Source organism: Felis catus, chromosome D4 (assembly GCF_018350175.1).
Source record: "Felis catus isolate Fca126 chromosome D4, F.catus_Fca126_mat1.0, whole genome shotgun sequence".
Taxonomy (NCBI): domain Eukaryota; kingdom Metazoa; phylum Chordata; class Mammalia; order Carnivora; family Felidae; genus Felis; species Felis catus.
In genome coordinates, this window is record NC_058380.1 from 22,016,207 (window position 1) to 22,088,295 (window position 72,089).

The window sequence follows — 72,089 nt, forward strand, 5'->3', positions numbered from 1 at the left end:
ATCCAACAATACATTAAAAAATCATTCGCTATGATCAAGTGGGATTTATTCCTTGGTGGCAAGGGTGAGTCAATATTGGCAAATCGATCAACATGATATATCACATCAATGAGAGAAAGGAGAAGAACCATATGATTATTTCAATAGATGCAGAAAAAGCATTTGATAAAGTATAACATCAATTCATGATAAAAACTCTCAAAAAATTAGGGTAAGAGGGAATAATTCTCAACATAATAAAGGCTATATACAAAGACCCCACAGCTAATACCATCCTTAATGGGAGAAAGAGATTTTCCTCCTAAGACCAGGAAGAAGACAAAGATGTCCATGCTCACCACTTTTATCTAACATAGTACCAGAAGTCCTAGTCACAGAAATCAGACAACAGAAAAGAAATAAAGGGAATCCAAATTGGTAAGGAACAAGTAAAACTTTCACTCTTTGCAGGTGACATGATACTAGACACACACAAAAAAAAACCCTGCTAGAACTGACTGATAAACAAACTGAGCAAAGTCAGTACACAAAACCAATGTGCAGAACTCTGTTGCATTTCTATATACCAATAACAAAGCAGCAGAAAGAGAAATTAAGAAAAAATCCTATTTACATTTGCACCAAATATAAGATATCTAGGAAATAAACCTAACCAAAGAGGTAAAAGATCTATATTCTGAAAAGTATAAAACACTGATGAAAGAAGTTGAAGATGACACAAAGAAATGGAAAGACATTCCATGCTCATGGATTGTAAGAACAAATATTGTTAAAATATCTATACTACCCAAGAATTTAATGCAATTCCTATCAAAATGCCAACAACATTTTTCACAGAACTTGAACAAACAATCCCAAAGTTTGTATGGAACCACAAAAGACCCTGATAAACCAAATTATTCTTGAAAAGGAAAAGCAAAGCTAGAGGCACCACAATTCTGGACTTTACATTATATCACAAAGATGTAATAATTGCAGTGCCTGGGTGGCTCAGTCAGTTAAGCATCCACCTTCTGCTCAGGTCATGATCTCACGGTTTGTGAGTTTGAGCCCCCCATTGGGCTCTGGGTTGACAGTTCAGAGCCTGGAGCCTGCTTGAGATTCTGTGTCTCCCTCTCTTTATGCCCCTCCCCCCACTCACATTCTGTCTCTCTGTGTCTCTCAAAAATAAATAAACGTTAAAAAAATTTTTTTTAAGATGTAATCAAAACAGTATAGTACTGGCACAAAAATAAACACACAGATTAATGGAACAGAATAGAAAAAATTAGAAAAAAACCCCACCATTATATGGTCATTTAATCTTTGACAAAGCAGGAAATAATATGCAATGAGAAAAGGATGGTCTCTTCAACAAGTGGGGTTGGGAAAAATGGACAGTGACATGAAAAAGAATTAAACTTATACCATACATAAAAATAAATTCAAAATGAATTAAAGATCTAAATATGAGATCTTAATCCATAAAAATCCTAGAACAGAACAAGGGCACTAACTTCTTTGACATTGCCTGTAGGATCTTCTTTCCAAATAAATCTCCTGAGGCAAGGGAAATAAAAGCAAAAACAAACTATTGGGACTACATCAAAATAAAAAGTTTCTGTGCAGTGGAAGAAATAATCAACAAAACTAAAAGACAACCTACAGAATGGGAGGAGATATTTGCAAAATGATCTATCCAATGAAGGGTTAGTGTCCAAAATATATAAAGAACTTCTAAAACTCAACACTGAAAAAACAAATAATTCAATTTAAAACGGGCAAACACATGAACAGACATTTCTCCAAAGAAGATATACAGTTGACCAACAGACACATGAAAAGATGCTCATCATCACTTATCATCAGGGAAATGCAAATCAAAAGTACAATGAGATATCATCTCACACCTGTCAGAATGGCCAAAATCAACAACACAAGAAACAACAGGTGTTGGCAAGGATGTGGAGAAAGGGCAACCCTCTTGCCCTGTTAATGGGAATGCACACTGGTGCAGCCACTGTGGAAAACAGTATGGAGTTTCCTCAAAAAGTTAAATATAGACTACCTTATGATCCAGCAATTGCACTACTGGGTATTGACACAAAAAAATACAAAAACACTAATTCAAAGGGATACATGAACCCTTATGTTTATAGCTGCATTATTTATAATAGTAAAGATATGGAAGCAGCTCAAGTGTCCACTGATAAATGGATAAAGAAGATGTGATATACAGATAGATATAGATATAGATACACACACACACACACACACACACACATGCAAAGGAATATTATTGAGCCATGGAAAAGAATGAAATCTTGCCATTTGGAATGACATGCATGGAGCTAGAGAATATACTAAGTGAAATAAGCCAGTCAGAGAAAGACAAATACGATATGATTTCACTTATATGTGGAATTTAAGAAACAAAACAAACACACAGTGCAAAGAGAGAGAGAGAGAGACAAATCAAGAAACAGACTTTTAGTTATAGTGAACAAACTGATGGTTACCAAAAGGAGGAGGGTGGTAAAATGGATTAAATCGGTGATGGGGATTAAGGAGTGCACTTGTCATGATAAGCACCAGGTGTTACATAGAAATGTACTATTTTGTACACCTGAAACTAATATAACACTGTATGTTAGCTAACTGGAATTAAAATAAAAAGTTAAAAAAAAACATATAGCTGGGAAAAAAAGAGGAGAACCCTGCTTTTTGGAAGGGCAAGATTATAAGTGGAACCCATAAATAAAGATAATGTATAGGGAGTAGAACCAAGAAGTCCACACCCTAAGACTAAGGTTTACTCAAAACAACAACAAAGACCAGGGGTGCCCGGTGGCTCAGTCGTTGGAACGTCCGACTTCAGCTCAGATCACGATTTCACTGTCCATGAGTTCAAGCCCTGCATCAGGCTCTGTGCTGACAGCTTGGAGCCTGGAGCCTGTTTCAGATTCTGTGTCTCCCTCTCCCTCTGCCCCTCCCTCACCTATGCTCTGTCTCTCTCTGTAAAAAATAAATAAACATTAAAAAAAATTTTTTAAAGAGACTGTACTCCTCCTCTATAATTTTCATCACCAACTAAACACATCTGAATAACAAGTTTAAAAGCAGAATATTGCGGGAAGAGGGTAAGGAAACAACCAACTCCATGTTAAGAGAACTTCTCTGAAGCAGAGTGAAAAGACCTAAAAACCATAAGAAAACTACTTATGGTGGTGGTAAAACAAGCCCATCATAAACACAAGATACCTCTTTAGGAATCTGAGGCCCATATTGCACTGAGGGTTAAAACCACAGCTACAACTATTCTCAAATCCCACCCAATTCCTAACTATATTAATATAATCGCCTTGGAGAAAGACCTAGCAGAAAGAAAGATGTGCTCAGGCACAGAATATATTTATTGCAGGTCAGTTATCTTATGTCAGAGGTCTGGCTTTCAACAAGAAAATATGAAAAGACATATAAATAGGCAAGAAAAAAAACAATTAGAAGAGATTGTGATCAACAGGACTAGGACTTAGATATGGTGTAGATACTGAAGCTACGTGACTGGAAACATAACTTACTATGACTAATATGTTAAAAACTCCTGTTGAAAACATAGATAAAATGCAAATTGGTGGGTAATTTCAGGACATAGATGAAAACTATAAGAATCGTATGAAAATGAAATAAACATAGCAACAGGGATGAAGAATGTGTTAAATAGCCTTAAAAGAAGACTCAACACAGGTGAAGAAAGACTTGGTGAATATGAAAATAGTTCAATAGATATCATTCAAACTGCATGTCTCTATAAGCAAACTTACACATTCTAGCACATGCATGATTGGTATCCCAGAAGAAAAAGAGACAGACATATAGAAGTATTTGAAGAATACTGACCAAGAATTTTCCAAATTAAAAGACAGAACATAGAGTCAGGAAGTTTAAAGAGCACCAAGGAAGTTACGTACAAAAACAACAACACAAATCTAAGCATATTTTATACAAACAAACTGATGAATATGAAGGAGAAAAAATTTTGATGGTATCCAGAGAACAAAGAAATGTTGTTACACATAAAAGGTTAATTCAGCCAGTTTGGGTGTTAAAACCCTGAATAAGAAAAGCCTGAAAAGAAACTGTCCCTTGACCAGATCCTGGGAGATAAAATCTAAATTCTTGGGCTATCCTGCCTGATAAAGTTTTGGGTCGTTCCAGATATTTTATGCCAACAATGTGATTTATTGCAGGAGCCTTGGACCATAGTGTATCAGTTTGACTATAAGCAGGTAAAAATGAGGAATCTAAATATAAAGCAAAAAAAAACAAAAAAGGAAAGGAAAGGAAAGGAAAGGAAAGGAAAGGAAAGGAAAGGAAAGAAAAAGAAAGAAAGAAAGAAAGAAAGAAAGAAAGAAAGAAAGAAAGAAAGAAAGAAAGAAAGAAAAGAAAGAAAGAAAGAAAAGAAAGAAAGAAAGAAAAGACTAAAGATAAGCATAAAATTCAATGAAGTTAAAAACAGGAAATCAGTGAAACAAGAGCTGATTCTTCATAAGAACAAAAAACAAAGCCAAAAACCATTAAGTGGATTATCTGATGAAACCAACCATGAAGAACAAAACAAAAACAGATGACACTAATGTTACCAATGTTACCTTTACATTACCAATGTTAGAAATGAAAAAGTCTAGAAGTGCAGACTCTAACATTAAAAAGATTTTTAAAAATGCAATGAATAATTTTATGCCCATAAATTTAACAAGCAGGTGAAATGAAATGATTTCTTGAAATACAAACTGTTAAAACCCACTCAAGATAAAATTTATAACCTGAAAAGCCCTTGTCTACTACAGGAATTGAGTTTGTAGTTTTTATTTGAAAACATCACAAAAAAATAAAACTCCCAGGCCCAATAATTTTACTTGTGAATTGTACCAAATATTTAAGGAAGAAGTAATATTACATAATCTCATTAAGAAAATAGGAGAGAAGAGAGTGCTCCCAAATTTACTTTATGAAACTAACATTGCTGTAATACCAAAACAAGATAAAGATATTACAAGAATGAAAACTATAATCTATCTCCTGAATATAGACAGAAAAGTTCTTAAAAAATATCAAATCTATTTCCAGGATAAAGATTATTTGATAAATAAAGATATTATCCTATAAAATAACTCATCATGATCAAATGAGGTTCATTCAAAGAATGCAAGCGAGATTCAACATTTAAAACTCGATGTAATTCGCCATATTAACTAAGGAAAGAAAACCATACAATCATCTAAGTAGATGCAGGAGAAAGCATTTGTCAAAATTCCACATCCACTCATAATGAAAACTTTCAGAAAACTAGGAATAGAACATCTTTAACCTGATAAAGGCATTTATAAATGTATATGTAGATAACATCATACTTAATGGAAACACGTTTTCCTCTAATATTGAGATGATGGCATATATCCTCTCTTACTACTCCTGTTTAATATCATACTGGAAGTTCTAACCTATGTAATAAGGCAAGAAAAAAAGTATATCGACTGGAAAATAAGAAAACAGTTTATTTAGGGGCACCTGGGGGGCTCAGTTGGTTGAGCGACCAACTTCAGCTCAGGTCATGATCTCACGGTCCAGAGTTTGAGCCCCACATCAGGCTCTGTGCTGACAGCTTGGAGCCTAGAGCTTGCTTCAGATTCTGTCTCTCCTTCTCTCTCTGCCCCTCATTCTCTGCTCTCATTCTGTCTCCATATCTCTCAAAAATAAATAAACATTAAAAAAATTGTTTTAAAGAAAACAGTTTATTCATAGAGGACTTAATTGTCTATATAAAGAATCCCTGAATATCAACAAAATTATTCCTAGAACTATCAAATTATTTGGGTAGGGTTACAGAATGCAAAACCAACATACAAAGATCAGTTATATTTCTATAGACTAGTTATAAATAATTGGAATACAAAATTCTAACTATATATATTCATATATCATACACATTGTATGCAATATATACACTGTTATAACATATTACACAGTGACATATGTATCCTATATATGTCATATAATATATAACAATATCAAGCAAAATTAAATATTTAGGTATAATTATAACAAAATATATTCAGGATATGTGTGCTGAAAACTATAAAATACTGATAAAAGTAATAAAAGATGACCTAAATAAATGGAGATATATATTATATACATAGATTAGAAGACTCAATAGTCATCAAGATGTCAATTCTCCCCAATTTGATCTGCAGATTCAACATAATCTCAATCAAAATTTTAGACAATCTTTTTATGGGTATTAACCAGCTGATTCTAAGATGCATATATGGATAGGGGCACCTGGGTGGCTCAGTCGGTTAAGGGTCCAACTTTGGCTCAGTTCGTGATCTCACAATTGGTGTGTTTGAGTCCCGCATTGGGCTGTCTGCTGCAGTGCAAAGCCTGCTTCTGATCCTCTGTTTTCTCTCGCTCTGCCCCTCCCTCACTTTCAAAAATAAATAAGCATTTTTTAAAAAAAATAAAAATAAAATGTATATGGGAAGGTACAAGAATTAAAAAAGACAGAATATTTTGAAAAACAGTGAGGACCGCACTGCCTAATTTCAAGAACTACTATAAAACTATGGCAATCAAGACAATATGGTGTTGGTGAAAAGAGAGATAAATCAATCAATAGAGCAGAATAGCAAAGCCCAGAAGAATATTCAACAGATTTTGACAAACATTCAAAGGCAACTTAATATGGAGAACACAATCTTTCAACAAACGATGCTGTAACAGTTGTACATTAATATGCAAAAAAAGAGAGAGAGAGAGAAAAGATTATTGCCCTATACCTCACACATTATACAAAATTAGTTCAAAATGACCCAAATGTAAAAATAAATCATAAACTTTTTATAAGAAAACAGGAGAAAATCTACACTTTACCCTTGAATTAGATAATACAACACCCAAAGAAATTTCATTTCCAAAGTAAATGATGTGTCAGTCATCCTTCCATCGGCTAAAAAGTTGCAGTGCAACAGGATGAGGCTGGAGATTGTCACCGTCTATTACACACACGTGATTCTTAGCACTGTTCTGGATTTTTTTTTTCATGGTACTTGTACCTTAAGTGCTTTCTACCTCCTATGCACTCTATTAACAGATATGAGATCTGTCTTCAGGCATTCATTAAGTATGCCCTTTTAAAACAACTAAATCCATGACCTTTTCACCGTGATCGGACATTCTACTTTCTACTATTTGTCTAATTACTATATTTTTATTCATTATCTTCTGTCACACACCTCATATTTCCAAATCTTCTTCCAATACAGGCTCACAATATTCTGGGTCTTTAATTTCACCCACAATTGGCAAAAATATCCATACCCTTTTCTCCTTTCCTTTGTTTACCTCAGTGCCGAGGTAGAAAAAGTGATGATATTTTTTCTTGCTCTGACACCCAGAGAAAAAACTAGAACTTACTTTTCTCACGTATTTCCTATCTACAAAAACTTAGGTTCTTTTGAGATGTCTTTACTTACGTTAGATCTTAGAAAGTTTCACAATATATCTTTATCCTTAATATATAAATGGACATAGTGAAATCATTGTATTTTATATTATATTAATTATATTATGTTATATTATTAGAAATCATGCTTATTTAATTTTTTTAATGCTTATTGTTGAGAGAGAGAGAGAAACAGGGTGTGAACGGGGGAGGGGCAGAGAGAGGGAGATACAGAATCTGAAGCAGGCTTCAGGCTCTGAGCCATCAGCACAGAGGCTGACGCAGGGCTCAAACTCATGAACCATGAGATCATGACCTGAGCCGAAGTCAGACACTTAACTGACTGAGCCACCCAGACGCCCCTGAAATCATGCTTATTTATACTTGAGTATTTTAGTTCAACAAATTTGCAAACTTCCTTCTGTCAAAGTGTTACATAACACATTGAAGTTCTTTATTTAGTCTTGCTATTAAGGTATACATTGTCTACTGGGTACTAGGGGATATCCAATGTTTCTGGGGTATATAGACCCAAAGGCTGCTCAATGGGCCGGTCAATAAATTCTCTAAAATTATGTAAACACTTGTCAATTTTTGTATTCAGTGTGTATCTCTGTTGGGCTAGGCAAGGTATTATGGAGGGGAAAAAAAGTGCCTTTATTCAATTTCTCAAAGGGATATGTGACCCATCAAATTTTGGAATACTAGTCTAGAGGGAGTTCGGGCCCACTAAACTACCAGAATGCTTTCTTTAAAAAAATTTACAAGCTACTTTATTCATAGAAGGGAGTATAAAAAGTACAAAAACCAATCACCAATTCTTTTCACCACCCATATTTAACAAATGCTACCATTTTGCTATATTCTTCCCAAATTTTCTTAAGAATGAAGACATTAGAGTTAGCCGTAGAAAAGCTGGACCATAACACGTTCTCATCCAATTTCATTTCAATGAGCGAAAATATAACCATTTTTCTTTCATCCCTCCGTGTAACCATCTCATCCGTGTGCCAGATCTCTTTTCCTTGCTTAATAAACCAGTCTTTTTTTCTTCATTCTCTAAAGGTGGCAATGCCTTTCTAAAACTGGTCTGAAAACTTAACATTTATTTTAAAAAGTAATTTACTATGTATGTGTGATGGTTTTTCTCTTACTGCCCCCACCTTCACTCCATGCCATGTTCCTCCATTCCTGCCTGGCCTGTGCCCCAGGATGCTGTCTTATACAGATTGTATCCCCCAAGCTCCCTTGCCAACCGGCTTTTACTTGGTTTTAGACAATGTGATGTCCTGGCTGGAAATCAAACAGGTAGAAAAAGACAGAAGTTAGGATACTTCCTCCCTACTGTCTCCCTGCTTTTGACATATATCTCCAGATGACCATATCACTTTTGTCCATAACAACAATATCTGCTACATGGCCTCTTCTCCAGAGTTACAACTCTTACTAAACTAGTGATACTCTATTTCCTTCTTTGGTCTCCTCGGCTATTAGGTTGCAGTGCCATTCTACTGTTGCTAATCAATTGGGTGCTTTACCATACTTGTTTGTTCACTTAACACACATCTGTAAGTAGATTCTATTTAAATATACTCATTTGAAGCATCGGGGGTGAATTCTGTTTCTTGCTAGAACCCTAACTGACATATATGTATGTAATGATAAATCATAAACATCATTGTTTCTAAAACTTTCTATGCAGCATTCTTTTCATGATTTGTGGTTTTGACTCTGAGCTCATCTTCAATGGGTATTTTCAGAGGACATCACATATGTACAGTATTATGGAGCTATTCTTTATAATGGAGATATACTGTTGTGACTTCCCCTTGTTAACTTCTTCAGCTGATTTTTCCATACTGTTCTTTAACTATGCTGTATTTCAGTTTCCAGAACACAGTATGATCTGTCTTTACTCAGGGCATATGCACCTATCATTCTTTCTATCTTTCTCTCTCTCTTTCTTCACTTAATTAATTTCAACTAAGACTTCAGGTCTAAACTTTAACATCAGTTCCTTCAGAAAAGCCTTCTGTGTCCCCTTCCCAGATCCAGGGACTCCCTAATATGGGCAATCAGTACCCCCCTTTTATAATATTTATCACATTGTGCTATAATTTTTCTTTTCTGCTATGTATTCCGTATTAAAACCTGGTATCTGTGAGAATTGTGCCTTCTTTCCTCTGCCAGCATAATAGCTGGTGCATAATAAATGTTTAATAAAGAATTATTAAATAAATAATTAAGGAATGCTCCTTTGCATTACCTTAATGATAGGCAGGACTGGTAAAAGAAAAATCAGCTCCAACTTCAATGTAAAAGTGTCTAGGAAGAAATTGCTATGTTTGGGATTCAACATTTCTGTATGTGTAATGTAAATAAGCCTGTGGTTCAGTTTTGATAGGTGCTAAGGAACAGAAGAGCCCACAGGAGGGGATAGTGAGGGCTCTTAAAACTTAGCAATATACCAAGAATCAAGTTCTATGTGTGTTACTAATTTAGAGGTGGTTGTTTTACATTGGTATTTTGCTAAAGGTCCTTTAGTGGCATTCTATCTGAGGTTTGAATTATTGATTGATTATTTGCTGAACATATATTGGCTATGAAATATGCACAGTAGACTAACTGATCAAGCAGAAGTCATCAAATTCTAGGTTTTTTGAAAGTCAATTTTGTTTGTCCTTATGATAGTCAAATCCTCTTTGCCATCATACCTATTATCATTATGAAGTTAATTATATCTTCATTGTAATCTATGTTATCAGCATCATTACCGTAACTAAAATAGTTTGTGCTAAGTGCTAAACATTTTGGTAAGTATTTTTTCTTGAATGTTCTCATACAGTTAGATTCCTACAACAGTACTGTGGTGTAGGCACTATTGTCAGTAATTTAAAAATAGTGATATGGAGCCTCTGCTAGTTTATGTAGTTAATGTCAGGGATCCAATGAATGACAGAACTGAAAATCAGATCACAAAGAATCTAACTGTAGATCTTATGTACTATGCTACAACTGAATTGTAGAAAATTCTGAAAATGCAGATCATCAAAATAAACTTTAATTCCTACCATGTTGATGTGTCTGCTATGAATATTTTGGCACACTTTAGGCTACTTTGTGTGTGTGTGTGCTTGTACAGATGGATAAATTGTACATCTTTTATCCCACTTTCCAATTAAATTTCCATTGTTACCATTTTTTTGTTTTCTTCATATGAAAAAAAAATTGCATCATCTCTAATGAACACATCCTAACCCAGGAAATGAAATTATAATTGTTTTTAGAAACAAAATATGTTTACATCCTTATTACAAAAGTAATTAATGTCACTCTAAACATTTATAAATATACAGGTAAATAAAAATTCTAAAAAGTCACAGTTTTGAAAGGGATGGAAAGGACAAATCCTTTTGATTTTTTCAAAAGTTTATTTACTTATTTTTAGACAGAAAGACAGAAAGCATGAGGTGGGGAGGGGCAGAGAAAGAGAGAGAATTTCAAGCAGGTTCTGCACTGTCAGGGTGGAGCCTGATGTGGAGCTCAAACCCATGAACTGTGAGATCATGACCTGAGCTGAAATCAAGAGTTGGATACTTAACTGATTTAACTAATGCCACCCAGGTGTCCCAGATACTTTTAATTTTTTTAAACTAGAAACAATGTATTGAGCATCATAATGACCCCATACTCATAACTGTATTGCTTTTTTAAAATTTGTATCCTCTTTGGAACTGTCATTTAGACAAAGCCTTGGTCTATTTTTCTAGTAGTTGGTGTTTTTTCAGGGTCTGAGACCATTTTTATTTATTGTGAGAAAATGTGTGTATGATATTTTCTATGTGTTAAAGTTATATTCTGTACTCATATTTTGTGAATGCCATACAGATTTTGCACTTAGACTCATAGGTAAATAGTAAAGATTTATACATAAAATATTTGAGAAATAGATAGATTAGATAGATAGATGATCGATAGATGATAGAGTGTTCTTTCTTTAGATAGATTTTGCTTCACATTTCACTTGGCATTTTTTGTTATTCATATGATCTTATCAATATCCTGTGCTTTAGATCTTGAACTATTAGAATGAAGTGCCTACCTCTGTCTAAATAACTTTATGTAGCACTTAACTCCATGATATGCACAGAGGCATATAAGTATTTTAAGGTAATGGTAATATTATTATAAATTATTGTAAAATATATGTTGATTCTATTAGCTTTTTCCCCCTGCTAAGTTCTGTCCAAGACAAATCAGTAAAGATTTGCCTGTGTCTGAAGCCAGTACAATTAATTGGGAAGCATCTGTTCTGTGTTAATTATATGTAGTTTAATGAAAGTCCAAATTGATCTGGTCCTTCTCCATCTCTCAAATTTTTTTCCACTTACCTCTTCAATGTGCAGAATTTGGAGACATTTGAAACCTGATTTGTAATTGAACAATTGACATTAGGTAACGATGGAGTCTTAAGGGGGCTTTCAAGAGGATTTAAGTCATAATTGACCATCTGAGGGGTTGGGGTGAGACACTTCGTCCCAGTGGAGCTGACAACATTAGGAATGCTTATGTGGCATTAGCTGTAATTCCAATTCCAAATCCATCTGGAGTTTCTTAAGGAAAATCTCATAGAAAATGTGCTCATTTTCAATAAATGTTATATCTAATTTCTTGTCTTAGGATGAAGATTTGTTTCTGAGGCAAGGTTAGCTAATGCATCTATTTCTCATGCTTGGCTCTATTCATAGATTCCTACCACAGGTATTTATCAGGAATTTATAGGCATATGTTAATCTTTAAGGATTTCTTTTTTTTCCTCAGCCTCTGGAAATGGTGGTTTGAATTTGGAGCTCTGCATGCACAGTGCCCTGTCTCCTCCCCTTCACCAGTGCAGTTCCTGGGGCCAAAGTTGCTCAGTTGGTCCAGTAAGGTCCAGTAGGTTCAGTGAACTGAATAGAGCTGTGCACTTGGGCCAGGTAGATAGACATGAAGAGGAGAGAAGTGCTTACTTATAAGCATGATGAAGACTTAATTATGTAGGGGGGTGGGTATTTGGAAGGAGTGGGTGGGTAAAATCATTCTAGGAAGAGAGAAGTGCCCATGTAAAGATTTGGGGATGAGTAGCATAGTGTAATTATGGAAGTAAAAGACTTGTCACAGGAATGCAAAGCAGGGGGAAGGTGGAGGTGGGGGCCAGGTTTGTCCCCCAGTTAAGAGTTATCTTAGAGTCACTGAATGGCTTAAGTAGAAGAGTCCTGTTTTAGCAAGATCACTCTGATTAGTATATAGAGAATGGTTGGGAGGAAAGAGAAACTAGGGGCCAGCCCAACACTTGGGAGGCTACTGCACTAATCCTATTAGAAGATAACATGTGAGACAGACAGAGAAATGCAAATATATCAGACAGAGAAATACGAATGCTGTATGATCTCTCTTATATGTACGATTACATATATATATACACACATGTATATAGTATTATACATATATACAATATACATATATATAGCATATATATACATATATATAGCATATATATACATATATATAGCATATATATACATATATATACACACACACATATGTAACATATATATATGTTATGGTATTAAAGCTCATAGATATAGAGAACAGATTGGTGGTTGGAGCAAGGTAGGGTAAGATGGGTGAAATGTTTTTCAGGTTTTTTTTTTAGTTTAAATATATTGAATAAAATAAAATATGACTTCTTTCGAGGAAATTCAAATTAAAATAAAGACATAGATAAATCTGTATAGGAACTCTAGTTTTCTGATAATCTTTACAACTTTGAAATTTGCATCAAGGCATTTCTAGTCTGAGAGCAACATACTTCATCAACAGTAAAAAACTCAATGGAACATTCTTCTTTTTCCAATGTTTTCCATTTATAGATATTGCCTTGGAATTGGTCTCTCTTTAGCTGAAAATATCTTTGAACTAATAGAAAAACAATGGCTTTGAGGAGAAGATGAATTTTTTTTTCTCTTAACGGGAATGGTTTTTTGTCATCCAGAAGTCTCAGTGTGACAGCTCTTTTTGTGCTAACCCCCAAGTCCAGGGATATTGACATGAGTAAGTGGTAAATCTTATTAATTTGGAGGGATATGTGAAGGCTTAATGATATTTTCTTGAAACCCTTTTCCTGGAAGAATGAGGGGAGAACTTATCAAAAAGAACTTTAAGGAGTGAATGGAAATAGACCACCTGAGCCAGGCTGATCATTCAGTGGGGTCAGAGCTTATCAGTTGTTGCTCCTATGTAAATTTTCTGATAGTTTGAAGCAGATCATCACCTAAGAAATTGAAATGGAATGAGGAGCTCACCAGGAATCAGAGATGTTAAAATAGGATCAGAGACTTCAAAACAGAAAAAGAAAAGGTCTTACAAAGAAGTTTTGCCATCATGAAAGCCCTTTGGCCTCATAGCCAATAATAAGAACAAGTTTTACAAAAGAAAAGGGAAAACAGGAAAATTAGGAGAGAAGAAAATAGAACAAAGGAAAGAAATACAGTTAGGTGTCCCCCACACTGTCTGTCAATCTACACTCGTGTCAAACTTAGATTAAAATAGAATCAGAGACTTCCCTTATTGAACTACTTTATTTCTCTACATTTGCAAGTGTTTTATACCTCACTTTGAATTTAAATTTCTTCTCTTTGGCTGAACTAAGTGAAGAGTTTTCCATGCTTTGGCAAGATTGATGGGGCCTCAGGTCACAGCTAGCAAGTAGGAGATGGCCTTGAGGCTGAAATTCCGCATCTGGAGAACGTCCAAGTTAGACCAATTGAAGAGAGACAGAAAAAAAGGTGGTAAACAAGCAAAGGAGAAAAGATGTATTCAACTTTAGACATCAGAACTTCTTTCAACTATGGACACCAGAGCTCCTTTTTTCTGGACTACCATTCAAGTATAAAAACACTTCTAGATGAAAAGAGATTTGGTTCCATAGAATTATTGATAAAAGGAAAATTAATATTACCTGTAAGAAGTGTGTGTCACTGAGTTTTTAAATGTTAACATAGTTACATTTCTTTAGGTCTGGATTTAATGTTGTATATGAGTTTCAAATTTACAGAAATTATTTTAGGACTGCACCATCCTAGATACAATTATTTTCTTTCATATTTTTGTTCATACTTTTATTCATATTTTATTGAATGGAAGGGAGTGAGAGTAACGTGTGATGAGATTAGCCATTTGCCCGTGATACTTGCAAATCCTATGGATTCTCATTTATAATTGGGACTAAAATTTAACTAAAATCTTAATCTCACTAGCCCTACAAAGGCCATCTACTCTGAATCTAGGCTTTCCAGTTATACTTTTCTTAAGCTATCCTTGGCATATGAAGAGGATGTATGTTTGGTTTTATGATCTTTATGAAGATCTCAGAATTTGCTGTTGATAGCTGTTTCAGTGCCAAACAAACCTATTAGTTGTAACAAAATGCATTTAGCATTCAATTGAATCTAATAGCTTTCAAAATGACTCAGTGCAGTCATATAGCAATTATCCCTACTAATGGAGCAGGACAGTAGCATCAATAATTCCAAAATACAGGTAATATAAAGATCTATTCCATTTGGCCTACAATTACATTGTGCTAACATCTATCCTTCAGCATTAATCTTCAATACAACATTTCAGATGATGGAATACTCATCTAGGAACCAGGAAAAGTAAATGTGAATTCTACTAACTAACATCTTTGTCCCTTGATTTCCTCATTTCTATCAAATAGTGGAATTACTAATTATTTAAAACTACGTCCCAATGTTACCTCATAAGGTAGGAGCCATCATATGGGGAAGTGAGGGGTCTCCCACTTTCTAAGGTGGACCTTAGAGTACTCTCTTTAAGGAGAGCAGTGTCTCATGACTATGTTTTACATATAGTAAAATATATAAAAATGTGTTTTTCAAAGGTTTTTTTTCTTGAAAAAAGAAAATCATCATGGGTGGACGGTCCCTAAGACCCTCTTTAACTTGAAATTTTTGTTTCTATGTATTTATTGAATATCGAATATTTTTGAACACAGTGTGCTTCTCTCAGCAGTTGGTACTAAGAGGAGCCTTGATTCCAGTTGCATGACAGTAGGCAAACATCTTTTATTACTCCTCTGCTCTTCTAAAATATAGATACAACACCAATCAAGAGCAACAGTACAATATTTTATGTTGTTTAATACTGATATGACACCCATTGGTTCATAAAGCAAATCAAGTAATTTTATTTCTCCTAAAGATGTGTTATCTTTGTTAGGTAAAAGGTTTGTCTATTTTAAAGGCTGTCAATGGGATATAACAAATTATAACCTCTTCTGCTGCAGAAGGATAATCTAATTTTCTTGTTGACTACAAATAAAGCTACTGCTGAAATTCATCATTTTTCAGGCTTTCCGCAGTGATTAATTTACATGGGTTTTGTTGTTGTTTCTCAGTCAAATTGTCCTTAACCCATGGGCTGGCAGGAACATTCATGATAATTATAAACAAAATATTTTGCATTTCTTATATGAGTCAAAACTTTATTTTGGGGGGCACCTGGGTGGCTCAGTCAGTTGAGCATCTGACTTTGGCTCGGGTCATGATCCCCTGGCTCATGGGTTCGAACCCCACTTCAGGCTCTGTGCTGACATCTCAGAGCCTGGAGCCTGTTGGGATTCTATGTTTCCCTTGCTCTCTGCCCCTCCCCCACCCGTGCTCTGTTCCTATGTGTCTCTCAAAAATAAATAAACATTAAAAATTTTGTAAAAACTGTTTTTTATCTCCTCTCCAACAGCACTGAAAAGAGTGGCCCACACTTCAATAGCTTTTTAAAATAACTTCAGTACATAAATGAATTTAAACTTTTGAAAGCTGAACAGTGTAGATTTGAGAGCTGTTACTTAACTGGTACTGTGATGGTTGATATTCCCCCTAAGAAGGTTGCTGAGCTGTCCCAAATTTCTTGGTTTACAAAAATTGGAATTTTTAGTATACGTTATTAAGGCCACATCTGTACGTTTTATGGGAATGAATAATAATCAAAGGCTTCATCTGACTTATGCATTCTTTGTAGCAAGGCCTTTACTTATCCTGCCAAAAGTGAACCAAAATTCAGATGGATGAGGTTAGACTAATTAAGAGAAAAAATGTAATTGTAAAACTTGGCAAAAAACCTAGAGCCCATGTGCATTTCAAGGTCCTTAACTGAACCACTTAGTATGTTCTAAAATTGATTTAATAACATAAACACACACAGATAAAGGTCACAAATGTCTCTACCACAAGCACGTATGTAGTTTTTAAATGTTATAAGGGAAAATATCTGGGGATTTAGTGACTACAAGTTGAGTAGTTGAGTATGAAACAATCACATAATACAACTTGGCAAAAATTGCCATATGGAACCAAATTTTATTATAGAAGCATAGCAGCGTAGCATGGTGTTTAAGAAGAGCATGACTCTAGAGCCAGATTGCCTAGATTCAAACACCAGAAGGACCACTCACTAGCTATGTCACATTAGGCAAGTGCTTGTTCTCTCTGAGATTCAATTTCCTCATTTGTAAAAGGGGATATTACTACTACTTATATCTGAAACTGAAATTGAGATTAATTAGATTATTTTATGTCAGGCATCTGCTTGATGAAAGCTGCCACATCATAAGTTCTCAACAAATATTATGCCTTTTATAGTATATGTTATTTGGTATTATGCGTATTATGCATTATTTAAATATATCATGTAATTATAATACCTTGTTTTTATCATAGTGTTTAAATCAAGAGCGATAATACATTTATCAAGATATATCTGTATCATTACTGCACAACACATTTCAAAAGGACATTTAAGGAAGGGGACTGCATAAGAAAGGGGACTAGATAATTAAAAATGGGTAAATAATATTATAAAAGGAACTTCTAAAGTGTCTAGAATATTAAGAAGGCAGATTGAAAGGTAACATGCCTTCAAATATTAATGAGGGTAATCCTTCTGAAATGCTCATTTTTTAAAAATGCAGTATCTGCTGTGATGCCACTATGACAAAAGCCACAGAGTAGAAGGGGAAAAAGCATGATTCATTGATGACTTTATTTAAATCAAGATAGCTGAATGGCCTCCTATTTTATTTTTGTCTGACATAATTAAGCATTCTACTTTTTGAAAGTCATTATAGTAAGGTTTTCTGTTACTGTCAGATAAACTCAATCCTAAACCACATATTATGGTGACAAGGAGAATACAGAGCAGATGAGATTACCCAAATTACGAGCCTGCCGCCCAGAACTATATACACATGTTATTCCTTTCCAGGATATATCCAGGCTGTTCCAAAGTGTGTTTTGATATATAAATAGATTCTTAGGCCTATTACCACACTAAGCAACTGGCTAGTGCTTACTTGGCCATATTGCAGTGTACTTTAATATAATGAAATAGCCATCAGCAAGCAACAAAATCACCTTCCAGTGAAGAATGTGGTTAAGAAATGTGCTGTATGATATTATAAATCAGAAAATCTATGTAATCCACCGATAACTTAGTATATCCCATTGATGCAACATTGATGGTCTTGGCAATCAGGCAGGAAATCTGGATTCCGCGAAATTCTGGGAAAAGTTATAGATTGCAAATGCTTTAGTGAGAATCCAGAACAGAGGAGGGTCTAAAAGTAAAAATGGAATTCACAGTAGCACTTCTCAGGGCATTAGTGAAACACTATCAATTTTCACTATATCCATATACTGTCCCAGTTATTCAAGTTCCCTTAGTTTTCCACCCTAGAAACTGAGTTTTGGAGTAGTAAGGAGTGTTATGGACCATCTATTTTAGGATGTTGAATGACTTTGCCTTTTCTTATCAGTGACAGATCAGAGACATGTCTTCAAATCAACCAGTGAAGATTTTTTTTTTAAATCTCCCTAAATTTTAAATTTCGGAGATATGTACATGTAAAAAATATTTTAGTAGAAACTTTCAGTAACACTATTCTAGAAATGAAATTTATTTATACCAATCCTTTAAAATAATTCTCTGTGATAAAGATTATTATATAATCAGATATAAATACTAATTTATATATAAATATATATTATTTATCTTTATATAAATTATCTTTATATATAAATATAAAGATTATTATATAATCAGATATAAATATTAATACTTAAGTAAATAGAAATTGGAGATGGACTCACTCATATATAAGAATTTGATATATGATAAAAAATGTTGAAGAAAGAAATGAGAAAAGAATTAGAAGACAGTATATTGTCTCACCAAGTAGAAAAATATGAAACATTTTTTCATTTAGCAACATCTAGAAACATAAGCTTCAGAAGGATTAAGGGCCAAGTATAAAAGGTAAATTATAGGGGCTCCTGAGTGGCTCAGTCAGTTAAGCGTCCATCGGTGGCTCAGGTCATGATCTCTTGGTCTGTGATATCAAGCCCTGTGATGGGCTCTGTACTGACAGCTCAGAGCCTAGAGCCTGCTTCAGAATCTGTGTCTTCTCTCTCTGCAACCCCCACTTGCTCTCTCTCTCTCAATAGTAAATAAACATTAAAAAAAATTGTAATGTAAACTATAAATAATAGTTTATATATTAGAATATCTTTGTGATCTACAGTTGAGAAAGGATTTCATAAACCAACCCTCCACAGCACAAAACAAAAGGGAAAAGGTCTGTCTTGTTTTATCAATATTAAATATTCTTATTCAATAAAGCATGTTACTGACAAAGTTAACAGACAGCATGTTGGAAGAAAATATTTACAATGTCTAAAAATAAGGAATTAATATCTGAAACTCTTGAAAATCAACAAGTAAATGAATAGAGAAATTGACAAAGATTACAAAGCGCTAATTCTCAACAGGAGAAATCTATATTATTAATAACTTTAACTCATTAGTACAAAACAAAAAGAAAAGAAAAAAAGAGAGAAAGAATTTTAAATCCATAGAATTACAAAAACCTAAAACTGACTAATGCCAAGAGCTGGAAGGAATATAGAGATACAGGAACGCTGGCCACTGCTGGTTGAGGAGTTTGCTGTCAGATTGAGTTAATGCATAACCTGTGACCCAGCAGTCTCACTCTGGAGCATATGGTCCAGAAAAGTTTGCTTATCCCTCACTTCCACCTCAGATCTCTGCAGTTTGAGAATGTTCACTGCAGCATTACTTCCAGAAGTGGGAAATTGATGGCAACCTGTTTTTCCCACAGGAAAATGCACACTATGGAATATTTTTCAGATGTTAGAGGTGATGGTCAAGAGATTCAGTAGATCTTAAAAACACAGTGCTGGGTGAAAAAGAGTAAAACAGAATTAGATGAATATTATAAGTATGTATTTTTAAAATACACAAAACCCCCACATGTAGAAGACATATACGAATTTTGAAAAGATCTCAAACAATTGGAATAGTAGCCTATGGGGAGGGAGGGGTGGAATGAGAAGAGGGAATAGAGAAAAAGTAAAGGCATTTTTAAAAGATGCCAAACAGTTTAGGAACTTTGCAGAGTGGAATGATGTTTTCATGCCATGAAAAAAGCAGTATGGTTAACTCAGCTTTCTGGATCTGGGGTTCCCCAACAAAGCAAATAAGCACAACAAACAAATACAGTGATAGGTCACAGTAACCTGAATCACAGTATTTATCATAGAAAACCACGAATAAAAAATCACATGCTAAGACTAAAGCCGAAAAGCAAATTGCAACATAAACTACACACATAGCCAAAGTAAAATGTGTAGGATTACACCTAATGATGTAATTATTCATCGTTAGTTCAATTAATCATTCATTAGTTCAAGGCCATATGAACCTTGGAAAAGGAGACAAAGTCCAAGGAGGCCTAATGCTATGTGTTGTATGAGAAGTAATGAAGGAAAATGGTAAGACCACAAACTTTGAATTCAGATGCACCTGTTTCCTAATTCAGATTCTTGGTTCTTTCTATTTGCATCATTTAACGAAGATAATCTTAATTAATTCCAACCCTCAGTTTCTTCCTCTTCTAAGTGGGAACAATACTTCTTAGATTGCAAATGTGTTAGGAGTATTTAAGGCAATGTAGGTCAAATATATATATATATGAGAGAAGCACCAACGAAATGCAATTAGGGGAAAAAAAGATAATGTCTCATTTGGCCCTTGGGTGGGACCAGATTAGAGCAAAAAACAAGAGCAAACACAAGTCAGCTAGTATTGGATCATTAAATCCTTAAATAAGGGTCAAAATCCACACTTCCATGGCCAAAATTTAAAGGTCTCAGAGGAGATAGTCTTACTCATCCCTTAATGGCACTTAAAAAAGAGGTGATATAAAGGAGAGCTAATGATACTTCTGAGACTTTGTACCACACTGCATTCCTGCAGGGTCCCATTTTAGTTCATCTGCTTTCCCCTCTTCATCACATTTCAGAATCAGATGTATATCCAGCGATGGAACTCAAGACTGATTTTCCTCTTAAATTACTGCTTGAATAGTTGGGTTCATGGCTTTCTTTGTATCTTTCCTTTCATACCTAGAGAAAATATGGTCAGCACTACTCACTTAGAAATTAGCTCTTACTGTAAATCCAGTCAATGAAATTGCTTTGGAACAAACCTGCAAAGCAAAACCTTGCCATTGATGTGATCCTGAACATCCATGGTTAAAACCTATCACCGGTTCATTCTAGATACTTTGCCCAATAGCTGTCTGTAAAATATCAAAGTACAAGAGATGCAATTATATATATATATATATATATATATATGTATATATATATATATATATACATATATATATATATATATATATATATATACTTATACAAGTCAGATTAATGCTTCTTAACAAATATTCTAGCCTATCTATCAATTCTGGAATTATATATGTAGGCAGAATTCTGTGAACGACCACAATGACCTTCATCCTTGTGTAATTCTCTCCCATTTGGGTGTGGACAGAACTAGTGAATATGATAAAATACCACATTTGTCATTGTATTGTTATATGGCACAGTTGACCATAGGGATAAGAGGATTATAGGGTAAAGAGCCCAGGTGGGCCTAATCTGATCTATGAGCCCTTTAAAGGCAGAAATTTTGTTATGCTGGTAGCAGAAGTGCAGTGCAGAAAATCTAAACACGAGGAAGATTTCATGTACTGTTAATGGCTTTGAATGTGGAGGGGGTCACCTGAGAAGAAATGCGGGAAGCCTTTGTTAACAGAGAGCAGACACCTGACAGCTATCAAGAGAGTTGGGACTTCAAACCGACAATCATAAGGAACTGGATTCTGCCAACCACTTGAATAAACTTGGAAGGAAACTTTTCCCCCAAGCCTTCTGATAACTGCCAAGCCTAGTCGGTACCTTGATTTCAACCTTACGAAACCCTGAACAGGGAACCCAGACTTCTGACTTAGAACACTGGGAGATAAGAAGTGGGTGTTGTTTTAAATCACTGAATTTGTAACTCCTTACTGCAGGAATAGAAAACTAATACAAATAAGGAATTCTACAAGCAGTGATTTCTAAACCTACCATGAAACGTTCACATGCAGGTATAGAAGGGAGCGTATGTTTTAATTTCTCTCGAATAAATACCTAGGAATAGAAGTGACGAATCGTATGGTTAAGTGTAACTTTATAAAACAATGTGCTAAACTATTTTAGCAAAATGGCTGTACCATCCACAATGGATGTGTGTTGTTCTTCTACATTCTTTTTTTTTTTTTTTTAATGTTTATTTTTTTTTCTTTTTTGAGAGAGAGAGAGAAAAATCCAGGGAGGGGAAGAGAGATTGAGAGAGAGAGAAAGAGAGAAAGAGAGAGAAAAATCCCAAGCAGGCTCTGCACTGTCAGAGTAGAGCCCCATGCGGGGCTCAAACTCATGAGCCGTGAGATCATGACCTGAGCTGAAACCAAGCAGAAACCTGATGCTCAACCTACTGAGCCACCCAGATGCCCCTGTTCTTCCACATTCTTGCCAGCATTTTGTATTATAATATGAGTTTGGAAATGCTATTTTTTTTATGTTTTATGAGAGGATTTGTTCAGAATCCCTGCTAAGATTCTTTCTTTTTAAGACTATTTTGTTGAATGTTACTATAACTCTTCCATCTTTCTGGTTTCATTGCATATTTTCTTCCATCCTTTTATTTTTGTGTGTGTTTTCCTTTAACGTGGTTTTCTAGTAGACAACAAATAGCTGGGATTTGCCTTTTTGCCCAATGTCACAATTTTTGCCTTTTATATTTTCTGTTTAGAGCTTTTATATTTAATATAATTATCAATGTTACAGGATTTAAATCCACCATCTTGCTATTTTTATTTTTTATTTTTATATTTTTGTTTTTGTAGTCTTCCCATCTGTTCTCTGTTCTTTTCTGCCTCTTCTGAACTTTTTAAAATTATCTGAGTATTTCTATTATTGCATTTTACCCATACTGTTACTTAACTAGTTGTATTGGTTTCCTGATTCCCATTGCAATAAACTACCACAAACCTTAGCGGCTTAACATATCATGAATTTATTTTCCTACATACCTGGAATTCCAAAGTCTAATGTCATGGTTTTGGGAGGGCTGTATTCCTTCAGAAGCCATCCATTCCTTATATTTTTCAGTTTTAGAGACCACCTGCATTTCTTGTCTTGTGGCTACATACCCACTACTGACTCTGATCTGCCTTTTCTTTTAAGGACCCTTATGTTTATATTAGGCTTTCCTGGATAATCCAGAATAACCTCCCCATCTCCAGATCTTTAACATCTTCAAAATCCCTTTTGCTATATAAAGTAACAGCCACAGGTTTATGTGTCTGTGTATGTGCAAATTGTTCTAAATTTTTAATATAAATTATTATTTTTGTATTAAAAATTTTAATGTTTATTTATTTTTGAGAGAGAGAGAGAGAGACCATTAGCAGGAAAGGGGGAGAGAGAGAGGGAGACACAGAATCTGAAGCAGCCTCCAGGCTCCCAGCTGTCAGCACAGAGCCTGCCTCAAGGCTCAAACTCATGAACCATGAGATCATGACCTGAGCCAAAGTTGGACGCTTAACCAACTGAGCCACCCAGGCCCCCCTATAAATTATTTATGAAAGTCTATCTTCAATAGCATGATATCACTTCATGGTGTAAGAACTGTGTGACAGTAAGAATTTTAAATCCATTTCCTCCTTCCCACTTCTTTTGCTTCTCTTATTGTGCATTTCACTTTTCTCTATGTTATAAACCCCACAATATATTGTGACTATTTTGTATTAAAGACTCACTTATCTTTTACATTTGCCTATTTAAAAACAGGAAAAGGAATATCTTTTATATTCACCTGCATTTTTACCATTTCTGGTGCTCTTTATAGAGATCCAAATTTACATTTGTGTTATAGTCTTTCTGTCTGAAGAAATTCCTTTAATATTTCTTGTAATGCAGATCTACTGGCGATGAAATTTTTCAGCTTTTCTCTGTCTAAAAATGTCTGACTTTGCTTTCACTTCTGTAAACGATTTCTGCTGGGCATAAAATTCTGTATCGATAGTTTTGTTATGTTTAGCCTTGTCAGTACTTTAAAGATGTCACTCCATTATCTCTGGGTAGTATAACAAAGGATGAAAAGTCTTCCATAGCTATTACCTTTGTTCTTCTGTTTATTTTTTTGTTCTTCAAGATTTTCACTTTGTATTTGGCTTTCCAAAGTTTAACTATGATGTGCCTACACTTTGTTTACATTTTTGTTTTGTTTACCTCTATAATATATATATATACACACATACATATGCTATATAATATATATATTACAAACTATATATATACTATATATATAATACATATATACATAATATAACATATATAATTATATATATATAAAACATATATATGTATGTGTATATATATTATATATATAATATATATGTATGTGTATAAATATTATATATATATATAATATATATAGCTCATAATTATTCTGCATTATTCTCTTATCTTTTTGGATCTGTGGTTTGCTGTATTCATTAGTTTTGGAAAATTCTTAGCCTATATCTCTTTAAATATCTCTTCAACCTCCTAATTTTTTTCTTCTGGAACTTCACTTACCTATATGTTAAACTATTTGTGATTGTCCCATAATTCTAGCGGACTTTTTTTTCATTCTTTTCTCTTTTGCTTCATTTTCAATAATTTCTCTTTACCTCTCTTCAGACCCATGTCGATTGTTTCTTTCCTCAGCTGTGTCCAGTCTATTTATAAGGCTATCAAAGGAATTCTTGATACCCAAGAGTGTTTTTTAAATTGTACACATTTGTATTTGACATTTTTTATAGTTTCCGTCTCTGCTGAGATTCCCCATTTGTTCCTGCATAATGTCCTTTTTTATTTGAGTCTTTGATATATTACTCATAGTTGTTTTAAAATCTCTGATTGTTTTAACATCTGAGTCATTTCTGAGTTTGCTTCTATTAGTTGCTTTCTCTTTTGAGAATGGATCTTTTTTTCACTCTTGCTTTTTTTTGCAAGTCCCCTAATTTCAATTGGATGCTAAACATGTTTCATGGAAATCAGTTGAAATTGAAATCAATAGTATTTATGCCTAGAATAATGCCAGGCTGTTGATGTGGAAGATGGAGCCAATCCATCCAGTAGTTGAGGAAACTGTAGATTTTGTGATTGCTTTTGTCACCTCCAACGTACCACGAGCTTCAAATTTCTCCAATGATAAGTGTTTGTCATTTTGTGCTTAGTGTGAAGGCTGGCGTGTCAAAGGATTTTATTTTTTTCCTGCTTTGCCTATGGTTTTCTGTAGATCCTAGATATCTTTATCACATTGAGGGTCTTTCTCTACATTCACAATTACTGCTCACACTGCTTTAAAATCCACACTGTGGTGCATCGTTACTGCTTGGTAGCCTTGCTAAGCTTGTGATTGGGCCGTGAATCTCTATTCTCCTGGTTCAGGTTTAGTCTTAAGCAAGGTCTTTGTGTCTGAGCTTTGAGTCTCTTCATCGTTCTTGCTTGTTCTTCCCATGACAGCCAAACTCTGTCATCTATCTTTGAAAGGTCTTGAGAAGGAAAGAGTTTTCTGCCCCTCCCTCAGAAGTAGTATACAGTATCAGTCAACCTTCTGAGCCTTGGGGAGATTTCCTGCCCTTTCCCCGAGGGGCAGACAGCTTTTGTTTCTACCTTTCCCCCAGAGGCAGTGAATCTTTGCCTGGTTGTTTAGGCACAAAGGAGGGTTTCCTACCCTTCCTCCAGTGGCTTTGCTTGTATCACTCTCCAGCAGGCATGGGAGCAGAAAGATTTGCTGTCTTTTTCTCAGTGGCTTAGGATTTTGCTTCTCATGGAGACAGGATCTGGGGAATAATTGTTGTGTGCTTGTCCCTCAGCGGCAGCCGGTCACCTCTTACATAGTTGTGCCATTGCAGGGAACTTACTCTGTTCTCCTGCCTTGTACCCATTTTTCTTATGATTACCTGGTGGAAGCCCATGAAGAGGATTTGGTGAGTGAGTGACAAGTACCTCTTCTCACCATTGTGAGAGGGGCTTTGTGTTATTCTAAACTGATGTGCTATCCCACATTCAGTCTTGTAGATTTTGTTTTGTTTTGGCTGATTATATATTACTCACTTCTATGGCAGTCATCTCTTCCTCCCATACTCTGCCAAAGGTGAAATAGTCCAGGGTCTCCTCAGAGGTGCTTGTCACTGCTTGGGATTCAGTTCACTTTGCTGTCTTGCCGCCTCAGAGCTCTAATGAATTCAAGGAAGTCAAGATTTTGTAGATTATCCACCATTTTCTTGTTGTGAAGATGGGAGTGATGTTCCGTTGTGATTTTCTACATCTTAAGTAGAAATGAAAATGGCAATGGCTTTTTTAAAGGCCTTTGGTAAGCAGTGGCCCCAACACAGAGTCTATACATAGTTTATTTTCAGGCAGAATAAAAATTTTAAAGCATACATTTTCTCTTGTCCCTTTTTCTGCTGAAAACCTCTACAGTGGTTTTCAGCACACTCAAAATACAGATGTCATACAAGCCATAATTCTCTTCATAATCTGGCTGCTGTCTACCTCAGTACTCTTAACTCATAACATTCTGCCTCTAGCTCTCTCTCATGAAGCCTATAACACAGGTAGCTCCTATTTTAATTTACTAGACTTCCTCCTGTCTCTGAGTTGTTTACCTATAGCTGGAATGTTCTGTCTCAAAATTTTTGTATGGTTGGCCCCTTCTTCATTCAGTTCACATCTGAAATGCCCACTCTCCCTCAGTTATTCCCTGATCTCAAATACTCTTCATTTAATATGACAACACTTTGACCTTTTTTGTCTCTTCCTATCATTCCTCAAAGAACATAAACACAAAGAAAAATGGGAAATTTACTCTAGTATTCACGTCAGTGTCCCTAACCCATACCATTACTGGGCACATATTAGAAATTCAATAACTGCATACTGAAAGAAGGTAAGATGAATGAACATCATAACTGTGTGTGTGTGTGTGTGTGTGTGTGTGTGTGTGTGTGTGTGTGTTTGATATCAGCAGAGCCTAGAACAATGACTTGCACATAGGAAAAACTCATTGGATATTTATTCAGTAAAAAAAATAAAAATAGGAATATAGATCTTGATATGATATGGATTAAATAGGTCTTTCCCATCAAAAATTATGTATGTTACAAATATTTTTTTTTTTTTTTTTTTACTTTTCTAATAATTATTCTTTGGTAGCACCATCTCTTCTGGAGCCATCCTTTTCTTTCTTGTTAAAATAAACTTTTAGTTTCTTCTGTCACATGATAAGTGATTAAAACAGCATAAGTGATTCCCATCCTAGGGAAAGGTATGTTTTACAAAGGAACAACAGCTTCAAGTAAAAGGATAAACTTAACAGATTGAATTTCAAGTTCTAGTCAGTGTCAAAGGTAGAGCAATTTGTGACCTGACTCACAAACACCATACATATTCAGTCTTCCTCTAGGAGCAGCAGAGTCCAGGTCTCAGACATGTCAAATTGGTGCACTTGTTTTAATGTTCTTTATTTACTGAGAGAGAGAGAGAGAGAGAGAGAGAGAGAGAGAGAGAGAGAAAGCATGAGTGTGAACAGGGGAGGGGCAGAGAGATTGGGAGAGAGAAAGAGAAAGAATCCCTCAGGCTGATAGTGCCAAGCCTGATGCAGGGCTCGAACTCATGAGCAGTGAGATCATGACCTGAGCTGATATCGAGAGTCAGACACTTAACGACTGAGGCACCCACGCGCCCCAAATTGGTACAGTTTTAACAATTACATTCTGTAGACCAAAGCTTTTAGAGTATCTTTAGGTTCAACTCTCAGTAAAAGAAAGAGGAAAGTGTTTTATTTCCTTGCCTGGCTGGTTGGCTTCCTTCCTTCCTCCCTTCCTAACCTTTCTTCCTTTGTGAACGTTTTAGAAAAATATTCACACACTCTAAAATTATAATTTGCTTCCTTTCCCACTTTTATTTATAAATAAAGCTGAACCACAGAGCCTCCAGCCACATTACGTAAAGGACCAACCCACTGTTTTTCACATTTACAATCAATATGGTAACAGTGCAGTCTCACATGATTTTGTGTTGCAGTTTTCTAGAGAATTCAATCAGGTTTTTTTTATCCTTCTCCAGATAAACAATCAATTCTTTAAGTATAATCAAGGAGGGAGAGAAACAACTGAGTTACATTGTTTCTACTTTGCAAATTAAAAAAAAAAATCTTGACTGATGTAACATGCAAATCTGTTATTAACTTTTTCGAGTCAAGGCAACTAATTACTTCACTATTCCTTTTTTAGGACTTGCTATTATGTAGTTTTTCTATATTTTTGCATGTTATAATCTTCTAATCTCCTTTATACCATTCCTTCTCCATCTTAATTATAATCCAGTTTAAATAAACACACAAGATTTGTAAAGATGGATTTTATTAAATTATTAAGCTGCTTTACTTTACAATTTGAGGGAGGAGATTTTAGTGGAATTTTTGCACAGCTAAGACAATTGTTTATATTGCTCTGATAAGAAACAATATAATATAAACAGCCATTTTGTATTTGCCATTGTTTCCTTTTAATTTTATTCACAGAAAAGTTGTATTGTCTTAAGTCTTAAATCTGTATTTAAGGCTCACTTAAGCACTAGAGCACTGCTACAATTCCCTGATTTAAAATATCCAAATTTCTGATCACATAACAAAACCTCAAATATTTGGCACCTGTACAACTGGCACCTTTCAACAAGTGGAATTCTAGCTAGAGCAAAATTACAGGCAGAAGTTAGGAGGAGCTATTGAGAAAAGCCAAAGGCACTGAGTTCAAAGAAATGCCATGGTTGGTCAGGTCTCTGTGAGATCAAAGAGTTCTGGGATTGGTTGGAAAGACAAGCATGCAACTTAGCACGCTCTGGCCGTTCGGGTCACAGTGCAAATGAGTGTTGAAACTGAGCCAAAGAGAAGAAGGAGGCAGTGATGAGAAGGCAAGAGGAAAGGCAGCAGGAGGAAGAAAAGATAATAAAGGAGGGGAAGGAGGACTGAGGCATGATTGGTATAAGATGGACGAGTATAAAAAATAAGGAAAAGAAACAACAAGAAGGGTAAGAAGAAAGCAGGAAGACAATGGTGGGGAAAAGAGGAAATAAAAATATGGAAAATTCAAATCAAGAAAACAAGGACTCCTATCCAGAAGATCTTATTATGTTGCAATGCCTGAAAAGTATTTAATTTGTACTAGTCCAAGTCAGCAAAAAGAAATGCTTATTTTGACAAGAGCAGAACTCAAATTGCATACTCAATTGCAAGACACTTTTTCTCATGGATTATCCCAGTGCTCCTTCGGGGGGCTGTGTAGTTACTGTTATGACTGTGCTTGTAGATTAGAAATCTGAGCCATAGACATTTTAAGTAACTGGCCAACATGTTAGCTTGTAGAATGAGCAATTGGGTTAATATGTAACTGTCCTCAAAGACCATGGTTCAATTATGTCATTTCGCTCCTTTCTTTGTGTATATGTTATCATAGATGACATTAATATAGCTAAGCTTTCTTCCCGTTAATTCTCTCAAATTCTACATGTAATAAAAACAACTATATTTACCATTGGTAATACCTCACCTTTCACTCACATAGTATCAGGTCAGTAAGATCCCTTGCTTATTCACAGTCTTGGCTTTCATCCTGGGCTCGCTTCCTTGATGAGGGAATGCCTGTTGATCTTGGCCAAGAAGTAAAGATTGAAGTGCTTTTTCCATTAATCCAGTCCCGTGGGTTTCCGAAACTATAGGTGAAAGTTAAAGCTCCATATCACACCTAAACACTTTGATTGCAATGGTAAATGTCATGGCTCTTTATGTCACAGAAAGTTACCTTTTAGTGCCCAAGTCATCTTACACTAAGCTAGCTCATGTCTTTTATTACAGCTGACTTAAAATTTTGTGATAACAAAATTGCTAATTGAAATGGTTAACACATTTACAAGAACTGCTTCTCATTATGTTAATTTGTATAAATTTTAAAGGCTTAGTATATACAGCCCATATTTGTGTTTAAGGCTAGATACCTAAAATATATATATATATATATATATATATATATATATATATATATATACTTTTTGAAAATAGATAATTTTATTTTCACAGTTTCTTTTTATCTATAATGAAAGTCCTTGGTCCAGATCTCCCCTTGCATTCTGTACTAGAAAAGTACCTTGAAAGCAGTGGTTGCTGGAAGTGGGAAGGGCCGAATGGATATGGGACAAAATGTACTTAAATATTAAATAAATGGAGGATAAAACTGTTTGGTACCTTAGAGACGACATCAGATCTAAGATTTCCCCATTCCATACATAATTTCTTTGAAAGGTGTTAAGCCTGTCAAAACAATTAGAACTCTTCAATGTACAATATAATCAAACCAAACTAAATAACCATGGGGAGTGCATCATACTGTGATATCAATAGTGTGAAAATATTTCATTGTATTTAACTTTTTTAGTTTTTCACAGGAAAGTAGCATGCAGGGTGGTGGGTGTAAAATATATATACTTTAGCTTTATAGTATAAGTGAGGAAATCAGTGAATCATGAACCTTGTCAAAGGCAATCAAATAATTGAGAAGACCCAAGAGCAAAACCCAGCACTTTTAATTTCTAGTTAAAGTTTTCCCATTGTTTCTATTGTTTCCGAGAGGATAAGAGAAAGTGTTTCTGTACATAAACAGGAAGTAAGTCATGTACGTTCCATTTATTTAATAAATATTTTCAAAGCAGTTGTGGATGCATGTTTCCGTGAGCCCTGGTTTTATTGCTTATTCATATCTGACATCTAAATCTTATGATGGAAGCCAACTGTCAGTGAAGTCAGGATATCTTGGCAAACTGAAAAATCTCTATAGAGTTTATCCTGATATTGACACAGATTCTCTTTAGAGATAGAAATGGTATAGTTATCTGGAATTCGAGCTTCCTAGAAGGGGTTCAATGGAGAAGAAAAAAAGTGATATAAACTAAGGAAGCTGCAATCATGATCATGTATCACTCAAGAGTTCAGGGACGTGAAAATTTATATAGAAAAGCTTGCAATTTTATTTCCATACACATCTAATTAAATTTAGCATTTTCTTTAATCATGAATGCAGCACCAACCATAGTAATATTAGTAGCACCTTGTTATTGATATTAATCAGATATTTTCATATCATATTACAGTTTGTGCAGATATTTCAAACTTTTGTTTATGCTAAATTTTATTTAATGTATTGATCACATACTTTAAAATACTTATATAATTACATGTTAATATACTAGTTTTCCTTTTTTAATTCTCTACATTGTATTTTATGCATTTAAAAACATTAGCCTGGGGGTGCCTGTGTGGCTCAGTCAGTTAAGCGTCCAACTTTGGCTCAGGTCATGATCTCACAGCTCGAGTTCCAGCCTTGTATCAGGCTCTGTGCTGATAGCTCAGGACATGGAGCCTGCTTTGAATTCTGGGTCTCGGCCTCTCTCTGCCCCTCCCCTGCTCATGGTCTGTCTCTCTCTCTCTCAAAAATAAACATTAAAAAAAATGTTTTTAAAACACAAAACATTCGTTTGAGAAGTCTCCACAGACTGGCAAAACGATCCATTGCCAAGAAATTGAGTATTTCTGATCTAGTCTAGCTGCCCAAATCCAAACCGTCTAATCCGCTCCTGGTAACTTGTATCTTCCTAACTGGGTTTCCTGCCTCAATTCTTGCTATCCTGAGATCTAGTCGGCACTCAAACACAAGGGTTATCTATGAATGTGTAAATACCATCTCACTCTCCCCTTCAAAATTTTGAATCTTTACCCATACATTTAGACTCAAATATAAATTCCGTACCCTGGTCTAAATACCGTATGTCTAGTTTCTTTTTTCTCTGACCTAAACCACTTTTCACACTTGCCTTTACTCATCATGCTTATCATGCTGTCTTTCTTCTGGTTCTAGCATGCCTGATTCAATCCTGCATTTGGTTTGCGTTGGTTTGGGTTGGTCTGGCTCTTTGGGATTCTCTCCTCTGACTGCCCCAGACCTCTTTGCTAGGTTTTCCTCCCCCATTCGGTGACATGATCCCTGAATAAAGCAGTGCTTTCCTCCCCCAAGTAACTGTCACCTTATCATTTTATTTTATTGTTTTACTTATTTTTTTTATTTTTTTAAGAAAGCATGCATGCAAGCAGGGAAGAGGGGCAGAGAGAGAGAAAGAGAGAGAGAATCTTAAGCAGATTCCACACTCAACATGGAGACCAACTCGGTGCTAGAGCCCCCAAACCTGGGATCATGACCTGAGCCAAAATTAAGAGTCAAACACTCAACTCAACTGTCTCAGCCCCCCAGGCGCCCCCACTTCATCTTTTATTATTTGTTGCAGAGTCATTACCACTATCATGTTACTGTCCATCTTCCCTTTGCCAGAGTGTAAGTTCCAAGAAGGCAAAGATTCTGACTCACCGCTTTAAATCCTGTGGCACATAGTGGGAGCACTATGAATATTTTTGACTGAATGAATGAGCCTCATCATTTTATTGATGAAGCAATTAGGGCACAGAATGCTTAATTCGTTTCTTTGTCATTCCGTACAGTGATTAGAGACACTGAAAACATCTGTAATTAAGCTTTTAATGACCTGTTGGCATTTTATTTTTGAATACAGTTAACAAACCCATCCATTATTGAAAAATGAAATTTTTCTCATATTGAATGAGTTTTTCATGATTTGTCATACTTCTTCCTAAAAAGATTAATCATCTAAGCACAAAGTATAAGTATAGATTCCTTTTACAACCCTGAGTAACTTTCTCTCAAATTACCTGGAAGTCCTAATTTTTAAACTTTTATCTTCTTAACAACCATATTGGCCCTTGGATGGTGTGTTCAACCAACATGGATAGTCCACCCAATACTTCTTAGGCTACTTAAAGACAGTTCATTGTTTTATGTAGCCTATACTTAATTTTTTAAATGTAATTATATATTACAATTAATAGCTTAATTTCAAGATCACTGACTCATTTGGTTGCCAGGCTTTGAGAAAAGTTTCAGTGTGGGTTAAATGTCATATTCGATTTATTGAAATTTATAAAAATTAGAATTTCCTCTACATAGAAAGAATCCACTCTAGTAGATCTAGTTTGCTTATTTTCTTGAAATAGTTGAGCATCCACTGATACAAATAAACAATCTAGTTGAAAACAGGACCTTGGCTGATCTTTAAAGACCAGCTGAACTAATAAACCAACTTGTCAGTGCTGTTCTCCCCCAGAGCATTCTTTTCCTTTGATGCTGCTAACCTGTAGGTACTCTCATTTATTATAGGATTTGCATTTGTGATCCTAGTCAAATCATCTGAAAACCTAGATGTTTTGGACAAAGCAATAAACAGATGACCTAAGTGGGATTAAACTTTTACAAAAGAGCTTTCTCTGCTTTAGTCCCAGAATCTGTCGTGTTCAGCCCCGCGGTGTGATCAAAGCCAGATATGTTCTGGAACAGGGTAAAGACAAATTGTGACTGCCTCACAGAATAAGAAATAAGCAAGTTAGGCAGGTATGCAGAATTCTCATGGAAGCAGTGATGTTTATGTTTCACCTTATGAAAATAGTGAGAGTGAATCTGGATGGTAAAACACTGAGTCATGCCAGAGCACTTGAGTCAGCTATGTACATGCCTGCTAGGGAGTTTTCCTTTGTTCTTTATAGAGGCGGCACTTGGCTTATTTTAATGGCTTTTCCTTGCGTGGCATAATCACCAGCTATGTGATTAACCATGTCTAGTTAAGTTATTTCATCACATCAAAAGTAGTGTAAAATAGCTTTTCTGTTGACTGGAAAGCTGAGTTTGGTGGCTATGAAAGTACCAGACATCAAAGAGCTCTATTATCCACAGACTGCATGGAAACAGGCCAGTAACATTGAAAGGTTTCCCTCTATGGCTCCTTCCCTTCAGTGGAGTCATCACCCACTAGACTACAAGGAAGGAGGTGATTTTTATAATAATCCATTCTTGCACTCTTTAGCCAAATAGGAAAGATGGTGACCAGCTGTTTTCCCTCCACTGAAGGCAGATAAAGGGGGGAAAAATGCTCATATTGTAGCAGGAAGACACCACTGTGTACTGGCTAGAAAAAGCACTAAAGATGCTTCTCATTTTAACTTTTACCTCTAGCCAGTTGTACAATTATGGCTAAGCTGTTTAATTTCTCCTAGGCATTTATAAAGGGCTTGGACTAATTTAGTCTGAAAAGTGCCTCGGGGCACTAAATCACAATGCCATTTTATAACCTAAACTTGAAACAAGATAATGAGAGACATCCAAATTTCAGCCCCAGAAAAACTTCAATGGAGAAAGCATTAAGCGTCTTATAGTACATCTCAACAGTGTAGAAACGGAATAGGTGCCAAATAAAGTCGGGTTAAATTATTCTGATGATCAGAAGCTTTCACATTTTTATTGTATGCTTATCTCAGTTTGAGTTCCCCCAAAGCAGATCGTGAGATGATGATCCATGTGAGAATGAGTGATTTTTCAGGAAGCATTGCCTGGAAAAACTGAGTGAGAGGTTGGTGGGGGGGGGGGGGGGGGGCGGGTGTGGGGATTAAAAAGTGAGACAAGGAAGAGAAAGAAGTCAAGCAAGAGTGTAATATCAAGCTGTGTGCTACAAAATATACCTTTAGTTCCACCCTCTGGGGAATTAGAGAGTTGAGATTCAGGCTATGTTTAAGAATGAACTGGTAGGGAAATCCAATAGCCTAGTGATAAAGAAGAAAAATGTTTCCTTAAAAGAATAGTTCCTTTTCAGATTTTTCTTTCTTTTTTTCTTTTGTCTTTTTTTATATATGGAGAAAGAGAGAGTGCATGTGCCCACAAGTTGCGGGGGAAGGTGGTGCAGAAAGAGGGAGAGAGAGAGTCCTAAGCAGGCTCCACACCCAGCACAGACCCCGAGGTGGGGTTTGATCCCATGACTGTGAGATCATGACCTGAACTAAAATCAAAAGTTCGGTGCTTATGGGGCGCCTGGGTGGCGCAGTCGGTTAAGCGTCTGACTTCAGGCAGGTCACGATCTCGCGGTCTGGGAGTTCGAGCCCCGGGTCAGGCTCTGGGCTGATGGCTCAGAGCCTGGAGCCTGTTTCCGATTCTGTGTCTCCCTCTCTCTCTGCCCCTCCCCCATTCATGCTCTGTCTCTCTCTGTCCCAAAAATAAAAATAAAAAACGTTGCAAAAGTTCGGTGCTTAACCGACTGAGCTACCCAGGAGCCCCACCTTCTACGATTTAAGTGAGATGATTCTGGCAAGTGAAGACGTGTTTGACTTGGGGGAATGCCTAGAAATTGTATTTTCTCACGAATATCTAGTTTATCAGAAGGAGTTACATTCTGATGGTAGACTCTAACTTGGATCACCACTATGGGATAAGAGCAAGATGTTAACATCATTATAGAATTTCTGAGAACTCAGTGTGCTCTGTTTACTTTTATATCGTGTTGAAATAGTATCATGCAACAAATGAAATTAGTATTTTGTATTCTATTCTTCCTTTGTTCCTGGTAGACATGACAATATGGCATCTAAATTCCAAGGAATTTAAGATTAATTGCGTAAAAATCTAGTCTGATTCCTCGCCTTTTTTTCTTGATATATCATATAAGAATTGCTTAAATAAACCGCTCTTTACTTATTAGTACCATCTATGTACCAAAAATACACTTAAAATGATTCCTCGATTAGTTACATTGTGCTGTAAAAAGTTTTCCTGACTATCACGGCCAAAGACAATAGAAGCAATGGAGAATAATATTGCATTTACATGCCTTCTGATGGCAACCCAAACCCCTATTCACTGAATTTATACCAAAATTGTATTTTTAACCCATAATCATCATACAGTTTTGAAAGGTTGAAAAGATCCCTCCCACCTTTGACTTCTCCTCATCTTCATTTTAAAATTCAACTCTTCATCTGGGCACTGACATGAAAATGCCCTTCTCTAAAATCCTTCAAGAATAGCATAAGCAGTTCACTTGAAAAGCAGATGTAGCAAGTCAAATGAATAAGGCTGGGTGGCAGGTGAATGCTGAGAGGAGGAAATATAAGGAGAAATTGATAGCATCTGGAATTCCTACTGTATAAACGCAGAGGAGAGGGGACATTGTTTTTGGATAGGTGCAGCAAAAAGAGGGGATGATTCGTTGTTATTATACCTATTTTATTGTTGGTTTAATAGTATTGCATCCAAACATATATTTAAAAGGCCATTTTTAACTGGAGAACTTTACTTATTCTCTAAGCATTAATACTTCATCCTGTAAAATGGGGCTAAAAATATTTGCCCCAAAGGTTTTCATTAGGATTAAATAAAATAATGTGCATAAAGTACTTAGCCCATTTGAGGCATTCGATAAATGGTAGTTTCTATTTTTATCTCTCAGCCGTGGAATAAGTGCTTGGTACCTTGTTTCTCAGAATTTTGTTGCTTTTTGTAGTTCTCCTATTTAGAGTAGTGTAAGAACAAGAAAGTTACCCTATTGATCAAAAGAAAAATTGCACACTTATCATCTATAATTCAATGTTTATGAAAGTGGATGTGGCACAACTCAGGGACTTAAATTGAAAAGATATTTAAATGAAAGGTAAGTAATCCAGTGAAATCAACACCTGAGAAAACGATTATCAGACAACCAAGATGCCAGTTTTTACTTTGTCAAAGACCTGTGTCCTGAGAAGAACCTGTAGGAAATGGTCATCATTCCATAGATGCATAAATCACATTGACTAGCCATATCCCATTAATTATGGCATATAATTGTATCTAACAGTGTCCTCACAATTGCTTTACAAAGCAATCTTCCCAATTTGTTCTGCAAGTTCTATGAAATTTAAAATAATGTTCTGTTAATGAATCATGGAAGCATTATTTCTTTTTTTTTAATGTTTACTTATTTTTGAGAGAGAGAGGGACAGAGAGAGAGAGAGAGAGAGAGGGATGGAGGGAGGGAGGGAGACAGAGAATCCCTGGTGTGGGGCTTGAACTCATGAACTGTGAGATTATAACTTGAGCCAAAATCAAGAGTCAGACATTTAACTGACTGAGCCACCCAGGTGCCCCATGAAAACATTATTTCTTAATGAAAGGATAAAGGATTCCAATTTGAAAATGTATCCAAATAAGAATTTTAAGATGTTATTTATAGCTTTCTCTTCCCTTTGTCTTTGGTAGTTGGAGCCTCATAACCATGGAGCTTTTGCTCAGAAAGAGAGGTGGTTCGGAGGGGCTGAGACAGGGCAGAATTGCTAAAGGATTTAGGGGATATTTAGGAGTAAGGTAAAAGAAGTCTTAGTTGTGGGTGAGGCCAGAGAGACTTGGGAGAAGAAATATACTGGTTGTGCTAGGAGTTCAGTTATTCTATCTCATATAATCCTCACATCTTGCAGAAGATAAAAGGGATGCCCAAGCAGCTAAGTAACTTGCTGGAGGTAAATGGCTGTCAGGATTCAATCCCAGGAGTGTCTGACTCCAAAGCCCATGTTTTTTTCCTCTAGATCATTCTCTGCACTTTCATTTTTTAAAGAATTTCTTACTTTAAATGTATTTAGCTCTGCATTTTTAGATATGTTTGTATCCCTGGAAACCAAATGACAGAGAGTTTGTCTTCTTGAGGGTACCGTTTTATTCTAAGACATCAGGGGAGCACCCTGCTCATATATTACTGTCACAAGTCTTTGGCAGGTATGCCAAGTTATCTTCCTTTTCCTGAAGCACAGGGGGGGAAACAAAAGGCTGTGGCAGGTTAAACAGAGGCAAGAGAGCCAGAAAAGAGAAGGCAACTGTCAGAAGCAGGGTAAGGCTGGCAAATGAGAAGAATTACCTCACAATTGAGCAAAACGAGTTGAAAGAACATAAATTAACACTAACAAGAAGTGTAGACTACAGGGGTTATTAGACCCTTGGTACTTTTTAAGAAGCCAATCATATTTTGATCATTTGGTGGACCATTGCACTTACTCTATACTAACCAAAAAAGCCAATCCAAAAAGTCTTGTCATCTGTACCAAGAATCTTTTACCCCCATATTATTATATCACCACCACCTCAAAACTCAGCGGTGTAAAACAATAAGCATTTTTTTATTTTTTTTTTTTAGTTCACAAATCTGTGGGTTAATTGGATGATTTTGCTTATCTTGTGGGAATTACTCGCATATCATGGGGGATGGCTGTCTTTTGACTGCACTCGGATAGCCTTGCTTGGAATGACAGCTGTAGGTTGGCTCTTTCCCTCATCTCTTGATCAACTTGTTAATGTTTCCTACTTTTTTCATCTCACGTTTGGAAGGTATACATCCTATTTACTTTCTTTTATTAATTGCCTGAAAATCTTTAACAACCATGCTTAACTTTAATGTTTTAACCAAGATAGAATTAAACAAACCACATCATTCTCTTTAGTAAGTTCTCATCAGTATTCTTCAACTCCCTTGTGAATTCACCCTCACAATGTTATTATTTTATTATCTAAAATTTAACACTATGTTTTTAAATTTTCAAAAGTTTTATTTTCATTTGATGCTGGCTTACCTTTATTTTTTAAACTCACCTGTTTAAAATTTCAAAGTTCCAAAAAGGTGTACAGAGAAAAAGTTTGCTCCATTCTATTCTGCCATGGAACCCAAGTCCTGTTTCAGAAACAAATGATTAGCATTTTTATATATTCTTATATATTTTATGCAAATATAAATACATATTTATTTGTGTGTGTATGTATACTTGCTTTTGATTTTGATCCAAAGTAACTATCATATACAATGTCTGACTCTTGAGCTGCCCTTTTCATAGTATTACTTTGCATTATTACTCTTTGCAATGTTGCTTCCTCTCTAAATTGTGATGACAAGATTTCTGTTGGTACGTTTCAAAGTAGCATATAAATTATCTCATTCTTTTGATTGGCTCCTCAGTGTTCTGTTAAAATGATACGCCATATTTTATTTAAGGAAGTGCCCTATTAATGACTATTTCATTTGTTTTCCATCTTACACTCATATACTGCAATGTGTTATCTCTGCCCCCATGGTGTTTTATCAAAATTTTTATCTTTGCCACAGTGAAATTTGGAGTTTCATAGTTTTAATGTGCATTTTTAATATGGCTGATATTAACTAACTTTTAATATGCCCAAGAGCTGTCTTAAATTTCCTTTATTTTTTTTAAATAAATGGTCTGTTCATATTTTTTTGCCCATTTTAATATTGGGTTATTGGTCTTATTGACTATAAATGGTAACTATTGACTAATAATAAAATTAGTTAGCCATCTTTTCTAATATAAGTAACAACAGTATTGTTCATTTTAACATTTGTTTTTGGCCTTTGCCCATACATGTTTTGTAATGGATTTTTAAATTTTAAATAGTAAAAATGATCTATACAATTCACAATAATTTCTATATTTTTGTGTCATATTTAGAAAGGCTCTATCCATTTCAAAATTACTTTTAATTTTTGTTTTTTTATAACAAACTTATGATTTACCTTTTCACATTTAAATATTTGGCCTGTATACATTTTTCATGATGTAAAATGTAAGACAGAGATCTAACCTTTTTCCTCCAGTTACAACAATGTACTAAATAACCCAATTTTTTTTCTGAATTGGTGTGAAAGCCTACCATTATTAAATACACACAGATTTATTTATGGGTTTTCTATTTTGTTCCCCTAATCTGTTATCAGACAATACCTCATAGCCTCACCTTTCTTTCTAAATATTCACGTTACCTTCTTAGTCTAAGGGCATCTTGAATGCATTTCTTCCGTGGGAGCCCCGTCAAATGATGTCAGTTTTTACCACACCATCACTTCTAACTCTGGGGCAGGGACTCTCCATGCTCCTCATTGCTACTCACTGCTGCCATGCTGACTGGTTTCACAAGAAATTCATGACCACTATCCTCACATTCTTTAGTGCTGCCTGGGGTTCATACCTACTTTTCTCACCTTAAGCCTCCAATAACTTCTACACTACCCTCACTTTCACACCGTGACCTTGTTTTGTATTCCACTAAAAACAGAAGTAGTCAAAAGACAACTTCTCTGCAAGTTCACCTATCTATCCATTTGAAGGCATCTATGCCCATACTCTCCCTTCTCTTCTGCTATTATGGAAGCATTGCCTGTGTTATTTTCCCAGGCCAACCCCTAAACTATGCATCTAACCCAGTGCCTTCCAGATGCTCAAGGATGATGTTCAGACATTATCCTTCCTGTTTCCTACCTCATCTGGGTTTTCCTTCCAATGGATTATTTCCATCAATGTCAACATTCTATAAAACCTTTAATCTTAACAAAGAAAAAAAATATATTCTTAACCCCATATCTTCTACCTCCAGCTAAAGCCACAAATGTCTTTTTTCACTGACAGCAAAGCTCCTCAAAAGGGTAGTCAGTACTTGCTAACTACAATTTCTCTTCTCCTATTCTAGATAGAATGCTTTGCAATCAAGATTTCACTCCCTTAAACTCTATGGAACATTCTCTTTTCAAAGTCATCCATAATTCCACATTGTTGAGAAGAGACATCAATTCTCAGTATGCATATAACCTGATTCACATAATCATTACCTGTCTCTGAAATATATTTTTCCATTGGCCTCTGCAATGACTTCTGACACTAGAGTTGAGCCAAACTTCACATGTTAAGGGCACAGTCCTCCACAAGACTTTCACTAATCCAGGGTTTCCCAGGCCACCCTCATTCCTGATCTGCTGTCTGCAAATCTGTGGAGGACACAAATTTGTGGAGGACCTCCTGAGATTTAATAATTCACTGGAGTGACTCACAGAACTCAGGAAAAGTGCTATACCATTTTACTAACCATCTTAATAACAAAAGGATACAAACAAACCAGTCTAGGGAGGTGTGCACAGGGTGAAGTCTGGGAGGATCCTAAACATTAAGCTTCTTTGTCCTCAGGACTCATTATCCTCCAGGCACATTCATGTGCAACCACCGACAGAGTATTGCCAACCAGGAAAGTTTAGTCTAGCTTTAGTATCCAGAACTTTTATTGGGGTTTTGTTACATAGGCATACTTGATTGAGTCACTGGCCACTCTGTTGAACTCAATATCCAAACTTCCTCCCCTCATCAAAGATCAGACTGATATCACATGACTCAACCTTTTAACCACTGGGTTGGTGTTTCTGGCAAGGCTAGCATAGTCCCCATCCTGAGTCATCCCATTAGTGTAAACTATCCAGTAGCATTTCATGAATAACAAAGACACTCTTATCACTCAGGAAATTCCAAGTATATACAGGTTACTTCCCAGTAACTGGGGATAAAGGCCAGTCAAATGTATTACTCAGCTTCCCACACTTAATTGTTCTACTTCACTGTCAACTCCTTCCTTCTCTGTTGCCTTTGCTAGTACTTTCTAATATCTCCAGTCTCTAGCAATGTGCTGTCCCAGGATTTAATCCTTGTTTCTCTACAGTTACTTTCTGCATGAGCTCATTACTTTTATATCTTCAAATACCATCTAAATGCTGATACATACCCAAATTTATACCTGCAGCCCAGATTTCCCCTTCAAATCTAGAATCACACATGCAAGTACCTACATCATGTTTCACTTGAACATCTAATAGGCATCTCAAATTTTACAAATCCAAAATTTGACATCTGATTTTTCCCCATGACCTGATTCTACTTGCTCTCCCAACCATAACTTTTTCACATTGTCTCTATTGCTACCACCTTTACTTATATAAAATCATATTTCACCCATATTATTATCCTAACTCACCTCCTTGCTTCTGACTTTCCCCTTCAGTAGTTTATTCACAACACAGAAGCCAGAGGAGTCCATTTTATGCATGCCAGATTATGTCATTGCTTTGCTTAAAACCCTCCAGTGGACTCCCATCAAACTCAGATGAAAAACCACAATACTTATAAATACTTATAAGGACAGACAGGACAGAACTTTAGATGACCTTGACCTCTTAATCTCTGACCTCATTGCTTAGTATTTTCATTGTGGGCTCTTAACTTCTGGTTCTCTTTCAAGTTACTACAAAACACTGAACATGCTCTGAGTCAGAACCTTTTCATTTCATGTTTCCCGTGCTTAGAAAATCCCCCCAAGTATCTGCATGGCAAATACCATGATTTGTTGCATACCTTTGTTAAAATGTCACTTCATCATAAGCTTTTCCTTAACTATACTATTTAATATTTAACATCCCCTGTCCAGTCTTTTTTATTCTCCTTTCTGCTTTATTGTTTCTCCATCCCACTTATCAGCATCTCATGTATTTGGTATTTTGCATATCAATTTTTTAAATTATATGTCTTTCCCTATTAGAATATGAACTCCATGAAGGAAGGTAAAATTTTTTTTTTCTGATGTCTTCACTACTCTATCCCAAATTCTTAGAAGAGTGTCTGACTTACTATTGGAGCACATTAAGTACTTATTGAATGAATAAATAATTCTAGATTCTATCATGCTATTTTATTTACTGTACTTTTTGTTATGATGTTTTAAAATGTGGTAGATCTTGTTAAATTAATTAATCAAAAAAACCATTAGATTGATGTGGATCTAATGCTGCCATGCCTGGATAAGCACACCCAAAGCTAAGCCTGTAAATGCCTGAAGGTTATGAAATTGAAACTTGTGGATAACCAATCACAAATAGCCAGATAGATTTTAAGCTGTGTTGAATAGTATTGATGAGGGAGCATAAGGCCAGTTGACAGGCTGCAAACACCCCCACCTCCACCCCCCAGAAGGGATGTGTATTATATTCCTCAGCACTCCTGGGTGTCCAAGAACAAAGGAAAGGGGGAAAACAAAGGGTTAACTGACAGAGATCATAATCCTGCAAGACCCAAGTCTCCATCTGTTTACAAATATCTTAGTAAATTATAAGAAAAACACAATCTTATCTCCCTCCAGGCAATCTAGCTTAATCTCCAGAAACCTATAGACTCTGTTTCCTGGAGCCCCAACATCACCCCTCCATAGTGATCCCCATAGTGATGTGGGAAACAAAGGCAGAAGGAAATGGCAGATAGAACTCAATTTCCTTGTAACCTGCAGCCCATTGACAAATACTTGAGGCAGGCAGAGTAAAACTTTTCTCTAGGAACTCCCTACTGTCTTAATGCTAATGATTTGCTAGAGGGAAAACAACCTTAGCTTCACACTAGCTAGGCCTCCAATGTCCTGGGAGTCTTCTTTAGCATATGAAAATCTCACTGGAAACTTCCCCTGGACTTTACCTCTCCCCAACTCCATAGTATAAACCCAGTCTCTCCTCATGGTCCCAGAGCAGCTCTTCCTGCCCACGAGTCCTGTCCCCATGCTTTAATAAAATCATCTTTTTGCACCAAAGACATCTTCAAGAATTCTTTCTTCGTCGTCAGCTCCAAACCCCATGAGCCCCACTGTCACCCCAAGAACCTCATCAGTAATGGTTAAAGAAAACCTTTAACTATAGAAAATCAATAACTTCCTTACTCTGCTCCCACTTTTCACTTTAAAAATCTCTCCACAAACTCAGGTGTTGGAGCACTGTTAACTGATGAAGTTTTGGGGCGATGGTGGGGATCCAGAGCCAAAGACCAAGAAAGAATTCTTGAAGACATCTTTGGTGCAAAAAGGTGATTTTATTAAAGCTTGGGGACAGGGCCCAAGGGCAGAAAGAGTTGCTTTGAGATTGTGATGAGTGGCTTCTTATATACTATGAAGGTAGGGAGGTAAAGTCAAAGGAGAAGCCTCCAGAGGGACTTTGATACGCTAAAGAGGACTCCTAAGATACCTAAGGCCTTGCTATTGTCAACCTAAGATTGTTTTCCCTCTAATAAGGAATTAACATTATGACAGCAGGGGATTCCCGGAGAAATGCTGTACTCTGTATTTGCCTCAAGTATTGGTCAATGGGCTGCAGGTTATAAGGAAATTTAATTTTACCTGCCATTTCCTTCTTGCCTTTGTTTCCCACATCACTACAGAGGGGTGACCTTGGGCTCCGGGAAACTGCATCTGTAGGTGTCTGGTAATTAGGCTATTGATAAGATTGCCTTTTTCTTGTAATTTACTAAGATATTTGCAAACCGCAGGAGACTCACTTCCTGTATGACTTGATCTATCAGTTAGCCATTCATCTTCTTTCCTTTCCCTTGTCCTTGGGCAGCCAGGAGTGCCTAAGGAATGTCACACAGATACCACCTGGTAGGGGGTGGTGCTAGCTTGTATTTTGCCCTCAGCCTGCCTTATGCTCCCTCATAACTAACCACCTTCAGTTCGGTGTCACCCAGTTGGAATCAATTTTTGCTCAAATAAACTCTTAAAATCCTTAATATGCCTTGGTTTATCTCTTAACAACCTAGATTCACACCCCCTTTATGCTTTTGCTTCAGAATTTTGGAAGACATTCCTGTTGTTTTGTTTTTCATATCAATAATAAAATAAACTTAGTTTCAAACAATACTTATACTTTTGTTGGAATTATATTAAATTTAGAGATTCATTGAGAGAGAATTGGCATCTGATTGATGGGTATTTTTTTGGTCTTCCTCATATACATTTAACACATCTATATATATTTTTTTCAATTATACTTTTTGCTAATTTTCCCATAGTTTTTGGATGTTCTGTTATGTGTGGGATTTTTCTCCCATTCTTTGTGTGTGTGTGTGTGTGTGTGTGTGTGCGCGCGCGCGTGCGTGCGTTTCAGTTTGGGAAGTTTCTATTGAACTTTTTTTTTATATAAAACTTACACATTTATTTAGGTATTTAATTATTTATTTTTTGATGCTATTAAGCTATATTTTCTCTGTATCTTCTAATGGGTTGCACACACACACATACCACATAGAGTTATTTCAGATTCAACCCTGACATGGCTTGGAAGTTGTCATTCCTGTAGTTAAAGAAAAAGCTGAAAAAGCTGAAAATCACCAACTTTTCAAGGATTCCTCAGAAACTGAGTTTGCAAGGAAAACCAGCATCTTCAAGCTCTGTAATGCCCAAAGTTCCGAAACCTCCCACAAAAGTCCACCAGAGTCGTAAGTCAAAGCCAAGCGGCAAGGGTCGTTTATTGCAGGTTCGAACCTGGTCCTCTGAGCACTCGTCGCCGGTGACGCAAGAGGCCACGATCAGGGTTGGTGCAGCGTTTTTATAGACAGAGACAAATAGCACAGGGGAGGTTTCAAATTATGAGGGGCCTGATTAGTTGATTTTAAAGTAAGGACATTTGTTGTTCTCTGATTGGGCGTCCTTTGTCTGTCCTTTGGCGGGAAGGCTTTGTCCGTTACTTGTGGCGGGAGGAAAAAGGGGGAAGGGGGAAGGGGGAAGGGGAGGAATGTGTTGAGCAAGCAGGTTTACAGAAGCGAGAAATGCCGGTTAGTTTATGTACAATCACTCATTCCATTACATATCAGACTACATTTAGGAAGTTTTAGAACCAATTCTACTACACAGCGGGTTACATTCAGGAAAGGCCTCACAATGCTCGTAGCAAACAGCAAGCAAAACAGACTTCTCAGCAATTGTATTTCTTATCAAAGATCCATAATAAGCAGAAAAGAGAACCTAGCTTTAAACTAAGGCAGGGCTGTCATTTGGATTGTTCCTTTCAGCTCACTGATCCTTTTCGTTGGCCATGCCCAGTTTACTGACGAGCACATAAAAGTCATTCTTCATTTCTCTCATAGTGTTTTTTATTTCTAGTATTATTTTTGGATTCCCTCTTCAGATTGTCATCTCCCTGCTTACATTACCCATCTGTTCTTGCATGTGATCTACTTTTTTTTTATTGAAGCACTTAGCAAATGAATTATTAGTGGTAATTAATAAATATCCATTTTCTTAAATTCCATGTATGATAATTGCAGCATTGGTCTTGAGTCTTATCTGATGCTCATTTTGTCTCTTCCAGCTGTGTTTTTCCTTGTGTTTGGCATGACTTGTAATTTTCAGCTATGTTGTATTGGGTAATAGAAACTTTGGTAATAGGTCTTTAGTGTATTTAGTTGCTAGGGGGTTGGCCGTGTTTAATATTTGCTGTGGCTGTAGGTGAATCAGTGAGCTTGAAGATAGGTCAGTAGAAACTTCCCAAACTGGAATACACAGGAAAAACAAAAAAAAAAGAAGAAGAAGAAGGAGTAGGAGGAGGAGAAGGAGAAAGAGAAGGAGAAGAAGGAAAAGGAGAAAAAGGAGAAGAATGGGGAAAAAACCCCATACATAACAGAACATCCAAAAACTGTGAGAAAATTTGCAAAAAGTATCATTGGAATATCAGAAGGGAGAATAAAGAGTGAATGAAGAAGAAGAAATATTTGAAGTAATAATGGCTGAGAACATTCTAAAAACAAATGACAGACTCCAAACCACAGATCCATGAAATTCAGAAAGCCTTAAGTATGATAAGTACAAAACAAAATCTACATCTAAGCCTATTATATTCAAATCTCAGGAAAACCAAAGACAAAGAGAAAATCTTGAAAGAAACTAGAGAAGGAAAATCACCTTATCTATAAAGTAACAAGGATAACAATTTCAGAGGAATTTTCATCAGAAACCAAGCAAGCAATAATAGAGTAGAATATTTAAAATGTTTAAAGAAAAATACTATTTAACCAGAAATCCTACATCCAGTGAAAGTAATCTTCAAAACTGAAGGAGAAATAAAAATGATTGAATTCTGTGTATTATCTGTTCCCAGCAGCATTTATATGGCTTTTCACTTACTTGTCTTGGGTTTCCTGATAAATTCATGAAATCATCTGTCATTGATTATGCTTATCCTCTATTGATTATCTTCCAACCTTATTTTTTTCCCTTTCCATTATTTAATAGCATTGCCAAAAAGTTTAAGAATGATAATTAATATTGATGATGAAAATATCTTCATCTTATTTCTGCCTTCAATATTTGCCAATTGAGTATGATACTAAAATATATATACTTTAAAAATATATATTTTGACATTAAAATATATATTCTTTACTTCTGGGTGTAAATATAGGTATATTTATATCTATATATGACTATCAGCTTTTCTTGATATAGTTTGTCTTTCAGATAGTTGATAAAATAACTAGAAATTGCTATTCTTACTCTTGAGCGATGAGGAAGTTTTAGTCGACAAAATGTGAGGATCTTGGAATATGACAACACTATTGTATAAGAATATCTAATTGTCATGGAAGAGATAGTACTAGTTTCACATACCAAGAAATTGAAAATATATATATGAAAAGGGAAGAAGGCTGATAGTCTTTAAAATCAAGTTTCTACAAATAATCACATATTATTCCATTGAGGAAATAAGGAAGACTAGAAGCCAATATGGCTGCACAGGAAGAGGAATTTGCAAAGGGTATGTGTCACAGACAAAGGAAGCTGAATAATCAAGAATAGGCACTTACACATGTTCAGATAAATTAGAATAAGGGAAAGTTCAGCTTTATCAGTTGAAGCGGATGAGAAAATGTTTATAAATAAAATATGGAAATCAGAGCTACTCAATTGGAATTTTCCTTTTGAAATCCTCTCTCAGACAAAAAGATTTTCAATCTACAGTGGATGGAACAAAGTTGATTGTGAAAACAGAAAGAAAGAATGCTTAAAGAAAATGGTAATGATTTCCTTCCTACTTTAACTTTATCCACTCATATGTTTGCCAAAATATTTATTATGTTCTAGGCCATAGAAAAAATAAAAAGTGAATAAATCAGCATGGATTCTGATATCAAGGAACTTATCATTTGTGAAAGATAAATCCTATCACTAAATAACTATAACACAAGGTTTCAAGTAATTAGTCCTAGAAAACAGGAATTAAGGGTCATGGCAATTCAGAACAAGATTATCTATTTGGAAATAAGCACATGTTTTATAAATGGTGCAGACACCATGGGGAATAACTAATATGGTGAATGAAAGAATCAGAACTCAAAATCATATCTATCAATTCCATTGATGTGCTGAGATTGCACAATCATATAAATTGTCTGCGTTAGGTTAAAATAATATAGCTACTTACATATAAATTAGAGGAGGCCTCTTCAATGCAATATAATTTAACGATTTTAGGCTACTGCAAACTCGACATAAGCACTGTGGATGATATAACTGACAAAAAGCATGGAAAGAAAAGAGAAAGGAACGAAGAAACGAAGGGACCAGGGATAGTTTAATGCAAGCTCCAGTTCTACTGCTAGACTTACAGCATTCAGAACAAAGGAGCTTCTTCTAGGCTCTACACTGGCTAGCCCATATCCGGAATGATGTGAGCTACTGCATTTTAAAAGTATTTACACCTAAGTATGTTTAAAAATGGTTGGCTAGGATGGAGAGATGTCTAGAAATCAAACCATTTAAGAAATAATTACGTATTTTTACCTGGAAAAAAATGAAGATGTGGAGATGAAAATGTAACTGTTATGTAAACATCAGGAAGACTGTCATATGGGAGCCTGATTTATTTTTTATAGTTCCAGCAGGAAAAATGAAGGTCAAGTTGCAGAGAAGCGGGTTTCAACTTCATATAAACATTTTCAAAAATTGATTGGCTCTCCCAGGGAATAATGAGTGAGCTTATGCTGAAAATAACCAAATAAGATGTAGCCAACTATTTCTTTTTTACTAGCACCATATCCCATTAGTGGCAAAATTCTGCAAATTCTATATCCTTAATAAAATGAACTCTGTCTGTTCTCTTTCTGGAAACTTATTTCAGCTCTCCTCAGTTTTCATCCGGGCTGCCTCTCACATCCCTCCTCCTTGTCTGAGCGTCACTCCCTGGCTCTGTCAACTCCCCCACCACAGCTTGAGCCAACTTTCTGATATTACATCTGACATGAAACTCTCCTGCTCGTAGCACTTTAACGGTCCTCAGGAAAATGTCTAAATTCCTTAGATCCGCTTCAGGATGTGTTCCATAAACTCTTCTATCACAATTCCACTCCAAGGATATACAATTCAGCCTCCTTTCTCCAGCCACACAGACATAGAGAAATAAGGAACACAGAAATCAGTTTGAAAACATTATTCTGTGCCGTGCATCTGCCTTTGCACATCTTGTTCCCAGTGGCTAGAATGACTTCTGCCTACTACATCAGGCTAATTTCCACCTGTGTTTTTAAAACACACTTATCTAGTGTCATTTACCCAGGAAAGGTTTTCCTGAACTGAGTCTAATTTTGATAATAAAAGAAGTATGATTGAGTACCTACTATGTGATGGAAAGAGAAGACAATTCATTCCCCACTGTGCCAATGCTTATATTCTATTATTTATATTTCTATATTGTAAGTGTTTTTATATTTATATTATAAATATTTGTATATCTTAAAAAGGCTTTTTCTTGCCTTCCAAACAAACAAAGTCCCCCTGGTCTCTGAAATCAGAGTCAACTGGAAAGCAAGAGTGAGTGATGATTTCTGAGGGGGGAAATTAAGTTCAGCTTGCTCATCCCAGGTCTAATTTTGAAAGCAGACCCTCTTTACAAGGGGTATGAAAATAAATAAAATCTTTTATATCCAAGCCTTATCCCCCCATGAGTCCCTGGTGTTGTGACCTAATCCATTCCACTCCTCCAGGGGCTTCTCAGAGATTTTATATTAATTTCCCAGATTCAGCAATATCACCCTCACCCCTGTGGCATCACTAAGGTTTAGTTACAAGCAGGGAGCCTGGAGCTCAGTTCTTCCTCCATCTTGCCAGGAAATGTGGGTCTTCTTTCCCTCATGATTTTCTTCTCCTGTTAAATCATTTTCAGTGTTCTTTATTGTTTTTCCCCCCAAATTGTCCAACGATTGTTTTTAAATGAACTCAGCTTTCTCAATGGAAATTGTTAGCAAAAGTATAGTCTAACACACTGCTGACACTCAATAACCAGTGGCTCCAGTTGAAACGTTGCAACTTGAGTGACTTTTTGCATTTGCTCTCTTCATAAACTCTGAGGGAAAATCCAGTAAAATCATTGGGTCACCTGGGTGGTATCATCTTTGTTCGCCTATACTACAGCTTTCCAAGCGTGTTTCCACGTGCTTCATCCCCAAATCTAATTTTTTGAAAACATACAGTTTCTACTTAATGCTGACATCAACTCGTTGCCCAAAACTGAAGCAGGAAGCAGACATCAGGTCACCTGAAACGACCCTTCAGTAAGCAGAAAAGATAACTAGATTTATTCAGTCTTCAAGTTCTAGGCAAATAATCCCAGATAGCTACCTCAAATAATTTTCCCTTTTGCCAAGAATAGCAACCGCCAACAAACTACCTTGTATTAAAAGCAAACATCAAGCTTTGTGAAAAAAGATTAACCAAGCATTTTAGAGTCGTCACTGTTAGGGCACTATGCAAAATTAAGATCACATAAAACTCTAATAGCATCTATTAATTGCTTGCAGACTATTAAGCCTTGCGGATCAGGGAGAATAATGCTATGCTCGCTAGCCACACTTTATAGGCTCCTCCGTCTGGCTCTTTTACAACTACCGTCTCTTGCAAAATGCTTTGTTCCATCTTAAAGAATTGAAGCAAGAATAGCTCCTTTTTTCTCCCCAGCTGAGTTTTGGCAAGTAGACGTTAAGCTACTTGCACGCTAGGGAGCAGAGCACTAATGAAAGCATATGAAAAGTAATGTACCTAAGGAAAAGGTAAATGATAACAACCAGTGCACAACTTTTTATGACTTGGGCCTTTAAAGTGAAAAGCACTTTCTATAACAATAAATGTTCTGTGTTATATAATGTTGCCATAACACACTAAATAACTGAACAATAGTTGTAATTTCTCCTCACTGCAACAAAACGTGTTCAGAATCGGAAAATTAAGTTTTCCTTTTCCCTTTACTGTTTCAATTATGTGTGTATTAAGCTTTGACAGAGCTGTTAAAAAATTATTGTCCAACTCCAACAATGAACAGTTGAAGCCCTACTGACCCATAAGTCATTGTTGGATGTGTTTTGTCTTGTTATTTGTTTTAGATGAGAATCTTATATATAAGTGGTTATGGCCACTGTTGGAGAGTGAGGAATGACCCCAGAGACTTATATCTAATTCTTTTTGAAAGTTGATGATGTTCTATGTGTGGAAAGAAATTGTAATTATTCGTATAAGAGTCTGTATATTGGAACTTGGTACTATTGAAATCTCGGTTCTGTAAGTTTGTCGTGTGTGAGACTAAATTCAGCTCCTTCATTCTGCCACGACAAACAAATAAAAGCTCTACAAACAAAAGTTCCCTATGCTCTAGGGAAGATACTTCTTTATCAAAATGCAAACAAAATGCAAACAGGTCCAAACCTTTTAGGTCACTCAAGAAGACATGAGAAATTCCTCCAAGGCAACTATCACTAATTAAATGATCAGTGTGATCCCCAAACTTGACAACCAGCTTATTTCATACAAAACAGTTATTTTCTTAACTGCATATATATGAACATTAAAGGCAAATTGGGGTGTATAAAATGCATTCACATTTCCCTAACGAAGTGGCATGACAGGGCATTGATCACCTCCACTGTCTTTATCAGCATTCCTCAAATACTCCAAATAAACACACATTAAGTAAAACAGCATTCATTGTTCTTTGCAAAAACACCTCAAAACGTGTCATTTACTGTCACTTGCAAATCAATCCTAACTTTCTTTTATTTTTATTTTATTTTATTTTATTTTATTTTATTTTATTTTATTTTATTTTTTTGGTTTATTCATTTATTTTGAGAGAGAAAGAAAGAGCACGAGCAGGGAAGGAGTAGAGAGAGAGGGAGAGGGAGAATCCCAAGAAAGCTCCTCACTGTCAGCACTGAGCCCAGCGTGGGGCTAGAAACTATGAACCATAAGATCATGACCTGTGCCAAAGTCAAGAGTTGGATGCTTAATCCCTGAGCCACCCAGGTGCCCCTCCTATCTTTCTATAATAGAAACTCTGAAGCCATTGTTTCTGAATGTAGTCTGAAGTCATGTCTATGAAATAGGGCTAAGGTCACAAGACATTTGTTTGTTCTGAAGTCAGTAATAGAATCTTTTTTTCTTCATTTCCAGAGAAAACTATTGTTTCTTCCCACCCAAACAGTATTTTTAGTAAATGTAGTTCTATAATCATATTAGAATTTTTTTACTCCCTGGATTTATTTTTTAAATTAAAAATATATTGAGTATAATTGACATATGGCCTTTATATTAGTTTCAGATGCATAACATAATGATTTGGTATTTGTATATATTTGTGAAATCACTACAGTAAGTCTAGTTGACATCCATAACTATGCATACTTACAAAAGTGTTTTCTTGTGATAAGTACTTGCAAGATTTACTCTCTTAGCAACTTTCAAATATTCAATAAAATATTATTAACTATATTAACTATAGAGTTAATCTTATACATTACATCCCTATGACTTATTTATTTTGTGACAGGAAGTTTGTACCTTTAGATCCCCCTTGCCCATTTTGCCCACCCCATACCTTCATTTCTGGCAACCACCACTGTGAAAACCTGTGCTCTGCAATCTATGAGCGTGGAGTTTTGGCTTTTCTTTTTGTTTTGTTTGTTTGTTTTAGATTCCACAGATAAGTGAGATCATGTGGTTATTGTCTTTCTCTGTCTGACTTATTTCATTTAGCACAATGTCCTCAAGATCTATGCCTGTGGTCAGAAAGGGCAAGATTTCCTTCTTTTTTAATGCCTGAACAATATTCACTATGTGTGTGTGTATGTGTATGTTTGTGTACATTTGCTCTGTGCATTCATCCATTGATGGACCCTTGGGTTGTTTCATGTCTTGGCTGTTATAAATAATGCTGTAGTGAAACTGCGGGTGCTGATATCTTTTCATTTTAGTGCTTTCATTAAAAATGTATGTACTCTATGCTTTTGATGAGCTTCTTATATACACAGAGCACCATTTTGAAAAAAAAAATAGCAAACCGATGATCCTACAGGTAGTTTTTCAAATGCTTAGAAAGAATTGTTAAAAAAAGAGGAATGAGATACCAAAGACAAAGACCCATGGTTTGGTATCATTTTCATTTTTTCTCCTACAACCATAGAGACAGCATGACTCTTGCATCATTTTCTTTTTTTTTTTACTTTATTTTTTATTTTTTAAAATTTACATCCAAATTAGTTAGTATATACTGAAGCAATGATTTCAGTAGATTCCTTAATGCCCCTACCTATTTAGCACATCACCCCTCCCACAACCCCTCCAGTAACCCTCAGTTTGTTCTCCATATTTATGAGTCTCTTCTGTTTTGTCTCCCCTGTTTTTATATTATTTTTGTTTCCCTTCCCTTATGTTCATCTGTTTTGTCTCTTACAGTCATCATATGAGTGAAATCATATGATTTTTGTCTTTCTCTGACTGACGAATTTCACTTAGCATGATACCCTCCAGTTACATCCACATACTTGCAAATGGCAAGATATCATTCTTTTTGATTGCTGAGTAAGACTCCATTTTATATATATATATATATATATATATATATATATATATATATATATCTCACATCTTTATCCATTCATCCATCATTGGACAATTGGGTTCTTTCCATACTTTGGCTATTGTTGATAGTGCTGCTATAAACATGGGGGTGCATGTGTCCCTTTGAAACAGCACACCTGCATCCCTTGGATAAATACTTAGTAGTGCAATTGCTGGGTCATAGGGTAGTTCTATTTTTAGTTTTTTGAGGAACCTCCATACTGTTTTTCAGAGTGGCTGCACCAGCTTGCATTCCCACCAACAATGCAAAACAGATCCTCTTTCTCCACATCCTCACCAACATCTGTTGTTGCCTGAGTTGTTAATGTTAGCCATTCTCAGAGGTGTGAGGTGGTATCTCATTGTGGTTTTGATTTGTATTTCCCTGATGATGAGTGATGTTGAGCATTTTTTCAGGTGTCAGTTGGCCATCTGAATGTCTTCTTTGGAGAAGTGTCTATTCATGTCTTTTGCCCATTTCTTCACTGGATTATTTGTTTTTTGGGTGTTGAGTTTGATAAGTTCTTTGTAGATTTTGGATACTAACCGTTTATCTGATATGTCATTTGCAAATATCTTCTCCCATTCTGTCGGTTGCCTTTTAGTTTTACTGATTGTTTCCTTTGCTGTGCAGAAGCTTTTTATTTTGATGAGGTCCCAGTAGTTCATTTTTGCTTTTGGTTCCCTTGCCTCCAGAGATGTGTTAAGTAAGAAATTGCTTTGGGCAAGATCAAAGAGGTTTTTGCCTGCTTTCTCCTCGAAGATTTTGATGGCTTCCTGTCTTCATTAGGTCTTTCATTCACTTTGAGTTTATTTTTGTGTATGGTATAAGAAAGTGGTCCAGGTTCATTCTTCTGCATGTCACTGTCCAGTTTTCCCAGCACCACTTGCTGAAGAGACTGTCTTTATTCCATTGGATATTCTTTCCTGCTTTGTCAAAGATTACTTGCCCATACTTTGTGGGTCCATTTTTGGGTTCTCTATTCTATTCCATCGATCTGAGTGTCTGTTCTTGTGCCAGTACCTTACTGTCTTGATGATTACAACTTTGTAGCATAGCTTGAAGTCTGGGATTGTGATGCCTCCTGCTTTGGTTTTCTTTTTCAAGATTGCTTTGGCTATTCGGAGTCTTTTCTGGTTACATACAAGTTTTAGGATTATCTGTTCTAGCTCTGTGAAGAATGCTGGTGTTACTTTGATAGGGATCACATTGAATATGTAGATTGCTTTGGATAGTATCGACATTTTAACAATATTTGTTCTTCCTATCCAGGAGCATGGACTCTTTTTCCATTTCTTTGTGTCTTCTTCAATTTCTTTCATAAGCTTTACAGTTTTCAGTGTATAGATTTTTCACCTCTTTGGTTATATTTGTTCCTAGGTATTTTATGGTTTTTGGTGCAACTGTAAATGGGATCAATTCCTTGATTTCTCTTTCTGTCGCTTCCTTGTTGGTGTATAGGAATGCAACCAATTTCTGTGCATTGGTTTTATATCCTGCAACTTTGCTGAATTCATGAATCAGTTCTAGCAGTTTTTTGGTGAAATCTTTTGGGTTTTCCAGATAGAGTATCATGTCATCTGGGAAGAGTGAAAGGTTGACCTCCTCCTGGCCGATTTGGATGCCTTTTATTTCTTTGTGTTGTCTGATTGCAGAGGCTAAGACTTCCAATACTATGTTGAATAACATTGGTGAGAGTGGACATCCTTGTCTTGTTCCTGACCTTAGGGGGAAAGCTCTCAGTTTTTCCCCATTGAGGATGATATTAGCATTGGGTCGCTCATATATGGCTTTTATGATCTCGAGGTATACTCCTTCTATCCCTACTTTCTTGAGGGTTTTTATCAAGAAAGGATGCTGCATTTTGTTAAATGCTTTCTCTGCATCTATTGAGAAGATCATATGGTTCTTGTCCTTTCTTTTATTGATGTGATGAATCACATTAATTGTTTTGTGGATATTGAACCAGCCCTGCATTCCAGGTATAAATCCCACTTGGTCGTGGTGAATTACCTTTTTAATATATTGTTGGATCCGATTGGCTAATATCTTGTTGAGGATTTTTCATCCATGTTCATCAGGGAAATTGGTCTATAGGTCTCCTTTTTTAGTGGGGTCTCTGGTTTTGGAATCAAGGTAATGCTGGCTTCGTAGAAAGAGTTTGGAAGTTTTCCTTCCATTTCTATTTTTTAGAACAGTTTCAAGAGAATAGGTGTTAACTCTTCCTTAAATGTTTGATAGAATTCCCCTGGAAAGCCATCTGGCCCTGGACTCTTGTTTTTTGGGAGATTTTTGATTACTAATTCGATTTCCTTACTGGTTATGGGTCTGTTCAAATTTTCTATTTCTTCCTGTTTCAGTTTTGGTAGTGTATATGTTTCTAGGAATTTGTCCATTTCTTCCAGATTGCCCATTTTATTTGCATAAATTGCTTATAATATTCTCTTATTATTGTTTTTATTTCTGCTGTGTTGGTTGTGATATCTCCTCTTTCATTCTTGATTTTATTTATTTGGGTCCTTTCCTTTTTCTTCTTGATCAAACTGGCTAGTGGTTTATCAATTTTGTTAATTCTTTCAAAGAACCAGCTTCTGGCTTCATTGATCTTTTCTACTGTGTGTTTTTTTTTTTGTTTCGATAGCATTAATTTCGGCTCTAATCTTTATCATTTCCTGTCTTCTGCTGGTTTTGGGTTTTATTTACTGTTCTTTTTCCAGCTCCTTAAGGAGTAAGGTTAGGTTGTGTGTCTGAGTCTTTCATCCTTCTTTAGGAAGGCCTGGATTGCTGTATACTTCCCTCTTATGACCACCTTTCCTGAGTCCCAGAGGTTTTGGGTTGTGGTGGTATCATTTTCATTGACTTCCATATACTTTTTAATTTCTTTAACTGCTTGGTTAGCCCATTCATTTTTTAGTAGGATGTTCTTCAGTCTCCAAGTGTTTGTTACCTTTCCAATTTTTTTCTTGTGGTTGATTTTGAGTTTCATAGCATTGTGATCTGAAAATATGCATGGTATGATCTCAATCTTTTTGTACTTACTTAGGGCTGATTTGTGTCCCAGTATATGATCTATTCTGGAGAACATTCCATGTGCACTGGAGAAGAATGTATATTCTGCTGTTTTAGGATGAAATGTTCTGAATATATATGTTAAGTCCATCTGGTCCATTGTGTCATTCAAAGCCATTGTTTCCTTGTTGATTTTTTGATTAGATGATCTGTCCATTGCCATGAGTGGGCTGTTGAAGTCTCCTACTATTATGGTATTACTATGGATGAGTTTCTTTATGTTTGTGATTAATTGATTTATATATTTGGGTGCTCTCACATTTGGCACATAAATGTTTACAATTGTTAGGTCTTCTTGGTCTATAGACCCCTTGATTATGATATAATGCCCTTCTGCATCTCTTGATACAGTCTTTATTTTAAAGTCTAGTTTGTCTGATAGAAGTATGGCTACTCTGGCTTTCTTTTATTGACGATTAGCATGATAGATGGTTCTCCATCCCCTTATTTTCAATCTGTAGGTGTCTTTAGGTCTCTTGTAAACAGCATATAGATGGGTCTTGTTTTCTTATCCATTCTATTACCCTATGTCTTTTGATTGGAGCATTGAGTCCATTGATGTTTAGAGTAAGTACTGAAAGATATGAATTTATTGCCATTATGATGCTTGTAGACTTGGAGTTTCTGGTGTTCTCTGGTCCTTTCTAATCTTTTGTTGCTTTTGGTATATATATATATATATATATATATATATATATATACATATATATATATTTTTTTTTCATCTTTTCTCCCCTCAGAGAGTCCCCCTTAAAATTTCTTCCAGGGCTGGTTTTGTGGTCACAAACTCCTTTAATTTTTGTCTGGGAAACTTTTTATCTCTCCTTCTATTTTGAATGACAGCCTTGCTGGATAAAGAATTCTTGGCTGCCTATTTTTTATGATTCAGCACACTGAATATGTCCTACCACTCCTTTCTGGCCTGCCAAGTTTCTGTGGATAGGTCTGATGCAAATCTGATCTGTCTTCTCTTGTAGGTTAGGGACTTTTTTTCCCTTGCTGCTTTCATGATTCTCTCCTTGCCTGAGTATTTTGTGAATTTGACTATGATATGCCTTGTTGATGGTCGGTTTTTGTTGAATCTAATGGGAGTCCTCTGTGCTTCCTGTATTTTGATGTCTGTGTCTTTCCCCAGGCTAGGAAAGTTTTCTGCTATGATTTTCTCACATAACCCTTCTACCCCTATTTCTCTCTCTTCCTCCTCTGGGACCCCTATGATTCTTATGTTGTTCCTTTTTAATGAGTCACTTATTTCCTTAATTCTTAAATCATGCTCTTTTGCCTTAATCTCTGTCTTTTTTTTCTGCTTCGTTATTCTCTATAAGTCTGTCCTCTATATCACTGATTCTCTGTTCTGCCTCGTCCATCCTTGCCACCGCTGCATCCATCCATGATTGCAGCTCAGTTATAGCAGTTTTAATTTCATTCTGGCTATTTTTTACTTCTTTTATCTCTGCAGAAAGGGATTCTAATCTATTTTTGACTCCAGCTACTATTCTTATCATCGTGATTCTAAATTCTGGTTCAGGCATCTTGCTTGTGTCTGTGTTGGTTAAATACCTGGCTGTTGTTTCTTCATGCTCTTTCTTTTGGGGTGAATTCCTTCATTTTGTCATTTTGAAGGGAGAAAAAGAATTAATGAGGTAGAAAAATTTTAATTAAAAATTAAAATTAAAAAAATATTAAAATTAAAAATTACATACACACACACACAAATCGAATAGATGATACTAGATCCTAGGTGTGTTTTGGTCTGGGTGTAGAAAGTAGTTTGACAGATTAGAGAAACAAACAAAAAAAAGGGGGGGGAGAGAAAAAGAAAAGGAAATCGTTTGAGAATTTGAAAAAATGAATACACTAAAGTAGACTAAAATACACAAAAGTAGAGAATATAATAGAAAAAATTATAGAAAAATATTTTTAATAAAAATTAAAAAGAAATATGAATTTTTTCATTTTCTCTATTTAAGAAGAAGGGGAAGAAACAAAAAGGAGAAAAAAGATTAAAAAAGAAAAAAGAAAAGACAAAAAAAATCGTTTGAAAATTTGAAAAAGTGAATACACTGTAGTAGACTGAAAATGATGGGAGTAAGACAGAATTTGAAAAAATTTACATAAAAACAAAAAATAATAGTAATAAAAATTAAATAAAAATATTTTTAAAGGAAATTGAAAGTAAAAATAGTTTTTCTCTTTCTACGTTCAAGAAGAAAAGAAATGAAAAAGAGAAAAAAAGAAAAAGAAAGAAAAAAAGGAAATTGTTTGAAAATTTGAAAAGGTGAGTACACTGAAGTAGACTAAAATAAAATGATGGAAGTAAAGTAGAATTTGAAAAAATTTACACAAAAGTAAAAAATATAGTGATAAAAATTAAAGACATATTTTTAATAAAAATTTAAAATAAAAATGAGTTTTTTTCTCTTTCTGTATTCAAGAAAAAGAAAAGAATTGTAAAAGGGAAAAAGAGGAAGAAAAAAATTGAATAGATGAACCTGCTAACAGATTGAAGTAGGACTGAAATTGGTTCGTTTTCCCCTAGAAGTCAGTCTATGTAGCTCTTTATAGTCCATATATTAAGCCGGCTGTGAGGTTTGTGTTCTTAAAGAGCAAAGTTGGCCCAGTTGGGCAGGGCTCGGTGTAACAGCTCGGTTCTCCCCTACATGGCGCTGCTAGCCTACTGGGGTGGATTGTTGTGGTGCTTGTCGGTGCGCATGCGCACGCACAGGAGCAGTGAAAAATGGCGCCACCCGGCCACCCAGTCTGTTCTCCGGCTCAGCAATCGTGCACTGGTCCTCCATCTTCAGCTCTCGTCCACTCCCCGCCTTTCCACTCTCCGTGACCAAGCCCCGAGCAGTACCTCTGTCCCAAGTTTTGTCTCCAGTGCGGCTTTTTCTCTCCTGCCCCTTACTCCCGAAGGACTGCGGCTTTGACCGCTCTGCCCTTCTGCAGGAGGGTCTCACTGAGCAATGGCTGAATGAGCAATGGCCGAATGTTGGCTGCACCCAGGAACGCCTGCTGGACCCTGCTGTTGCCGGTGCTCTGAGACTGCAACAAGGTGCCAGCCTGCCCCCCAAAAAAGTCATGAGACAGTGTAGCCTCAGCGTTTCAGAGACCATGGAAAATCACAACACACATCGGGCACCAGGCTTCACCCTCAACAACCTTGCCCTAGCACCAGCAAATGTGGCTGCCTTCTGGGGTCTGCTGGGACCAGGTGTCTTCAACAGTCTCTACCAAATGTCCTTCCAGCAGTGGAGCCGCTTTTCCCTGTGTGGCCTGAGAACCTCCCCCCCCCAACTCTGAGAACCTCTGGACCCCACTCTGTTCCTGGGGATTCACCTTTCCCACCAGAGCACCTCCAGGTATCGAGCTGCGGAGTTGCAGCCTTTGCACTCCCCTTGTTGACTGTCATAATGGAATTTAAACCTTCTCTTTTCTCCCTTTTTAGCCCCTGCGGCTGTTTCCAATTTTCCACTTTCTCTCCAGCTGCTTTTGGGGAGGGGTGCTTTTCCCGTATGCTTCCCCCCTCCCCAGTCTCCATCCTCTCTCCACCCGCAAAAGGGATTCCCTACCTTTTGGGGCTTCTTGCTCCCCAAGTTCAGCTCTTTGTGTCACGTACCTGCGGAATTCTGTGGTTCAGGTTGTGCAGATTGTTGTGTTAATCTTCCAATCGGTTTTCTAGGTGTGTAGGATGGTTTAGAGTTGGTCTGGCTGTATTTCATGGATGCGGGACACAAAAAAAGCTTCCATGCTGTTCTGCCATCTTGGCTCCTCCCCCTCTTGCACATTTTCAATAACAATGAATGAAGGAGTCTCAATGGGGAGATTATGAAATAAGGCAGCACACATGTGGCATTCCCACCTCCCATGCTCATAGCAGCCACTGATAACAAACCATGTCCTTCTTTGCTTGTGAGTCTAGACAAAACTTTTAATCTGTCTCAATATGGCACTCCAATCAACTACTACTAACTAATAAGAATTGGTGTTAAAGCTGAAACACTTTTGCTATCTCTGTTCAGTGGTTAAAACTTTTTCTTCATCTTCTTTACACCAGTCAGAGAAGATTCAATACTTACTGGCTCTTTGCTGAATATAATGGCTTTTCATCATACTCTACTTCTTAAGAAATGTATCTTATTTGAATAATTGTGAAGCCACCGTGTATTAGATGATGACATAACAGAATATGGGCTCTGCAGGCAGTTTGGTAGTGCCAGAGAAAGAACAGCAAACAGTTTTGTTCACAGGCATTGCAAAATTTTTGAAATAGAAAATTCATCATGATTTACTAAGAAGTTCCATTATGATCTTAATCATAGACTTCTTAGCGGCTGGGCATATGCTTATGGAACTTTGACATTAACTTTTTTTTTCAATGTAAATTGGAGTCGCAGTTTGCATTCAAAACATGTTGATGCCACTGATACTTCGTTGATTAAGTTTAGAAAATATAGGGGCACCTGGGTGGCTCAGTAGGTTGAGCGGCCGGCTTCAGCTCAGGTCATGATCTCTCGTGGTCCGTGAGTTCGAGCCCCGCGTTGGGCTCTATGCTGACAGCTCAGAGCCTGGAGCCTGTTTCAGATTCTCTGTCTCCCTCTCTCTACCCCTCCCCCATTCATGCTGTATCTCTCTGTCTCAAAAATAAACGTTAAAAATTTTTTTAAAAAGTTTAGAAAATATAAATTATTTCATTATTGTTATGTTATGTAATATTTGATGGACCTAAAGATTGATTATAACTCAAAAGTGGCTCATTTAATCAAAAGTGCAGTTACGTAATCTTTTTCATTGATGTGAAATTGTTACTTAAATAGCAAGATAATTTTGTAGTTATTTACTTTTTAAAAAATAAATTTACGGGGCGCCTGGGTGGCGCAGTCGGTTAAGCGTCCGACTTCAGCCAGGTCACGATCTCACAGTCCGTGAGTTCGAGCCCCGCGTCAGGCTCTGGGCTGATGGTTCAGAGCCTGGAGCCTGTTTCCAATTCTGTGTCTCCCTCTCTCTGCCCCTCCCCCGTTCATGCTCTGTCTCTCTCTGTCCCAAAAATAAATAAACGTTGAAAAAAAATTTAAAAAAATAAATAAATAAATTTACTGGGGCACCTGGGTGGCTCAGTCGGTTGAGCGTCCAGCGTCAGCCTAGGTCATGATCTCGTGGTCCGTGAGTTTGAGCCCCGCGTCGGGCTCTGTGCTGACAGCTCAGAGCCTGGAGCCTGTTTCAGATTCTGTGTCTCCCTCTCTCTCTGACCCTCCCCTGTTCATGCTCTGTCTCTCTCTGTCTCAAAAATAAATAAACATTTAAAAAAATAATTAATTAATTAATTTACTGAAACGTATTGGTTCATGTGTCCGCCAAACCTTTCAGTATACAAATGTCAAATATTTGAGCAACGTGGTGCCAAAGAATTCTTTGGGTCCAACTGATCTCTAAAATCCCATGATTTTAGATTTCATCTTTGATAATTCAGTGTTGGTTAGAATGTGTTGAGATTTATGAGATTTTTATAGTCTGGTGTATTTGGGGAAGCTGTTAGAAAACTATAACTTTATGTAAATCTGACATTACATTCTATCCAGGGTATACTTTATATAATAGTTCTCATCCTAACATTTCTGCAATATCTAATGTTGAAGGACCATACAATTTAAATGAAATAGCTAAAATAGTTTTTAAATGCTGATAGTATGGTAAGGAGGTAGCTTGTTTGTTTGTGCTTTATTAAATAAAATAAGAAACAGTATATGTTTAAGACACCCTCAGGCACTTGAAGATGGATAATGGAGCTATCTGCTAAATTTACCAAATAGATAAGTTATAACAATTAAGTCTTGTTTATCTTGTCAGATTTGAGAAATGAAAGCTACTATTTGGATGAAGCCCCTGGGAATCTAGAAATTATGCAAAAACTTATTTCTATGTGAGTACCAATACATACATTATATCATCTTTAAAAACTTGAAAGACACTGTGCATTTGCAACAAACCTATTTTGCATTGAAAATCATTTTATATCAACTTCAATGAAAAACTCACTTTCCGCACAATGTGGTCACCTTTGAAAATAACATTTCTTGTGGAATATCCTGAAAAAGATTTGTTTCATTATCACAGAGCTTATATCTTCTTGCCAAAGGAAAGAGGAAAACAGTAAAAAGAAGAAGGAAATTTTGAATAAACACTTCATAAAAAATATCTAAGTAGCTCACAAACACATGAAAATGTTCTTAACATGCAAATGTTATCTTTAACACTTATACTGTGAACTATCACTTTACACCCACTAACATAACTAAAATTAAAAGACTGACAACACCAAATGTTGGTACAGATGTGGAGCAACTGGAACTCTCAGACATTGCTGGTTAGAGTGGAGAATAGTATAACCATTTTGGAAAACTCTTTGGTAGTTGCTCATGAAAGGAAACATCTACTTGCCCTAAGACTCTGAAATCCCACTCTTAACTATTTACCGAAGAGTAAGGAAAATAAATGTCCAATGTCTTGAAGAAACAAGAGACACAGTTCTCTCCCAAAAGAATTAAATAAAGCCAAGTGCTGCTTGTTAGCCAGTTCTGGGATTCACTTAGGCTATTCTGTTCATGCAGTTATGCTTATTTAATATCCCTTATTCTCATCTTCCTTGGCTCTTTGTGCACTGACTCCTCATCATTGCTTCTGTCTTTGACCCATTTGTTAAACACACATTTCTGGTTTGATGCTTCTATTCCCTTTCACACTTGATGCTTGTAATTAGGCTCCCCAAAGACTACCATGGACATGAACTATTCTTACCTTCTCTCTCAGCCTCTCGGGAACCATAGAAGCTGGATCACCCAGTTTCCTGGTCAGGATAACAATCTAAGAAATAAGAAAATGTCAGCCAGATGTTCTTTCTTTCTTTCTTTCTTTCTTTCGTTCTTTCCTTTTTAACTTCTAGCTTTTACTCTCTCTTTTAATTTATTTTAAAAGTCTAATTTATCATTTTTTTGCTTTAAAGTACTTTTTCCTCTTCTCATATTTATTATTTTCTTTTCTATTTTCTTTCCCTACTCTTTTCATTTGTAATATATTTCAATCTGACTATTTCCTTGTGGTTATTTCTTTTCTACACTTCTGTTATCTATATTCACTAGGTTTTTTACTTTTTCAGATGATCACATTTTGTAAGAGCTGTGGTTCTTCCTCAGAAGCAAATTTGAATTAAGGAAGGATGTGAGAACAAAATGTATATTAGGGAATTGATTCGGGGAAGCACCAGCAGGGGGATGGGGTGTAAGATGGAGAAAGAAAGCCTATGTAGAGTTGTTAACAAGCAGATGGTCAACAGGTGCAGTTCTGAGGGGGTCCTTCAGAAATGACATAGAACATTTCTCAGAGAAATCTCACCTAAAGAGTAGGGGAGATGGTGTATTTATTTTATAGACTCCTGCTCCTCATTGTTTGTGCGCTGTTCCTAGGAGTGTTAACCATTTATCCTGCCTCCCAGCAGTCCCAATATGACCCACGAGTGAGCAGATCATGCTCTTGTGCACAGGGAAATCGTTCAGGTAGAGAGTCACAGATGATAGAAGGAAGCATTTGACATCTCCTAGAGAGGGAGGGCCGACGGTTATGACCGGGCACTGCTAGCATCTGCTAAAACAGCTTTTTCAATTCAACCTTTTATGGTTGAATGTTTACCACTTTATAAATCCACAGGTAACAGTTTGAAAGGTACTTTAGAGACGTGGAAATGAGACCAATGGAAGAATGAAAAGAGCTCAAGTGTGTTTCTCTGTGTTTTCCTGAAATATGAACACCAAGATATGTCAAGATATGTGCTTCAACTTGTGAATACGTGAAAATGGATGTATTCTTTATACAGGTGAATAGAAATTGCAAATAACTGTTTAGAACATTTTACAATACATTTTTGAACATATAATCTATTTCGGTTGCTCTCCAAATTACTGTCTGCTGTATTCAATCTTTTGGGGGTGGGGGGAGGGGCACAGTCACACTTCAACAACTACAGGATAATGTTAAATATTCAAAAGTACAAACTGTTCCAATAGTCCTTGTGTTAACACAGGATTAATCATGATAAAATATTGCAATCCAGGATTTTGTAGGGTTTTTTTCCTTACTAAAATCATATATAAAATACAACCTAATTAAGTTATATAAAATTGAAGCTTTGATGAGAAACCTATAAAAGCTCCCTTGAAGAGTTCTGACTATCTGAGAGCAGCTCTCCTTGACAAAGTCTGTTCAAAGCTCACAAATCTTTCCTCTTTTCAGTAGTCCAAAACCCCAAATTGATTTAAAAGGCCTACCTTGAATTAAGAGGTCTTAAGTTTCACCAAAGCAAATATGACTTAAGCTACATGCTAGGTCTGATATTTATCAAAGTTTTGGGGGAAAAAAAGGATCATTGTTTACTTTAAGGACTAATAAAGTCAAGTGAAAAATAGCTCAGTTTATAAAACATCTACAGTCAGTATTTTAATCCCTTTGTTAGTAATATGCTTTCTTGGAATTTGGTATAGTGGATTATACTTTTTGATGTGAATTATGGATTTACCTCCTTAGACTTTAGTCTCTAAATGCCATCACTCATGGGGTTCTATAGTCCTGGGAGACTTTCCCACTTTTCAAACATATCCGGTGCTTATTCTACCACTGTGCCAGTAAAAACCTTGGAGACGTCAAAGACAGTTGTCATCAACATTCTGATATGTGGGGGGGGGGGGGGGGGGCTGTAATGGACTCACACCAGCTTTGTAATGGCTCAGTTAGAGAAAGTAGATCAGTAATGCATTTCACAATGAGCCAGACAGTTTTTCTGAATAAACTTGATTTTTGTGAATCTCACCTTTGACAAAGTTTTGCTTCTATTTTTCCCTCCTTTGGTTATCTATTTTTTATTGGCTGTAGGAAGAAGAAATTGTATCTTCCCTTTCAGCTATTCTTGTATTTGAGGTTTCCTAAATTTTGAGTTTACGTTCTTGCTGCGTAGCTTCTTTCAAGTGTTTCTTTCTCTTCTCCAACCTTGGTGATGACCTCCTCTTTGGATGGTCCTGAAATTTTGCACTAAAAAAAGAGAGTGTTCGAGATTATTGCACTATAAGCTGCCAGGAGGCCTGGGATCTCTGAACCCCATAGTGAGCTAAATATTTATACAACCAATCTCTATGGAACCCAAATAGGCTGAGGACTTTTCTAGTCAGTGTGTTATAGCAGTAAACCTGGGTTCATTAAGTTTATAGTCTAGTGAATTAGACAATGGAAAAATTATTTTCAGTGTGATGGATAGAGGAATGTTTCAAAGGGGGAAGTATAAGTATTCTAATGCATATAAGCTATGGAAGACAGTTTGAGTACAGATTTGGAGATAGCATCTAAATTATGTGAAAAGTGGTGGACCATTAACTAGACTCAAAATAATCTATTATGCATACATTAGTTTAAAAATGTATCACATTTATTATCTAAAATATAGATATTTCAAATGGGTTGCTCAGTAAAAGTTGGGCTATACAAAATTAATCTGCTTTTCATTCTTTCTTTTGTGGTAGATTTTATTATTTCTTCATTTAATAAAAAATCTTGTCTTGTTTCATAATATTGTTTCTTACTTATATCTAAGACAAGTGTGATTATAACTCTAAAATACTACAAACAGATCATTGTTCTTGATGTTGTTTTTCCCTTAAATAAAATATATCACATAATACCCTAATCAACAACAAAATTTGTGTGTATTCTTAACTTATTAAAATCTAACTGAAATAAAATATTCAGTGATACAGATCACTATTTCCATCCCTTTGAAAACTAGGGTTTCAATTTCTTAGGGCATCTAATGCACAATATAAAACATTTCCCCTCCTGTTCTTGCCTTTAAATGTTTAGGCATTATTTATTTCTGCATTTATTCGTTAACTCAACATGCACTTATTGAGCACCTGCTAGAAATTGTTTGATAAATTCTCTGTGTGTTGACCTTATACAACATCATGCAAAAGAATGCTCCCAGATTGTCATATGCAGTGGTGCAGCAAGAAGTAATAGATATTCACTTTTTTAATGATTCTTGTCATGCTGTTTTAATATTGCTCTAAGCTCTTTTTGGAGCATTTTAATTTATTGTATTCTTTACTTATTACAATTGTATCCTGAGGCTAGCTAGTGAAGGATGCCATTTTGAAAATCTAAGAAATAAATAGAAGTTGAATAGCCAACACATTTGTTTTGTTTCCAAATCTCTGGGAAATCGAAAGTGATGAGGGATCTAAAGAAACACTATTATGAGGAAGTATCTTGACATTCCATGGATAACCCTTTTAATGTGCCGCACTGGTGTTAGAGAAACCCAGTACAACATTCCCAAGGTTATTTGCTCTCTCAGATCAAATGCATACTCTGGACAGAGAACAATAGTGCTAGCCACTGTTATTATTCAGGTCCTTTTAATGTTTAAATTACTAAAGTATGAGAATTGGAAAAATACACTAGGATAACAATGTTCAGTCATTTTCCACTAGTTTCAATAAAGAATTTACTCTGGATTCTTAGGCAGGGTTATTGTGGACAATTAAAGAATAAATATGACTTATAGGTTTTATCATTGGGTAGTTGGTCAATGAATCCTGGAGACAATAGAATTTTCTTTAAAATTCCCTAAGTTTTCTAATTATCTAAAAGTTGAAATTAAATATCATAATTCCATATGAAAACAATTCATTTATATTAATATGTGTCTTTCTGCAACAAGAGGCTTGAAAAAAATGTATTTGGACAGCGCTAGGTGCTACAAAGAGTAGAATAAATAAATTCATGGAGATCATATCAGTTGGTTTTTACTATGATGTTTTTGTTTGAGAGGTAAGATAAAATGATAAACAAAAACCAAATACAGATTCTACCACTTAGGATATTTAGTCCTTTATGCCAAATAACTTACTAAGGATAACTGTATGTCTCCGTTTCTAAGGGTAGTCCCAGTTTATCTTTTGGTATAATTATTAGCACCCGTTTTCATTCTCAAACAAATTTTCCCATTTGGGGAATATATTATGACGGTCATCATATTCACAGTAAACAACAGACATTGAACATGAATTGTTACTGCAGTAATACTTTCATGAAGGAAAAAAGTGGGGGAGGGGGGCATATTTATTTTATAAACAATTTTTATCAGAGAAATAAATAATACAAGTATCGGGATGAGATATAAAGATGTTTAGGTTTGTTTAGTACTCAGCCAAGTAGAAATAGAGCTCATTAAAACAGATTTCTTAAGAATTTCATTTAAATTTGACACTTCTAGAAAACAAAATCTTGATTCTAATAGTCAAGTAAGATAAAATGATGCACAATTTTTATGTGTATTGAAGTGCCATGGAAGAAAAGGAATCTTGGGTCATTTGTTCATTAATAAAAATTAACATTATTTATAAGTTTGTACTTAAACAGATTTTGTTTAGGATACATTTCTTTATGTAACTTCTTACTTGAATGAGTGTTCACAGAATACCAGAAGGGCTCTGAGAATTGATAGGCTTTAGGAAAGTCATATAGACCTAATGAGAAGGAAAAATGTTGAGAAAGATTTAGACTTCTGATCACACAGCCCTAACAATTTTGGAAAATGTTCTGATGATGTCAGATACTGTGTGATGGTTTTATTTGTGATATAAGTTGTAACCATATTCTTTTACAGAGGGTCGATATCGCACTGCCAATCATTCTGAGAGACTTTAATCCAGGGGCAAGAAATGATCATTTGAAAAAGTTTTAGAACTGGGTTAAAGGAAAAAAAATATCCTCAATCTTTGGCTTAGTTGAAGTTTTGTTTTTATTTTAAGATTACATAATAAATGGAGGTTGGTTTTTGATAGGAGCATGCTCTATGGTGAAAGTAGATAACCTTGGCTTGCATCTGGGAAGGACAGCACTGGAGCTGAACTGTAAGGTACTATGAAAAAGGTTCTAGGCCTCGTTAGTTGTAAGATGCACTCTATTTTATTATATTGAGAACATTTAATGGATCCTTTCAAATTTTGCAGTCAAAACTGTGGAATCTGAAATTAGGGGAAAAGGCCAACTCCCTAATCCAAACAGAATAGAAGACAATTAGTCATTGAACTACTTAAAAAGCTAGAAAAATTTCTTAGTGATGCTAGTCAGCAAAAGAATATGAGGTAATATATACTAATAATACATGGGAACGTTACCTGACATACTCTAAAAGATAATATGGGGGTATTTGGCAAGAGTTAATTCGAGAAATCAGGACAAAGTGCATTCATAATATCATGACTTGGGCATTAAAAATTCAACATGGGGACTCCGCTTTCAGGTAAGATGGAGTAATAGGGATCGTATTTATTATCTTCCGTAAAACAACTAAAAAATGGCAAAAAATACAACAAATATGTTTCAAAAATTGGACATCAGGCAAAAGAGAGTGTTTTCTGAGAGAAGAGAAGAAATGGGGTGAGCCCTATATATGCTGCAGGTTACCGTCTGAAGAATTTCAATGTTATGGATGAGAGAAGAAGAGCCCAGTTGGAGCCCATTTAGAAAATGCAGAAACAGACCCAGGAGTCTGGATAAACCAAGACAACTAAAGTTTGCAGCACGAAGTCCTAGACAAGAAAAAGTTGCACAAAAAGAAAATCCTAGAAATATGCAGAGAGCCCTGCTTGAGTCTGTATTTAAGAACTGATGAAAAAAAAAAATTGGGGCGCCTGGGTGGTGCAGTCGGTTAAGCGTCCGACTTCAGCCAGGTCACGATCTCGCGGTCCGTGAGTTCGAGCCCCACGTCAGGCTCTGGGTTGATGGCTCAGAGCCTGGAGCCTGTTTCCGATTCTGTGTCTCCCTCTCTCTGCCCCTCCCCCGTTCATGCTCTGTCTCTCTGTCCCAAAAATAAATAAACGTTGAAAAAAAAAAAAGAACTGATGAGCACATGCAAATGAGGGGGCCACGAAAGTACCACTGAAAAGGCGGGAAGGAACATGCGTAGATACTAGGAATATATACACTTTTTTTTAGATAGTGACACACTGATTTTAAAATTTACATGTAAAAACTAAGAATAGAAGGGAATTTTTCAGCATGATAAAGGACATTTGCAAAAAACCTTTAGCTAACATCCTACTCTGGTGAAGGACTGAAAGCTTATCCCTAAAATCTGGAGCAAGACAAGGATGCCTGCTTTGACAACTTCTGTTCAACATTGTAATGGAAGTTACAGCTACACCAGTTAGACATACATGCATACATACATGCATAAGTAAGTAATTAAGTAAATGACATTCAAATTAGAAAGGAAGTAGCAAAACTATCTCAATTTGCACATGGCATGATCTTAGATATAGAATATTCCAAAGAAGCCACAAGAAAGCTCCTAGAACAAATAAACACTTTCAGAAAATTAGCAGGATGTAAATTCACACAAAAATAAATGCTTTTCTAAACACATAGAATTGAATAATCAAAAAAGGAAATACAAAATTAATTCCATTTGTAATAGCATTTAGAAGAATAAAATATCTAGGGATAAATTTAACCAAATTGATAAAAGACTTGTATTCTGGGAGCTACAAAACGTAAAAATTCATAATCTAGAATTGACAGGAAATCTAAATAGAAAACCTAAATAAATGGGAAAACATCTTATTCCATGGACAGGAAAATTTGTCATTGTTAAAATGTCAATACTACCCAAAGTAATCTGCATGTTCAATACAATCCCTCTCACAATTTCAACAGCATTTTTTTCCAGAAATGAAAATTATGTTTTAAAAATGTTTATTTATTTATTTTGAGAGAAAGAGTGCAAATGGGGGAGGGTCAGAGAGAGAGGGAGACACAGAATTTGAAGCAGGTTCCAGGCTGCGAGCTGTCAGCACAGAGCCTGACTGATGTGGGGCTCACACTCACAAACCGTGAGATCATGACATGAGCAGAAGTTGGAAGCGTAACCTACTGAGCCACCCAGGCACCCCTAGAAATGAAAATTCTATCCTCGAATTCCTATGTAATGCTAAGGGCTCGAACAGCCAAAACAATCTTGAAAAAGAAGAACAAAATCAGAGGACCCATACTTTTCTGATTTTAAAACTTATTACAAACTACAGCTATCAAAACAGTTTGGTACTGGCATAAGGATAAACATATAGAACAATGGAATAGAATTCAGAGTCCAGAAATGAAACCATGCATTTATGGCTCATTGAGTTTTTACAGACGTACCAAGTCCATTCAGGGGGGAAAGATAGTCTTTTCAATAAACAGTGTTGGAGAAACTGGACACACACATGCAAAGCATGAAACTGGATCCTTATATTGTACCATATCCAAAAATTAACTCAAAATGGATCAAAGACCTAAACGTAAGAGCTAAAATGATAAAACTCAGAAGAAATCATAGCATAAAGGTTTTGTGTCATTGGATTTGGCAATAATTTCTTAGATATGACACCAAAACCAGAGGCAACAACAACAAAAAGCATGATAAATTGGACTTCACAATAATTTAAAACTTTTGTGCATCAAAGGACACTATCAACAGAGTGAAAAGGCAGCCCACAGAATGCAAAAATATCTGCGAATCATACATCTGACAAGGTTTTTATATTCAGAATATATATTTTTTAGTGCTCCTAAAACCCAACAGCAAAATTCCAAACAACTCAATTTCAAAATGGGCAAGGGACTAGAATAGACATTTCTCCGAAGAAGGTATAGAAATGACTCACAAACACATGAAAGATCATCCACCTCATGGCCATTAGGAAAATGCAAATGAAAACCAGAATGAGATACTGCTTCATACCCTGTTAGATGGTAACAACAACAACAACAATGACGACGATGACAGAACATTACCAGTGCTGGCCCAGAAGTGAAGAAATTGGAACCCACGTACATTGGGTAAAATGGTGCAGCCATTGTGGAAACCTGTTTGGTGGTTCCTAAAGAAGCTAAACAGGGAACTGCCCTGTGACCCATATGTGCCCAGAATAGGTTAAAGCTAGGACTCCCATCAATTACTGTGCACCAGCGTCCACTGTAGCATATGCATAATAGCCAAAAGGTGGAAAGCACCCAATAGTAGATGAATGGATCAACAAAATGGCATATAAATACAATGTAATATTAGTCAGCCATGAAAAGGAATGAACTCCTGCAATACACGACGCATATATGAACACAAAACATGCTAAGTGAAATAAGCCAGATGCAGACGGACACATATTCTAGCTGTGTTATTTCTGTTTTCCACTGTTTTACTTCTTTTTTTTTAATTTTTTTTTCAACGTTTATTCATTTTTGGGACAGAGAGAGACAGAGCATGAACGGGGGAGGGGCAGAGAGAGAGGGAGACACAGAATCGGAAACAGGCTCCAGGCTCTGAGCCATCAGCCCAGAGCCTGACGCGGGGCTCGAACTCATGGACCGCGAGATCGTGACCTGGCTGAAGTCGGACGCTTAACCGA